Source organism: Silurus aristotelis, assembly GCF_946808225.1.
Source record: "Silurus aristotelis genome assembly, chromosome: 11".
In the NCBI taxonomy this organism is placed as follows: Eukaryota; Metazoa; Chordata; class Actinopteri; order Siluriformes; family Siluridae; genus Silurus; species Silurus aristotelis.
This window is the reverse complement of record NC_139584.1, coordinates 7,907,416-7,968,456: the sequence shown is the minus strand read 5'-3', so window position 1 is coordinate 7,968,456 and position 61,041 is coordinate 7,907,416. Positions and strand designations below refer to the sequence as shown.

Genomic DNA, 61,041 nt, shown 5'->3' with positions numbered 1-61,041 from the left:
TAGAAGTTCTCAGCCTGTTACGAAAACTACACATCCCAGGATTCGCCGCGATATAAACCCGCTCCAGGGTTTTTTTTTTTTTTTTGCATTGTTGCAGGTTAAGTGGTTCCCTGGAGCGCGCGCTGGAGCTATTTGGTTATAATAAACAAAAATAAATGACACCAAATACACAGGTTTCAAAAGACTTTATGCATGCTGAACCTAAAATTGAGTTTTCATCTTGGTCTTCTGTATTGGCCTGAATATAAAAAAAACAACATCTAGGTACATTTAGGAACAAGTATTATTTTGTGTCTGTTTAATTTCAACGTTATTTGTCCTGAATTGAGAGGATTGTTGTGCGACACCGTAAGAGGGCCATGAAATTATAATGTAAAGACAGAGAATAGAAGTTCTCACTATGTTAGGAAAACTACACATCCCAGGATTCGCCGCAATATAAACCAGCTCCATGTTTTTGTTTTTTTCGCATTGTAGCAGGTTAAGTGGTTCCCTGGAGCGCGCGCTGGAGCACCGAGCTGTAGTTCAGAGGGAAACGCGATGCTGACTCGAGGGCTCGTGAGCGGCCGGGTTCTGTCTCGTGCCCGAGTTTCGGGTGGATTTCTTCAAACGACAGCACTGAATGGGAGAAGGGAACAACAGGAGAGACACTGGACCACTGAGGTGAGTTAGTGGGTGTGATGTTCATGCAATCCAAAAAAGTTTTCTGAAACAGTGCAGGGGAGTGAGTGAGGAAGCCGCGGTCATGTACAGGCTGAGAAATTATTCATGCAAGATCCGGGTTTAAAAAAAAAAAAAACAGGTGATACTTTTGAGCCTTGAAGACTGCAAACTAGACATTTCCCATAATTCCCATGGAGAATCCGGGTTTGTGTGCAGCAGCTCTGTTCTTGTGAAGCTCTTCAGTGTGGTTGCTGTGCACTGACCGATCATGCGCGAGGAACGCGGCAGCTGCGTCTTAGTCCGCGCGCGAGCTCATGAACAGACAGACAGACAGAGACACACACACACACACACACACACACACACACACACACACACACACACACACACACACACACAGACAGAGTTAGTAATGCAGATAATTAGTAATGCATCCAAACTTATCTCATCTTACCATTTGGTCTTAAAAAAAAAAAAAAAAAAAAAAACGTACACACACACACACAGTATTGCACTTAACCTCATCCTAAAATCTTATATTGCAAAAGATATAAACACACACACAGCTAGTAATGCACATAATTAGTAATGCACCTAAATATACCCTTATCTTAACATTTGGTCTTTCTCAAAATAAAAAAACGTACACACACACATACACACACAGTATTGCACTTAACCTCATCCTAAAATCTTATATTGCAAAAGATATAAACACACACACACAGCTAGTAATGCACATAATTAGTAATGCACCTAAATATACCCTTATCTTAACATTTGGTCTTTCTCAAAATAAAAAAACGTACACACACACACACACACACACACACACACACACACAGTATTGCACTTAACCTCATCCTAAAATCTTATATTTCAAAATATATAAACACCTACACAGAGTTAGTAATGCACTTACGCGTAACCTCATTTAAACATTTTATATTCCCCAAATATTAAAACACACACACACACACACACACAGACACAGACACACACAGCTAGTGATGCAGATAAATAGTAATGCACCTAAACATTCCTCATCTTAACACTTGCTCTTCCCCACACAAACCTACAGTCTCATTCACAGACTGATTTCTCACTGCACTTAAAAACCTGCTGTGACCTGCAGCCCTGACTTTAAACAAAAGCCTGTTTCAGCATCAGAGATAATAAGTGTACTTCTATATCGTGTAGATGGTTTCTAAAATTTCATAACTGTCGATTTTGTATTGAACACTACAAAAAAATAGACATGGAACATTGATGAACAAGTAAGGTATGTACCAATGAATGTTTTTTTTTTTTCAGTAATTTGTTCCCTTATGTACAATAGAACAGTACAGTGTGAAACGATAACAGATTACTGGTCTCAAAATACATATTTTCTCATAAACTGTATGTTGATATGGCTGGATGTCTGATTCAGATTCTGTAGTTTGGTGTTTGTCAGATTTGTTCCCAAGATGTGAACTTTCCATTTTTTAAACTTAAAGACTTAAAACTTAAATAAAAAACTTTCTATAATTAAAAACATGGACGTTAGCATTACATCTACTGAATTTTCGGACTATAAGCCGATACTTTTTTCCCACGTTTTGAACCCTGCGGCTTAAACAACGAAGCGGCTAATTTATGAATTTTTCCTGGGTTTTTCCTGGTTTCAGAAACGTCAAGCCAAAAAACTGAACCCCATAACATTAGACCAATGAAATTTTTAAACGGAAACGAAAAAACGCACCTCACCTGTGTTCTGAGCTGCACGGCATTGGGAGAAAAAACTTCCACGGAAGGAGGAAGACAGTAACCAATGACTCTCTTGGTAGGCTACTGTTTAGATACAAGCCGTTGTAACGCTTTGAGTCTGGGTGAAGGGAGAGCTCGCTAACTCCAGTTACAACAGAAATCATATGAGCACAGACAGGTTTCGAAACTCGTGCTTTTTTATTTTTCTTGGCAACAGCGTTACGGGTAAGTTAAAGAAACTTAGAAATGAGCATCAGAAAATAATAAGGACATATTCCTCGGTCTTGCACACATGCAGTAATACCGGAAAAAATGCTGTGGCAGGCTATTCCCAAAATACCGCTATGCTCCTAACGGAAGCGCAACATATTTTACCCGTTACACCGTGTAACAGACACTATCTTTCGTTAAAGCTTGTGTAAAGTTCATTCGTTTCAGTGTAGATATGCGGCTTATAGACAGGTGCGGCTTATTTATGTTAAAAATAAAAAAATTTGTCAAATTCAGTGTGTGCGGCTTATATATGGGTGCGCTTAATAGTCCGGAAATTACGGTAACTGATCTCTTTGATATTGCAAAGATAGTTTTCTAAGGACATGGCAGGGCGTGAAGGTGTTCCCAGAAATCAATATTTAGTGATTGAATGAATACCAGTTTTAGATTCTTGTAAATGTAATGTCTCTTAAAGCTATAACTTGTATGTTTGTTTGTTTGTTTGTTTGTTTGTTTGTTTTTTCAAAAATTAAGATTACGGTCATGAAAAAAATGGTGCTCATGTTCCTGAGCTACTGTTAGTTAGGGTCAGGAATTAGTAATTCACATTCAGAGCTGTTGTCATCTGCTTTGGATTGAAATTTGTTGAACATTATGATGCCCAAACAGGAAACCATTCTCGATTTCTCATTCTCGATTTGGCAGACGCCCCTTTTTAGAATGACTTAACATTATCTCATTTATACAGCTGAGCAGTTGAGTGTTAAGGGCCTTGCTTAAGGCCCCAGAAGTGGCAGCTCGATGGTGCTGGGAATAGAACTCATAATCTTTCAATCAGAATAGGGCCGCAGCTGTTGATGATTTTAGTGATCGAGTATTTTACAGATTATTCCATTGATTAATCAAGTGATCGGTTTAAAAAGTACTTTTACATTTTAAAGAGCAATACTAAATATACAAGAGAAAATAATACAGGTTTCTTAAAATAAACAAATAATTAGTTTCCTTTATAGAACAATTAACCTAATTAACTAACAAACATTTTTTATTTTTTCATTTGAAAATGCATACAAGAATATCTGTGAAAACCCATTGAATGCATTTAATTGCCACATTACATCAAAATGCAAATTCAAATATATAAATAAAAATATAAAAAAAATCATTGAAAAACAGTAACTGCACTGTACAGTGTTTTACTTTATACTTATTTTGAAATGATCCCAATCTTTGGAAACTTTGTGATTTGATTTGACAAATCTTTTCCTCACCCCTCGCTGTTTTCTCCCTGTTCTGCAGTGTCATATGTGTTACCTGTCCAGAGTGCTCCAGAGCTTAGCAGGGTTGTTAAATGGACCAAAACAAAGCATCAAGTCAAATAATTCGCCTTTCTGGGTCTAGTTTGGATAAATTGTCATGGCACTTGCATTCTATGAGATGAATTTGCACTCTGGATGGGAGCACAGCACAGTTTGATATATTCTTCTGAGAATAGCTTGCATTACAGTCTTCCTACAAACTTTACTTCCTCTAGCTTTAAGTAGAATTTATATGAGCGAGTGCACACAAGACACAGATAATAAAACATGATTAATTTGCACAAAGGAAGTGCATGTGTCAGTCACTCGTTTTGTATTGTATAAATGGGGTTAGAAAGTCTCTGTGCTCATCTTGTAGATTAATGTTGTATTCAGCATGCTCTGTAGAGTTTCAAAAGTCTACATGGGCTGATAAATCAGTTTCAGTGCTCAAAGGTCAGTTTTTAGTTCTTAGAATGCACATTCTGCATTACTGCCTGTGTGTGTGTGTGTGTGTGTGTGTGTGTGTGTGTGTGTGTGTGTGTGTGTGTGTGTGTGTGTGTGTGTGTGTGTGTTAATACATTAATAAATTACTAATTGTTCCATAAACAGCCAATAAAATGGACAGTCAATAAAGTGGTTGAGGGGAAAATAAAGTTCCCTTTATATTATCATAGTTCAGTTAGTTTCTCATGTATTTAGTAATATATTGAATTTATATAAATCTTGTCTTTGATTCTGTCTGTATAGGCGGCTCTGAAGCGAACCCCTCTCTATGAATTCCATAAAGCTCATGGAGGTAAAATGGTGGAGTTTGCAGGATGGAGCATGCCTGTGCAGTACACAGAGAGTCACATCAACTCACACCTCCACACACGCCAACACTGCTCCGTCTTTGATGTCAGCCACATGTTACAGGTGTGTAGATTGAGTCCCCACTAACACCTAACACAGGGAAATTTATAAAAAAAAATTTTTACATGTTCATTCACAAATTTTCAATAGCAATATAAGAAACTAGCATTTACAAGGGCATGGATTATATTCTCTTTATGTGCGGAACATAGTTAAAATCGGAGTTCCCACGGGAACGTATTAAGTGGCGGAACCCGCTTTTTTTTTTTTTTCTTCTTTCTTTCTTTCTCTGCTACTGACTTCAGTGCAGTTTCACCGTTTTTTATTATTAAATATTGAAACATACACAACAATACCAGGTGTATAAAACAGAAACTAAAATTAACGCATCGTCACTGTGGCTACTTTCTCCGTACCGGAAATACGATTAGTAGTGTGCTGAAATGTGATTTGTAGTCGGTTGAAAAACTCAGATTTTGTTTTGCTTCACTTTTTATTTACATAAAATATAATTTTATATATTATTTAACCAAGCTGGCATTTTATTTAAAATTGTTTTTAAAAAAATCTAAACGGTTGTTCATAAATGTCAATAATAATAAACTGCGTTAATTAAAAAAAAAAAAACGACAAGCAAGTTTTGAATTTCCAACTGTACTGAACCATGACTTAAAAACCGAGGTACGTGCCGAACCGTGAATTTTGTGTACCGTTACACCCGATCTTGGCCTAAGTGTGTGTCAGCCATGCAAGTGTTAATCGATGTGCAAACTGTCACTGCCATTACTTTCATCCCAATTGTCCTTAGTGCATTTTATAAGCTTGCTTTTATCTTATTGCCTCCAGACCAAAGTCCATGGGAAAGATCGAGTAAAGTTCATAGAGTCCTTGATTGTTGGAGACATTGCAGAGATGAAGGACAACCAGGTGATTACCCAAAATGTATTCCTTATTTTTAAGGTAGTGCATGCATATACAGTCTGAACTGAAGGGCTCTCCAAAGCAGACCCTTCACAGTCTCCTGGTGTTTTAGGGGGAAATGTAAAGACCTAGTAATCACTGTAAGAACATAACATGACCTGTCAGTTGAGTTTATATGAATAAACAATGGACTTGCTGGCACCCTAAAAGGTTTTGTGACAAGGCAAACAGTAGTTTCTGTGTTTCTAGGGCACCCTCTCTCTCTTTACCAACGATAAAGGGGGCATCATAGATGATCTGATAGTGACTAAGACAGATCAGGGTTATCTGTATGTGGTGTCCAATGCTGGCTGTGCTGACAAGGACTCTGCTCATATGGAGGTAAGTGGCAGAGAGAGTAAAATCTCCACTAGTCATGATCTAATATTAACTTTTAGATGGATACGGTTTAAATGTTTGTTACCTGAGGGTTACTTGTCTTTTTAAACTTAGTTAAATGGTATAAAGTATATAAAATGTATAAAAATGCATATTTAGTCCCATACTTTAGTCCCAAGCAAACAAAAAAGTGAAAAAAGATGTATTGGTTGTTGAGTAATACATCTATTGCACATTCGCAGCATAAAGTTCTGTTGTTTTTGTGTATCATTGTAGACAGTGACGTGCAAAACGCTAAAAACGTGAAAAGTTGTTTTGTTTTTTAAACAAACTTACTGATATAATTGTCAGTTACTCTGTACACTTCCCAGTTGCAACCTTGTGTATCCGCATTGTAAGTGTAAGTGTGTACAGAGTCTATAGCTCATTTTTCCATGCATATTTTATGCTAACCGTTCTCCAGCCGTTCATCCCTTCAAGGACCTGTTGTGAGTTTATTTCTTACACTTATTTCATTTTTGCTGCCGTGTTTTGCAGGCCAAACTGCAGGAGTTTAAAGCTGCTGGTCATGTTGTTGATTTAGAGTATTTGGAAGAGAGTTTGATCGCTATACAGGGTAAGACTGTGCGGTCAATATGTAGAAATATTTGTGCATATGCATCATACAGAAAACTGTGTACAGATAATCTCATTAACAAACATTTAGGTTCATTTCTGGTCATATTTCTGTGTACCTGTAGGTCCATCGACAGCACGGGTGCTGCAGGAGGGTGTGTGTGACAACCTCAATAAGCTGACCTTTATGAGCAGTGTTTTGACTCCAGTGTTTGGCATTCAAGGCTGTAGGGTCACTCGCTGTGGATACACTGGCGAGGACGGGGTCGAGGTGTGTTAAAAATACCAATTAAAAGCACTGCTCGAAGGTTCCAGTTTCTGAATAGGACATTGTATATGCAGCTATATTATATGTAAAATAACATTTACAGTACAAAATTGGTATATACTGTATTTATCTTCTTAAAAATACACAATTTTAATCTCTTTCAGATATCAGTTCCATGTAGGCGTGTGGTAGAGTTTTTGGAGAAACTGTTGAACAGTAGTGAGGTGAAACTGGCTGGCCTTGGTTCAAGAGACAGCCTTAGACTGGAAGCGGGTCTCTGTCTCTACGGCAACGACATTGATGAGACTACAACACCCGTGGAAGCCAGTCTCGTGTGGACTATAGGTGCGTCTTCATATTGCTTGCTGTATTTCTGAATGATGTGAGTGTGTATGTATCTACAGTATGAATCTGGCTACTTTATGGTTGAAGTGAAATTTTGTGTTCCATTAGTAAATGTATCTATAGGGTTGTCGAGGTTAAGTTGGGTTTGTACAAGTGCTGAGGTGTGTTTTGAATGCAAACATGAAGAAAAGGGTGCATGCAGATACCATTTTCCCCCCCTTGAGGAAAAGGAAAAACAATAAAGAATCCATTGGTTAGCAGAGAGAATTTCTGGTTTAAATTGGTATGTTCCAGAGTATTTATCATTGTGCGTGTGGCTGTAGGTAAGCGCCGTCGGCAAGCGAGGGGTTTCCCTGGAGCTGATGTCATCGTTCCTCAGATCAAAGCGAAAACTCAGAGGAAAAGAGTGGGACTTATGTCTAGTGGCCCACCAATGCGACAGCATACCCCCATTCTCAGCCCTGATGGCAAAGTTATAGGTAATGTGAACACATAGACACCCATTAAATAGGGTAGCAGTTTATTCAGATACATTTGTATAACTACAACATCTATTATTTTGATTTATTAAAGTTGCTATTTAGAGGCTTTTAATTAAAAGTTAAAGACTAAATAATATGTCAGTTTCTGGCTATACATAGCTAGATATAAGCATAATGTATTAAGTTAGACACATTCACTTAGTCAAGCTAAGTTTGGGGAGTTATGATTTTATTTTCCTCAATAACTTTTCCATTCATATTTTCAATAATATAGCTTATCATTTTTTATTTTATTTTTTTTTTAAGGTGAGGTCACCAGTGGATGTCCTTCTCCCTGCCTGAAGCAAAATGTTGCCATGGGCTATGTGGAGACGAGCTTCAGTAAATTAGGAACTCCTGTTCAGGTAGAAGTGAGGAAAAAGATAATACCAGCAGTAATCAGCAAGATGCCATTTGTACCTACAAGATATTATACTGGACAGTAAAGTAAAGTCCGTGAACTCAACAAATTGTTTTTCAAATAAAAAAAAAGGTCTATCAGGAAAATGCTTCAGACCATTTATAGCACTTAGTTTGACTGCAGTTAGATTTCAGAGTGAAATTAATTTACTAATTTAGTTTATTTTTATATATATATATATATATATATATATATATATATATATATATATATATATATATATATATATATATATATAATTATTATTATTATTAAATATATATATATATATATATATATATATATATATATTTTTTTTTTTTTTACTACAATACAGTATTGATGAATTGTATGAATATGGAAGGTTTGGAGTACTTTACATTTACATTCCAAAGCAAACATGGTCACTTTAATACTGTACTTAAGAAAAATGGGTTTTTCAAGATCAAAGATCAACCTCCAGCCTTTTTATAACCTCCAACTAATATTTTTTTGCTGAAAATACTGAACATGTTGGCTACTAAAGTCACTAGCAAGAATAGGAATACAGTGTCTATTGAAATACATTCCTGCAGCAAGTAGTGGTAATTATTGATGATCATTATAAACATCTTGTGTCTTTGCAAGTTTTTACTTCAAACTTAGTTTTTGCTTGTTGTGTGCTTTTTTTTTTTTTTTTTTTTTAAACGTTTAAGCCTTTTATTATTTTCTTTGAATTCTTTGCTATTATAAACTGTGAAACCAAACAAGGAGGCCAAAATTTGAATTAAAAATCTTTGTACTTTTTAAAATACATTTGTACTCTTAAATGTATTAAAAATTCATAGTTTATAAAATGTAAATCTGAAAGATCTAAGAATATAACTTACATTTAAAACAAAAGTATGTTTAAAAAAAAATGTAAATTAATATCATTAATAAATTGACAGTGTTTACATGCTGCATGGTTTTTTTCCCCCTCAATATTTATTTATTTTTTATTTTTTTTGTTAATATACAGATAACTGCTAGAGTCAACACTCTACTGCTAATGCGAAAATGTTAATTTGTCATGTTAAAACCTTAAAGCAAATCGTAGGTTGTCAGACAAGATTTAGACTTTATTGGCTGCTGTGATGCCAGACACATTGTTTTGGATTCAAGCAGGTTATTCTATAAGTGCAAGAAAGAGTTTTTTGGTAGAAACCAAAGATTCAGATGATTTTCAGATTCAGATGAGTGTTTATAATTTCAGGTGGCAGACAATCTGAAATATGGTGGTGTGTGGGGAAAAGTGTGGCAAAATAATTCTATGCTAAATCAATTTGCAATTAAAAAAAAAGAAGGCAAAGACTCTGGTAGCCTGAAGCATGGGGGGTGGAGATGGAGGTGGGTGTTGCACATGGATATTATATTGATATCGTAGCTGTGTTTAGAGCTGCAGCTTGAGAATAAAAGTTGCCTTTCAGCAGTCCTTAACTTGACCTGTAATACTTTGAGCATGAGAAAGCAGACTGTCTGGAAGAGGGGAGGATGGAGTGTAAGAAGACAATGTTAATATGCAGAGTAAGAGGCACTTGTGGCTTTAATTACCTCAAGTAATAAGAACTATGTAGGAGGATTGGATGAATCAATGGAAGGGTACACTTTATTAAGGTTGTAAACAATAAACAGTGGATTGTGGTACATGAAGGTAATACAGAAAACTAGATATTTCAATTTAGATCATAAGAGAAAATGATTTATTCAGTTTGTTACTTGTCAAGACAAGGTACAGTTGGTTGTAGGGTTTTTTTTCTTTTTGGTAATCTTTTTTTGTAGGTTGCAGGGACCTAAAGGCAATGTTTCGAATTGGATAAAGTAAGCTGAGTGTCTCTGGCATAACAAATGGATTGTCAGGTCATGTAGTTTTTATCCATTGCACATAAACTTATGTAGAAAGAACAAAAGGAGTACAGCATGAAGAACTACATAATGAATTAAAATGTCAAAGCTTGACAATAAGAAAAAAAGTGTACCACACTATAATGAAGCCATCAGGCAAGTGCTCACTACAGTGTTGGTCGATTTGTAGAATATGACACAAATAGCACTATACTGTACTGGGGTGCAGTCAGTATTTAAATTCGTCCCAAAGGTGTTTAGTAGGGTTGAGATCAGAGCTTTATAGCAGGCCGCTTTGTGCACAGGGGCATTGCCATGCTTGAACAGGTTTGGGTTTCCAAGTTCAAGTGAGCGCAAAAAACGCATCCAAATAACTCCTATACAATTGAGTGCCTCCAGCTTTGTGGTAAACTTTTTTATAGTGTACATTGACAGAATTTGAGCCTTTACCAAAAAAGATTTACTACAATAATTGCAATGTTTAAATATTAATCCCCTGGTTTGATCCAGGCTAATGTTGCTATATGTGTGGGTTTTCTCAGGGTTCTCTGGTTTTCTTCCACCATCTAAAAACTTGCTAGATATAACATGCTGAATTCCAATGCTCTTGTGTCCTCACTGTGGTGTATTGTGTGAATATTGTGTCCACACCTTATGATCAGTGTTTCCAAGACAGACTCTAGTTCCACCACAACCCAGTTTGTGCACATTATTTTTTTTTTTACTTTTAAACCTGTTCTCCCACCTAATCCTGCTAAGCAGGGAGTGTTTTTACATACATAACATTCTTTATAGCCTGTAGGGGGCGTGCTCTCTGTCTCTGACTGGTAGAAGCATGTTTAATGAAAATATATAACCCGTCTTGTAGGAGAAATCAGGTGCATGAGCAGTGAGTTTTAATGGTGTTTAAATATAAGAAATACTTCAGATTATTGTTAATTTCCATTTAAACTGTCTTATAGTATCATTAGACCTTCTAGCAGTTACAATATAATAAAGTGACTGGAAACCTTTGGACTGGTGTGACATTATATATACATACTTTATATGTAAAGTATTTTATTTATTGATAGTTTTATGTTGAGGAAAATATATGTTGAGCTGGAATACAGTATTTAGGTGGATAAAGCTGTATTTGCATATCCGACACTTGTTATACTCCAAATGGAGTTTTCCTTTCAAAATACTTGGCGACGTCATGACCCAAACAGTTCTAAACAGCTGATAGTCGCACAGCATTCTGGGAGATGTATTGTCTTGCGGGCTTCACGCTCTTACGCTTAGCACGCTCAAGGCGCTGCGTGAAGACTACATTACCCATAACGCACCACGCGGTTTATTGTGAGGAGGCGGCGCGCGCCGGTTCTATAGGCCGTTACCGGGGAGGAAAGATGGTGGAAATTGCAGCGGCAGCGTGCACAGAACTCCGTCCAAAACATTTCGGGAAATATTCACCATCTCAGCCTGGCATAAGATACCGGTTACCGGGAGACAAGCAAAGATAATACACTCTGAAGAAGAGATTAAATAGGGAGTTTTGTGTGCCGGGGAATGTTACACAAACTGACACACACACACTTGGATCAGTGGTGTGAAAACGTGGGTGACGAAGAAGTCACGACGAAGTTGTGAAACGAAATATAACTGGTTGTGAATTTTGTTGTAAAAGTGAGAATATTCGATGATTTGCTACAACTGATTAACAGTCACCTGGAACTGTTTTTTATTATTATTTAATCTCACTCCCGCTTTGTCCGATTCCCGTAAAGCTGAGAGTGTGTTAGTGTGTGTGTTAGTGTGTGTGTGTGTGTTGAGCGGCTAAAGCAGCATTAGCTTGTGTTGGATCAACTGACAGCATGCCACGGAGCAGAAAAGGGAAACGTGGGGCCACGTCAAGTAAGGGTGAGTTCTTCTGATCAACTGTTACATCTACAGACTCTACAGGCGTGAAGCACAGGGGGGGTCTTATTCGTTCATTAAAACTATTAATTATTGATTTAATGTCTTGTCAAAACAACTTGCTAATTACAGAGGTTACAGATGGGTTTAAAGAGTTAGCTGTCATCCATGTGATCTACTATTATTAGTAGTAATAGTTGTTAATTGTAGTAGTAGTGGTTATTTTATTGTCATTTCTTTTATCATTTTTGTGATGATTATAATAATTATCATTATTTATAGTAGTAGTGTTTATATTGTGATTTTTTTTATTAATAAATAAAATAATAGAAGTGTTTTAGATTGTGAATTATTATAATAAACAGTAGTAGTAGTTAAAGTATTATTGTGATTTATAATTTTTTATGATCAGAAATACAAGTGTTTACGTGATTCGTTAATTAAAATATTTTTTTATTATTAGTCAATCAAACGAATATTTTCTTGTTCAAAAGTATAATTGTGGCATCTGTTTAATTTCAGTCATTAAAATGAATATTTTCTTTTGTTTGCCTTTAACAATAATCATGCTAAATATATTATTTTATGATATTTATACTGGTGGTGGTGGTGCTGTTAAGTAATAACTATACTGTTGTATCGTAATAAACAACATTCGAATTAAATATTAATTAATGGTATCTCCAGTCTTAATAATTTGTCTACATCTCTGTAGAATATCTGTGTCTAGATTGAACATATCTGCATTGCAGTTTAAAGGGGAACTGTTACACTAGAAACAGTTATTTGACAGAAGTATCGAAGGAGTTGGATAATGAATGAATACGTTTCAGAAAATGAATGGACATACTTATCTTAAAATGGAATAAGTTTCACATCCACTCAGATATATCACTTTCAGTCTGCTCCGGTTAAATTGTTATTACGGTTCCCTCTGTAAAGCCACACTGAGGATCCATCACCGTACTGGGTTATTCTGGGTGATTACTTACTGGGTGAGTACTGTGGTGGATCCTCAAGACAGCATATAACGCAAAATAAATTCTTCAGTGTTTAGTTCATGGGCGTACACCCATATTCATCAAAGCTTGCAAAGAGGAGTTTCTGGATTAATTTAGACCTTTAATCCTATACCTTTGTCATATGAATGTTTCCTTCCTTTCATTGCCTTGAAATAGGTTCGCTTCGACAGGAAGTACTTCTGTTGCAGCTTTCAGCTAAGACTCCACTGTCACGTCCAGGTAGCGTCCGTTTGTAACCTCCGACGTTTCGCCGTAATCACGAATGTGCCCACGCATTTCATTCATTCCTCTCTGTTAGGTCATCATGAATAGCAAACGTTAATGTGCTTTAACACTTTTTAGTCACCCATTGTACATCTAATTTCCTTTATCCAGGCTCGAATATTAACCTATTAGTCCTATAGCAAGGAATCTGATATATTTTCATGGGGAAAAAAAGGAAGAAATTCTTGTTGAAGAGATTCTTGTTATATCTTATTTTTAGCGTGTTTTTGTTTTTAAATTTGTTGCCAGATGTCATTAGGAAGAAGTCCTAAAAGTTTCAAGAAGAGCTTATATGACTGAATCAAATGCGCTAGATGAGAGAAACTCTGCGCATGGCCTGTGCCATTGTGTCACTTCTGCATATTTGTCCGTGCCATCTCATTTGCATCGCTCTAACCTCACTGGAGCTTTCATATTCACATTGTAAACGTTGATGTGTTTTAGGGTTCACAGCTGCTTTCTGTTTATCTGGCAGTTAGTCACCGAGTGCTATCTAATCCTGTCAGTACTACTGAATACTCAAATATGATTGGTCAGAAGGTGTTGTAACTGGAGGTCTCAGACAGACAAATCACAATTCATGGATAAAATACAATTAGAATTAAAAACAAAGAGACAACTTTACTCCATCGACCACTAGCGTGAGTAGTGCATCTCACAGAGTGAGAGATACGCTCATCCCAGCATCGTACGCTGCTGCCTGCTGCGTGTAATTTTAAATATTTGTACAATTTTGTCGTATCTTCATCGTAAGACCCAAACTTTCCAAACAAAGCAGATTTTTTTTTTATTTTGTTGCCTGTAATTGATAACATTAATCAACAACACAGTATTTGTTTCCTTTTGTTTAATCACAATACGGAGCAGAACGATAAACTGGCAGTTTAGTTTGTGGAGCCTCCTTCAGGAACCTGCACTTTGCCTCGTATTGGTTTCTGCTGAGGGTTGGAGAGAAAGCTGTGTTTGTACTTTCACGTGAACATACTGAATTTAGTGCAAGCACTGGCTAATATTTATGCCAAATCCATAGCCAGTGTTGTTCCTCGGTTTAATGACAGCCTCATGTCTTTTGGTCGTCCACCATATTAGTTGTATGTGGCATGAGAGATTAATTCAATGCAGAACAAATAAACTCTTTAGATCTCAAAACATGATTTCCTTACATCCATTTACAGGTCAGTGTTTGTTTCAATGACACAGCATTTAAAAAAGACTCAAACAGCTGGTCTGTGTATTTGTGAATCTACTTGAGATAGGTGGCTGTAAATTCCTAACATTCTAAACGCCGACATACAAACCTGTGTGTGAGGGACACCTCAGTTCGGACCCGTCCTCCACTGTTGTTGTTTACTTTTAGTTGTCAAAATGAACAAAACTTATATGTAAGGCAGTGTGTCATGACTGTAAATCTCACCTATTCCAAATGTATCAGAAAATTCAGGTTTACTATCAAACCACTTTTCACTTTTTAATCGAATTGACTTTTAATTTTATTTCAGTGCAATTTATTGCAGTATTGATATCGTTCTTATCAAATCACTCGACCTTGCAATCTAGTACAGTGCAGTTGTTCTAAAAGCTGGTGTAGTGTTCCAGTAAGAGAAAGGGTTGTGACGGTGTGTTGATGAGGTAGTGATGAATGAATGGAGTGGATGTATTGTGAGACTGAGATGTTGTGTGAATGCTTCTGCTTGTTCAGGTTTTTCTGTTTACAGGATTAAAAATGAGGGCTCATTGTGTATGTGTGTATGTGTGAGAGAGAGAGAGAGAGAGAGAGAGAGAGAGAGAGAGAGAGAGAGAGAGAGAAAAATGCAGATAGACTGGCTGTTGTGCAAGGGGTCAGCTGGTTCACAACAGGGCTCGACCTAAAATAAATGATTTACAACAATGTAAATATAAACGTAGACCCTTATTTATTAAATTCGCAAGCGTAATATGCACACAGAGTCTTATAAAAGAATCCAACTCAGGAAACTGTAGAAATCAGAGGTGATTAATGAATAAATTAGATGAATTAATGAAGAGCTCAAACACACGCCCTTATTTACATTGCATTTGCAAAAACACAACCCAATTCACTTTAAGCACTCGATTTTATGCAGATGAGGTAATCGTAAGCTAGAAAAGAAATCTTTGCTTCATATAAAAATCATAATCTTATTGCTTATAAGAAGACTGAGGTCAGAGCTTCTCGTTGCCTCTTAAGGTTGAAGGTGCCTATTATATAATGATCTGATAGAGATCTACACGTGAATTTGATTTACACGATTCTTCATTATTTATGATGTTAGTGCTTTCTGCAAATGCAGGTGTGGTTGGAGCATTTTTTCAGCGAACATGTATACTGCTATATAGTTATTTAAGTGTCCGATTATTTAGCTGCAAATCAGGGTTTTTCAGGCACATAAAAAAAAAATGCATTTACAAATTGGAAACGAGTTCAGTCATACAGATACTGCAGAGGTAAAAAATTAAGGAAACTTTTGCTGGATTTTATGTACAGATTTGACTCTATATGTGATGAAAAAGAGCCTTGAGGGTTTTTTTTGTTTGTTTGTTTTTTGTAAATCACTGACGGTTATGGTTGTAGCATTGTATTTTTTAAAAAATACAGTTCAAAAAGCAGTAGGTCGAGCTGATTAACTGCAGTGCATGTGATTGTACACGCTTAGGTATGTGTGTGCAGCGCTGTGCATGTGGTCACAATCCATCCTCTGTTTGCCACACAATGTGATCGTCTGTCATCTCATGTTATCTCTTGTTCATTTTTTTTTTCACATTTATTCCTTTACCCAATTTAACCTCACCTCCTCTTGGAAGTTCTTTTAGTCATTTTTAGGTTTCTTCTTCTCTCATTCAGGAAAGAATGGAGGAAAAGGAGGGTCCGGTGCCAGTGATGACGAGTTGGCATCTGATGTGCTCAGTCATTACAGCAGTGCCAGTGAGAGTGCCTCAGTGCTGGATGAAGGAACAGGTGCGTGCGCACACACATTTCTTGCCTCCAACATTTCTGATTCATCCCAGAGAAGTTGACGATGAGCTGAGATTTTAAAAACAGACACAAGTGTTGAAGCACATAAATATGAATCTTCTTCTTTCGGCTGCTCCCATTAGGGGTCGCCACAGCAGATCATCCGTCTCCATACTACTCTGTGCTCCACATCTGCCTCTTTAAAACCGACTACCTGCATGTCTTCGTTCACCACATCCATAAACCTCCTTCTTGGTCTTCCTCTTTTCCTCCTTCCTGGCAGCTCCATCCTCAGCATTCTCCTACCAATATACCCCATGTCCCTCCTCTGCACATGTCCAAACCATTTAATCCTCACCTTGTTCCCAAAATGTCCTACACGTGCGTTTCCTCTAATAAGATAATTTCTAATCCTGTCCATCTTCGTCACTTCCAACGAAAATCTCAACATCTTCAGCTCTGCTACCTCCAGCTCCACCTCCTGTCTTTTACTCAATGACACTGTCTCTAAACTGTACATCACAGGTCTCACCACAGTCCTATAAACTTTACCTTTCACTCTTGCAGACTTTTCTATCACAAATCACTCCTGCTATCACTCTTCTCCACCCACTCCACCCTGCCTGCACTCTTCTTTTCACTTCTCTAACACACACTCCATTACTTTGCACTGTTGACCCCAGGTACCTGAACATGAATATGCACATAAACACACAAGCACATAAACATGAATAATTACTATCATTCACAAAGGCTGGGCAATATGCTGATATAAACTGGTTGGATTTGTGTACATATGGAGTTGTTAATACGTGTCAAATTCATTCTAATTTAAAAATAAATGGCTTTTTGGCAGACAATTATGTCATATTACCATGATACACACACAATATTACAGTAAAATAGTGAGACCCACAGATCCTGGATTAACCTAGTGTTGTGCTGAACAGGTGAAGTAGTGGATGAACAAACTGCTCAGGAGGAAACCGAAGACAAGCTCAAGCAGTGTATTGACAACCTGATGGACAAGAGGTGATGCATGTTTTTTATAAACATAAAGTCTTACAAAGGGAGTAATTCACAAGCAGAAGCTCATATATGGAAAGCACTTTCAAAACGGAACTGGGTTTTCAAAAAAGGAAACAAGTGTGTGTTCTGAAACTTTATTATCTTTTATTTTGATCCTGCTTTTGTCCATACAAATGTAATGTTGATGCATAAAGTAGATTGATATTAGACTAAATTCAGCATTGCCAAACATGGTTTATTGGGTTGACTTGCCGTTAAAATCAATATTTTTTCCTCAAGGGGGTGAATAACATAAAATTACAAGTGACCTAGATGATGTGTTAAAATATTGTGTATATCTGCCTTACACAGTGGAGTGAAGGTGTGTCATTTAGGACATAGCCTGGCTATCTCTTTGTACTGTATATTGAATTTGGTGATATTGATAGTGTGATGTTTTGTATTTATATTATATTAGATAAATAAATAGATTTTGTGACATATTACTGGATTTCTGTGAAGTCCAAGAAACTACATTACTTTTTACAACATGTATTATTTATAAAAAATAATTTATTAATATTCAGGGTTTTTTGCTTTAAACTTCTTTATAAAACACATGAAAATTTAACAGATATGGTGTTATCATCATCTCTGCATTTATACCCAGATTTTTTTGTAACAGCTTTTAAACACAGAAACCCTCTCTCATACTTGACCCACTTATACTCTGGTGCAAATTCCACTCTCTTTCAGCGTGAAGACCCGACTAGCAGCGCTGGAGAGTTTGCGATTAGCCTTTTCCTCCAGAGTGCTGTATGACTTCCTGCTGGAGAGACGCCTCACCATCGGCGACTGTCTGGAGCGCAGCCTGAAGAAAGGTGGGCACTAGGACCATGTTAGATTTAAAGGAGAGTGGTAATTAAGTTTGTAAAGAATGCATTGTAAAGACACCCCCCCACTTCTCTTTTTCTCTTTCACTCTTTTGTTCTTTCTTTCTCTGTCTTTTCTATGGGTTTCTCTTTCTTTTTTTCTGTGGGTCTGTAGGTGGCGGAGAGGAGCAGGCTGCAGCAGCCACATTGTCTGCTCTCCTCTGTATTCAGCTGGGAGGTGGGTTCGAAGGCGAGGAAGCCTTTAAGATGTTCCGCCCTCTCCTTAGCTCCATCCTGACTGACAGCTGTGCCAGCCTATCAGCTCGTCAGAGTGTGAGTTTAACCTGGCAGAAAACATTTTCCCTTTTTTAAGTAATTTTTAAGTGGACAAATCTGTTATATACTTATGTATTTTTGATGGCAAAAAACTGTGAATGTAATATGTTTCGAAATTATTGCACATTCTATGTTTAATTCTTTTTTTTGCAGAATCCAAGCTGTTGTTCTGTTTGAGTGTATAGTTTAACACATGCTGTTTGGAGCACATTTATCTAGCATTATAACAATCCAAACAGTAACAGTGGGCTCCTTCTAATAATAAATATAGTGTAGTTCACACAGTTTCCAGTTGCACAGGCTGGCACAGCTTTTTCCCAAAATGTCCTGTATCTCTGGAAACTAGATTGGCATTGGGTTTTAAAAGTCTGATCCCTGATTAATTGTACAATGTTATAAACCATGCACTTCAACTATATGTACCATATTACTATCTTTCCAGTTAAAAAATAATTTAACACATTATTGGATTTTAAGTGACTTAAAGGATTTTTTTAAGACATATCCTGATTTATTATTTTCTTTCTCTTTTTTCCTATTAGTGTGCCCGAGCATTGGGCATGAGCTGCTATGTGTCTGCATCAGACAACGCTGAGGTAAATGTCACGATCTTCACACAATTATAGACAGATAATGAATTATATAACCTGCAGAGCAATTGGTTACTTTTTACTTCTTATTCCTCAGGATTTGGTGAAGTGTATGGGGCATTTGGAGAGCGTGTTTGTGGGAGCGTATCCGCTGGGTGATGGTAGCTTACCAACTGTTAAAGCTGGAACTCCAGCTCTTCACAGTGCTGCACTTCAGGCCTGGGCTCTGCTTGGCACTCTGTGTCCTGCTTCCCATATCAACAACATGGTCAGCCAGTAAGTCCTTAACACACACCTACATGTTTATTTTTTATTATTCAAAAATTTATTTTTACACATTTTATTTTATGAACGCTTGCCAGAAAGCGGTAATTGACAACTGTCATATGCAGCTTCATCTTCAAAACTAAATGACAAACAAGTTAAAAGCAGTATGCCTGCATTTCTTTTTTAAAGAGCAGCTACTGCATATGGCTTGTTTTTAGCGTAAACATTCATTGCTAGTGTTTTTGTTAAGACTATCATATAAGTATGAAAGGTAATGTTCCCAGTTTGTCACTCTGGAGCAGTGGTCCCCAATTGGTCAATTGGTACCGGGACGCACAGAAAGAATACATAGCCTAAATTATTTCTGTTTTATTTATCTGGTTCTGAACAATGTTTTTTTTTTTTCTTTTCTGAAAATTACCTGATTCTCTCCGCCACATCTGTCTATGACTCACTCTTGATGCATGTCAGGATGCCTTGGTCACATGTCTTACCTCCATCCGCTAACTTCTTAAAGGGGCTGCTCCGGCCGCTAACACACAATACATTACCGCTAAATTGAAAAACCCCAAGCTAGCAAAATAAAAAAACACCACCACAGTGGATTCACGTTTATTAATATATTTATAAAATACCAGTTTTTATGCTATTAACATAATTTTAAATATGATTGAGAAAATAATAAAGTAAGTAAAGAGGAAAAAGCGTATTAAGTAAATGAGTGATATTAGATGTACAGTGGACATGTAGTGACTGATGAAAATAAGACAATAATCGGGGCTACAGACCACTTGGGATTTTGATACCTTCTAGGCAAAAAAAAAGTAAACTATAAAGCGTAATAAAAAATAGTTTATTTATCTTTTGTTAAATCTCTCCATCGGAGTCTTTATTTTGATTGTTTTTGTTTTTGCAAAAAGAAAATAAAATTAACCACTTCCTTTCTCTGTTTTCTCAGTCACTTGTCTCGGCTACAGGCCTGTTTGGAGAGCAGTGAGGTTAATTTCAGGATCGCTGTAGGAGAAACCATGGCTCTGCTGTATGAACTGGCACGAGAAGTTGACGAGGTGAGAGAGAGTTCTATTTCCCCCTAACGAGCATGTAAACACAAGCAGGTGTTTGTTATTGTGAATGTATGATTCATGAGTTCTTAAAAACGTAAAGTAATCGTGTATTTGCAGGTTTTATAATTTGTTACGATTCCTATGTTTAGGAGTTTGAGTACGAGGATTGTGACGTGCTGTGCGAGAGTCTGAAGCGCTTAGCAACAGACGGAAATAAACATCGGGCCAAAAATGACAGACGCAAGCAGCGCTCCATCTTCCGCGAGGTCCTGCATTACATCGAGGTAAGACGAGACCTTAAAGACCTGCTGACTTGCTTGTGGCTGTTTTTAGAGGGAATGTATGTAAAAAGATTTTGCTATATAACACACGAGTTAGAGATCCAAAGATGTCATCCCAGTCAAAAAACAAATTTAGGATATACTGAGCCATAGACAGAAATGAAGAGCTGATTTCTAATAATTTGCCTGCACTCAACGGATGAATGACATCCCAGCCTTCGTGAATTAATTGACTAAATCTAATCACTGTGAATCAGAAAGCCTGCACAATAATTCAAGATTAAGGCTCGAGTACTAAATTTTCATTGCTTGATTTGATTTTAGATTTTTCCTGTATATGATAAATAGCTTTACTTCACAATTCAAGCCATCAGGCTAGTTACTCACGTCTGGACTTCTGTTGAGATGCTGATTTCTTCACATATTTAATTGATATTATTTAGATATAGTACTGTATAGGTTAGAGCAGTTCTTTGTTGATCTGTGAATTTTCCAAAGCATTTTAGTTTGAAACGAGTTTCTTGCTACATTCCATATTTTCCTTCCAATCAGTCCGAGGATTTCTCTGAGGAGAAGATCCGTTTTGGAGTCGAAGTCCTCTACCTTGACGGTTGGATGCGTCGCCGGATTTATGATGCCTTTAAAGAGGTGCTGGAGTCTGGAGTGAGCCACCACCTGCAGGTCAGAAGGATGCCAATATTTGAAGTCTGACCTGTAAAATAATAAAGCTGACCTGTAATATATACAGTTACAATGATTAATATTTTAACATTTTTAACCCTTGAATGTGTGTGTGTGTGTGTGTGTGTGTGTGTGTGTGTGTGTGTGTGTGTGTGTGTGTGTGTGAAGGTTAACCCACTACTGAGGGATGTTTTTGGACTTGGAGCGCCGCTTATTCTGGACCCTTCAGTCAAGGCCACCCGGATCTCCCGCACAGAAAAGGTAACCTTTTACTTTTTGCCTCGAAACAATGTCCGATTATAACAGTGCCAAAATTAAATTTTATTTTGGATCCTAGATTAAAGATAAAACATTTTCTATATAGGCTTATTTTATGTATATTTACATTGATTTTTTTTTCCCTGTAGCACCTTTTTAATTCAGCTGCGTTTAAAGCCCGGACAAAACTACGGAACAAAGTGAGGGACAAACGTGCTGACGTGATGTGATGGTGCTGAGGGAGAAGACTTGATGCAGAAGGAGGAACACTACACACCTCTTTTGAGCTCACTTGAAATGTTAAAACAGCAACTGCTAAACCAGGGACTTGACAATGCAAATGGTGTGTGTGTGTGTGTGTGTGTGTGTGGGTGTGTGTGTGTGTGTGTGTGTGTGTGTGTGTGAGAGGAGTGAATGTGTGTGAATAGTGTGCCTCAGTTTTATTTAACATTACTGAATATAAATAATAAGATGCCTACAATTAACTGTGCAACACAGCATTTTCATTTAGCATTTAAAACAAACATGTTGAAGTGTAAGAAATGGTTCAGGACAGGACTCAGTACATAGTCTGTGATCACCAGGAAGCAGGAAAATGCCATTTATTGCTCCTTTAAACATCTTAATATTGTACATTTATAATGACCTCTTGTAATGTTAAAATGTATTTTTTCTTCCTAATTTATTAATTTGGAAACAAGTGAGCTGTGTGTACAGGAAATGGCCAAGAAAACACCTTTCTAGCTTTTGTATGTAATTTTTACAGACTTGCTGCACATCACTAAAACATATTTAAATGCATAAATATTTCGATGCAATTGTATAAATGTTTCCTCACACTGCCAACAAATGATATTTGTCCCATCCCAGTTTCACTTAATGGTTTAGTGAAAGTTGGCTGGATATTTTAAAAATTCATTCTAAACAAGTTTTGTTCACTGGGAGAGAATTCAAGATGCAATGCTGAGTAGAGCATTTTGAGATTTTTTTTGTTTTGAGGAAAAATCCTCTTTTATTAGAATTGATTCATTAATAGACTGGACAGGAGACAGCCATTAGCTACAGCTGCTAACATCACTTTCATATATTATTTGAAGTTTTACAGTCAAAAATAGGAGGCCAGAAATGTATTTTCTTAAAGATGAAAGGATTAATTACATTTTTACAATGAACAGTTTTATATTTTCCCTACAGTAGACTAAATCATAGAATTTTGAATGGTTCATTTGTTAGTGATGTAACAGCTTCGGGGAGGTTAAGGCTTCTGCACCCAAAGGGTGAGCCTACTTCAAATAATTACAATAAAAAAAATTTAAAAAAAAGAAACGACTGTGGTATTTCTAAAATTTATGTTTGTTTGTTTTTTTTAGCATAGCTTTATACAGTACAGATTAAAAATAAAAGATAGAAAATTAAATGTATCGCTGAGAGAACAAGTTTCCAACTACTTTTTGGAGAAGAGTAAAATATTTCTCATATCTCATATATATTTAGTTATATAAGTATATGATATCTCTTGGATAGACTGTTATAAGCTCATTACTTTAAAATCATTCATTAAACCTTTGACTATTTCTACACGTGCTAAAATATCTCACCCATGCTATTATTTGGAAAATTACTACCTAAAGATTTTTATTCTTATACCACTGCAATCTACCAAAAGGTATGTTTTTGTTTTTTAAAAGAATGGTAAATTTTTTATTTCACTCTCATAATTACATTTATTGTGCAACATTTTGGAAATTAAGCTTTTATTACAAACATAGTAGTTATAAACAGTCATATCCTTGCCTGCATCTTTCTTATTTATCCGTCATACAAAAATTGTTTACAGAGAAACCAGAATATGAAAACTCCATTAAAAGGAAAATGCGAAATTGCTAGTCTGCCTTTACATGTTAAATAACATATTTCCCAAATCTTCCTCCTTTACTGCATTACTATTACTGTGAATCATGGATTATATAATCATCTTTGTTGAACATCACATTTTGTGAATATGGTTGTAATTATTAGGTTTGGTGCGTGTGAAGGATCAATCACCATCCCATGAGAATGACTGTATTCCAGGAGGAAGTAGGAGCTTATTCATTAGGGCTCTGGGTCACAGATTGGAAGGTCAGGGTTTCAATCCCCAGTATTGCCCTTGAGAAGGGCCCTTAATTATTTATGCTCCAGGGACTGACTCTTCACTCTGATCCCATCTTCCTAAAATCACTGGAATGTCTGAAGAAAGATTTTCTTTCTTCTTTTCTTTAATTCTTTATTATTTCTATTTTTTTATACGCACATGCAAGAATTACAGTCCAGCAAGTCCAGAGAAAACACTGGGCCTGGAAACCCCGCACACGTTATAACACGTGAGAAATGTGGAGGACACGCCGGAAGTTGTAGGTCTTCGTGACCGGTAGTAACCCCAGCTTCCCGTTTTACCCCGCCTATAAACAAAACGTCATACCAGAAAGCCACACACCCCACATATTTGATATTCCGCGGCTTCCGTGTCGTAAATAAAAACATGCCAAAAATACAGAAAAAACTAAAACCGGTGAAAGTGAGGAGAGCTGGAGAAACGAGAAAAGTCGGCGTGGCGGCGTTTACACTGAAAGAACTCATCAAGAAAGCATGCGGTTTACTTCAGGTTAAATAAAACCAACAACACCTGAATGTGTCCTTTGTGTCAGTCAGAGGCTTAATTGTATTCTTGTATTTGTTTTCTAGATGCATGTGTCGAAGGTACAGTGCTGTTTGTATGAGGACGGGACGATATTGACCGAAGATTATTTCCTACATCTTCCCGATAATACTGAGTTAGTTCTACTTCCAAATGGGCAGAGCTGGAACGGAAGTGAGTGAAGTGCGCATGCGCAGGGTCTCTGCTTCATTACAGCATATTAGTGATGGGAAGATCGGATCATTTTAGTTACTTGGTTCCTTGAATCTCGTTCATCAAAATAATTTGGGTTCATTTCGTTCCTTTGATCAGAAATAAAATGAAACGTTACATTTTTAAATAAACAGATCCCCCAATACGTCTACATACATGAACTTTGACTATAGTTACAATAATAAAATGTTTCATTAGTTTTGTGTGTCACAGGACTCCCATAATTATTGTGCCAATAATGTCAAGATTCAGACCAAAAAAAAAAATTCTGATCTACTGCATTGCAAAGCATCTATGGGAGTCACGTGATAAAAGAACAAACGACATGGATCAAAGGACTCATAAGAAGAACTAAAGTTTTTTTTCTCCTGAACATAACTTACAGGGATTTTGCGATGCTTTACTCAAGGGTGTCCAGTAGAAAATGAACGAATCACTTTTAGAGACTACTCGTTCTTCTGAGTCACATTAAAGACTTGTTTAAAATGAATGAATCGTTCATGAACGATCCATCACCACAGCACATCTTCTTAAACCTGGTCCTGAAGAACCATTACTTTGCACATTCTAGTTTCTCCCCAGCCCCTGATTCCACTAATGAGATAACAAGCAGATGTTCCTGGGTGTTAGACAAGGGAATGTTTCCAAGCCATGGTTGGGAACCTGTGCCCTATTTTGGTGAATGAACATGCTGAGGTATGCTGTTATTTGGGTAGAAGTACATTATCTGTACCCTAGGCTGAGGAGAATTTCCATAACATTTATTTATACTACCAAAAGAAAACATGAATCATCATATTTAAATATAGGGAGTCGTAGCTCATGGGTTACAGACCAGGGGTTCAAGCCGCAGCACTGTCAAGCTGTTGGGTCCATTCACAAGGCCATGAATCCTCCCTTTGCCAGGGGGGTTTTGTATCTTGGCTGACCCTGTGCTCTGACTCCAGATTCCTAACAAGCTGACCTATGTAAAGAAAGCATTTCACTGTATTGTAATGCATATGTGACAAAAAACCCCCACCTCTATCTCCTCCACCGTAGTGGCATATGACCTCAACCAAATCCTTGGGCTGGACAGACACTCAGAAGCGCTGATCACTGCAGCGCAACAGCTACTGACCGATGAGCATTCAGCGAAGCGGAGAAAAATCCTCAGTGAACTCCTGTTTACTCTGAATGATAATGCAGAGCTGGAGAACAGGGAAGAAGATGAGGACTGGTTTGAAGGTACTGAGTCTTTGGTTTTCTTATCAGTTACAAGTTACATTTATTATTTTTTCGTAATCCATAATTGTATTTGTGAATCAGGACATATATCATTTGCCTACCCATCGTCATATAATTTTATACCACTGAAGTGGCTTTTTTTGTGTGAAAAAACAAACATTAAGGGAAGCCATAAAATGTATCGATTTGCTTGTTTGTCCATTTCTAGGAATCGACACAAGATTTAAGACCAAGTCATCATACATGAGGCACAACTGTGAACAAAGAATACGGTCATATCTGAAAGAGGTAGAAGTGCTGCACTGTTTAACTTCTCTTCATCTTTTATATATCTGGCAGCTTCTCTTCTTATCACTGCACAATGTAATACCACACCACCGTTTAATTCTCACTGCTGATTGTATAGAAAGTTTAAATTTTCTGTAACAGCACCAAATCACTGCTGCACTTGTTTGTTTCTGTAGAAACAAATAAATCAGGGGAACTTGTATGGTGGACAAACCACAGATAAAAAACCCTCAAAAAGAAACATGTATATTGTAAATAAAAGAAATGGAACAGTGTACCGTTATTATAATCCACATATCCACATCTATATCTGAACTATATGACAAATGATATAAAAGGAATAATACCATTTCTGGGAGCTCGGTGGTGATAACACTTCATCTTAGGTCCTTAAGAGGGTGACTTTTAAATGAATATTATTATTTTGATTGTTGATTGTAAAATGGCTGAGAAGAACTCCACTGTGTTTTATTGTTTCTCAGCCTGGGAATGTGATTGAACAGGTATCAGTTGCCTGATATAAGTGTTTATTTTGCTCCAGGTGAGCGGCCATGCATGCACAATTCAGAATGCTAAGCAGAAAGATGAATACCAGAAGGTGGCAGCCAGCATGGCAGAAAAGCTGAAATCCATGCGCTATCATGGCAGTTACTTTGACAGGACAGAGAAGAAGCTCCATCGTCTGTGCACCCAAGAGGGCTGGTTCTCCTGTCAGGTACCATCCATCATCACTACAATACACAAGAAATGCTGATATAGAAGAAGCTGAAATAGAGTTTGATCAAACCATAGTATTGACACAGAATTCAGTATTAGAGTATTTACTTTTCTTTAAGAATGTATGTATCACTTTACGCTTTGATGTATACTTGTGTTATCAGGGTGCCTTTAATCTGGAAGAGTGTGAATCTCGCCACTCATTAAACCCATATAGTAACCGTGAGAGTAGAATTGTTTTCAGCACATGGAATCTGGACCATAGGTGAGAAAATATCATTTCTATATGTCTCAACTAAAAAATAAATCCTATTGACCACAATACTGAGAGACAGCACAAGTGCACGTGACTCTCCTCTGTATTACTCTTTCTTTCTTTCATTTTTATTTTTCACTAATTCTCTTTTCTAACTTCAGACTATCAGGTTCAACAGCAAAACACTAAGACTGAAGCTATTTCTTGTACTCATACCACAAAATAGCTTTCTAACACTCCTCTATTTCAGGATCGAGAAGAAAAGAACCATCATTCCCACACTTTTCAATGCACTCCAAGCTAAAAAGAGCAGTGATATAAATCTGGACTATTTCTACAAGCTGTTATTCACAGTAGAAAATCTGAGGCTGGTTCACATTGTTTGCCACAAGAAAGGAGCTCATGACCTAACATGTGATTCACACCAAATATATAAACGGGGCAAAAGGAAGTGAGAAGGATAGAAATTACATTATGAACAAAATTGCTTTAGAAAGCTCAGGATTATTAAAAAAAAATGTATCCAATATAAAAAAAAAGAATTCCTAAAGGTTTTTCTTGATTTTTTTTTTTTTTAGGTGCGACACATTTCCCTGGTTAATTTTGTTTGCAAAATTATAAACTTTTATAAGACACTGTACAATATTTCTATTTTTTTTTAAATAGATTGAATCCTTGTGATGATATGCATAATTACTGAAAAACGTTGGTCAGACTTTTTTTTTGTTTACTCAGGTTTTTTGAGGAACATTTGCCAACTGAACATTTCTGGGCTGTCTTCTTCTTCTTCTTCTTCTTCTTTCGGCTGCTCCCATTAGGGGTCGCCACAGCGGATCATCCGTCTGGGCTGTACGTGTGAAAAATCCCCTTTGAGTGTTTTTTCCACAAAAAGAAATGTTGCTGATTTAGTTATAATGAAATTCACATTTTCTGCATTACTTTTTACCAAAACATTTTATAATGACGGATTTGAAGTAAACTAAATAGTTCCAGTTCTGTTTCAAATATTTGTCCCTACAAACAGTAAAAAAAAAAAAAAAAAAAAAGAACCAAATATCCAGAAAGAAAAATATTGCTAAAATTCAGTTAAAATGGGTAGTTTGTATTAAAATATCCATTGAACTATTTTCGTGAAGCACTATAATGTTTGGGAAGAAGTGGATCATTAATAATACAAAAGACACATCTCCTTTCATAAGCCAAAACAATTTCATTTATTTCCATGCTGTTTTCAAATCAATAAACATTTATACTTTCTCTGGACAGAGTATAGTATTTTTTTTAAGGGTGAAGTAAAATAATATAGAATGTTCTTCTTTTCGAATTAACAATGTATAAACAAAACAACTTGTAACAAAATTTGCACATAAAGGTTTGTCCTTTTTAATACAAAAATAGTCATCATTGTAAACCAAGACAGATTTTATCTAATAATTTACACAGACATGAGTTTAAAACTTTACAAGTCACATCTTTGTATATAAAGTTAGTGCAAATGTTTCATCCACAGAACTACATATACATTTCAGGTTTACAATGCAACTTAACTCACTCAACGTTCACTTGATTACACATAAATATATAAACATATATAATCAAGCATGTCAATGCAATATCCTCATACATATGATCGAAGATATTATTACACTTATAGACACAAGAACAAAAAAAAACATCAACCGGGTATTTAAGAACAAACAACAATATTCAGACATTAGAAAATGTAAATACAATGATTTTTTTTCCTGACTGAGGCACTTAAATGACATCACAAGACGTGTAAACAATTCATGTCCACATTACGTTTGTCTCATCATATTGCAGTCTATTAAAAAAAAAAAAAAAACAACCCTAAATAAACAAAAACTACAGCTACTATTTGTTACTTAAGTGCTTCACATTATGATGCAATGCTTTTTAATGTGATGAAACGAATGAGCATACTCACATTTTATATATATATATATATATATATATATATATATATATATATATATATATATATATATATATATATATATATATATATATATATAAATGAGAGAGAGAGAGAGAGAGAGAGAGAGAGAGAGAGAGAGAGAGAGACTAAAATTGTTTTCTAGGCAAGCGCAATGGTAAAAACGTTTACACATGCACATTACAAAAGTATATTATTCATCCAGTTTTATTAAGTGCTCTGGTGAGGGTGGATCTGAAGCCTCTCAGGCATATTGGGAAAAAACAGGAATATACTCTGGACGGGATACCGGTCCATCACCAAGAAACAGGCACACACACACATACACAAGCGTTCACACACACACTAACATCCAGGTGCATTTTAGAGTTGCCAATCCACTCCACACAGACAGTAACCTGAGCTCAGAATGTGTGTGTTTGTGTGTGTGTGTGTGTGTGTGTGTGTGTGTTTGTGTGTGGACATATTCAAAGGGCACAGGGTTTAATTCTAAGTGCTTCATTTTCAAATGTTTTTAATAATTAAATTATACACAGATTCTGTATATACAGTATACACCTTCTGATCTACCTTGTGTACTGATCTTTCTTCCCTGCAGTACTGTTATGCTGTTCAACTTGCAGTACCTTTCATCTTAGACTTCAATCCCAAGTCTTAATTTACAATTAGTGCTACTCAGACTTACTTTACAAACATGCTGCACAAAAACCCTTCTTAAAATCAAACTTTCATTTATTCCTTTTTTTAAATAAAAGCCAAGACTGCAACATTGTTTACTGCTCTGATAATGTATATTTAATGTGCTCTTTCTCAAGGCTTCAAGTCACTGTAGCTGCAACACAAAGTTGAAAAACTTAAAACCTGGTTTAATACTCAAAACCTTTCTTCACTGTGATAACATCTTTATGACCATAATTCCTGAAATAAGACAGACTGATAGTAATCTGTTGTGCACTCAGAATGCTGGTAGAACTATGATCGAATGGAAAAACAGGCAGTCCCTCGTAGTTACATTAAGTTAAATGCTGCTGAGAGTGGCTTAAAAAATGTACAACTTTAAAATTCTGTATTTCACATTGGATAAAACCCTCACAAAGTGTTCTTTGGAAATGTTTGTTCTATATATAAAGATTTTGCTATTATTAAACATTTTTAAATAAAATGTACACACAACGGATACGTCAGAGTTCTACACTCAGCCTGTGCATGTGTTATGTCTGCTCATCATCGCTGTCCTCTTTGGCGTAGTAATTACGCCTCCTGTACTCTCGTCTGCTCATTCCCTCTGTGCCAGTCGGTTTGTATGAAATGTCCTGCAAAAAAAATAAGGAAAATATACAAATCTTTGTCAAAAGGTGAATCACACTGAATTGAATTTTTTTATTATTATTAATAATAATAATAATAATAATAATAATAATACCACAGTCAGTACTAAACTAAGAGATTAAGCACAGGCTTTTCAGGAGTCTACAGTGGCTAGAAGATGCTTTAAGTACACAAAAAAAGAACAAATAAACATAAAAAAAGAACAAAAAGTTAATCAAAACAATTTCCTAACTAAACGTTGTTTGTTCATTTTATTTGGATTTAAGGGTGAAAAGGGTAAAAAGAATGTTAGTAGAAAAAAAACTAGGCAAAACAACTGCTTTTTGTCTTTTCTGTGACATACTAACCATCCTACTGCGTACGTTTGTAAAAAAACTAAAAATTGCAGGTGTTAAATGTGGGGAAGCCCATGTGAGCAAACAAATGATGTAAAACACAGTTTGACTGGTTCATTTAGAAATACTTGTTTCAAAATCTCAAATCTTTAAAGTGATGTGCAAATTTAATTATGGGACAAACATATTTGAAATAACAAAAACTACTAAATGTAGAATTTGAAACCCCAAAACGTCTGCAATATATGCAATAGGATTTGAACTAAAATGTACAAGAACTGCAAAAATTTATTATTTTTCAAATACCGGGTTTCCTTCAAGGTTTTTTTTATATTTCCCTACACCAGTAGATCCTGAAAGATTATATTCCTTTTACAAAACAGCAAACTATTTGAAATAGTATTTTTTTTTTTTTTTTTTTATCAAAGAACAAGATTTTTCTCTCGAAACAGACCTCACAAGGGTCAATCGAAGAAGTCCTGGTGTTGTGCAGAAGCATTGCTTTACCGTTTGCAAAAGCAGAAGGTCTGCTCAGAACATGTGCCGCACACTGCAACAAGTCAGACCGTCGTCCCAGAAGGAAGCCTCTTCTGAAGCTGGCTCACAAGAAAACCCACAAACACTTTGCTGAGGACAACCTGTCCAATAGCATAAATTACTGAAACCATGTCCTGTGGTCTGTTAAGATTAAAAATGTAATGCCCTCCCTTCAGAAACTGGGTTTATGGAAACAGCAGTTTTCCATAAGTTTAACATAATAGCGACCTCAAACACAAGACCAAGATGACAACTGCCTTGCTAAGGAAGCTGAAGGTAATGAAGTTGCCAAGTATGCCTCCAGACCTGAACCCTATTGAGCACCTGTTGGGCTCCTCAAGTGGAAGCTGGGGGAGTTCCAGGTGAGTTCACTGGCTTCCAGTAGCTGCACGTATCAGATTCAAAACACTGATGCTTGCCTACAAGGCCAAAAAGGCCAAAAATGGACCAGCACCATCTTACCTCAGAGACCTCATCACATCTCGCACTGCACCACGCTGTCTGAGATCCTCCAGCACTGCTCGACTGGTACCACCTTCTCTCAGAATGAGAGGTAAGTACACTTCAAGGGTCTTCTTTGTTCTGTTACCGATGTGGTGGAATGAACTTCCCCTAGATGTCCGTACAACGGAGTCCCTGACTATCTTCAAGCGACGACTGAAGACCTACCTCTTCCTGAAACACTTCAATTAGCACTTTCCAAGTTTGCGTTGTAGAATTCAAGAGATATTTATATTAAGTTTGTAATCTGGCGTAATAGTGTAGATTTATTCATTACTAGAGACTCAAAGCACTTTTGTACGTCGCTCTGTATAAGGGCGTCTGCTAAATGCTGCAAACGTAAATGTAAATGTCAAACATCCAGCAGTTTCACAACCTCATTATAAATAAGTGAAAGAGGATCCCAGCAACAACCTGTGCAGCTGTGGTGAATTCCATGCCCAGGAGGATTAATGCAGTGCTACATAACAATAGTGCTCAGACTATATACTGACACTTTGGACACAGTTTTGACATGTTTACTTAGGGTGTACTCACTTTTGTTGCAGTTATTTAGACAATAATGGCTGAACTGCTATTCAAGCTGCACATTGAATACTCTAAACTATATCCAACATTCAATTCTATAGAATTGTCCCTTGAACACCTATACTAAATGGTTGCTGAAATGTGTAGGGTGAATATCATAGATTTAATCATTTAGTTAGTTAGTTAGTTAGTTTTTGATCAGGCTCGCGCGCGGTGCAGGTTGTACATTAAGGCGCCCTATTCATGTTTTTTTTAATCAGAACCATGCAATGGTCCTGAAACACTACACCAAATAAAAGGGTAAATAAAATAGGAGTTTCACACATTTAGAGCTATAATGTATAACGAGACTAAACGCCAAGGTCAAGTGAATACAACGGGAGAGAGAAAAAAAACCGACACGTGGAAAAGAGGTACCTGAACTGCATCCAGGTTTCCGAAGAACTGCTCTACTGGGAAAATGTGGTTGCTGTCCTCGTCGAAGAAAAGGCCGGGGTCTGCCGTGTCGGCGGATCCGCAGCACCCAGTGTCCTCCATCTTCTCCGGGTTTGGCCGCGCCGACGCGCTCGCTTTACCCGCGCTGTTTTCTTTTCCCCTTCGCTCTTTCCGGCCGCCGCGCTCCGCACAGCTCACCGCTCTGAACGCAGTCCTGTCCGGCTCGGCTGCACCGCCGCTCGCCTTATCCGCCTCTCCATGGACGGACGACGGTCTCTTCGGCAGCCGTTTCCTTTCCCCACTGTCGCCGGCCATCTGTTCTTACGGTTTTCAACACGGCTCTGATGATGTTCAGTCTCACCCCTCACTCCTCCGCAACGCTTCTTCTTCTCCTCTAGCAGCTGCTGCTCCTCGATAAATACTTATCAGAAGCTCTGAGGAGCGTCTACATGCCGCTGCTGCTCGGGCGGAAACCGCGGGGAGGTGGAGGACTGCTCCGGCTCTCCGCTCACACACTGACCCAGCCTGAACTTTTCACACCGAGACTGTTTAAAGGGACTGCACACTTATTTTCTTAATGTTTTCAAGAGACTTTTTTCTCATTAGATGTGGTGACTTTATTTAGAGAATGTAGCACATTTTGGTGTAGGAGGGATTTTAAACAGTGACTGAGATCTATTATAATGATAAAGGGTGCACAGTAAACAAAGCATTTTTACTAGGTATATTTTCGAGTGTGTTTTATCTGGGTGTCATGTAGGTCAGATTTTATTTCACAGTATTTTAATGAATGCTATTTTTTTTTTTTTTTTTTTTTTTTTTTTACTCCACTACACGCCAGAAAAGCATTTTTTTTAATCACAAACGAATACATACATACATTAAACTATAATCTGTCGCGAGATCACGAGATCTCGCGAGAGTTACTGAGGCGCAGTGACACTATACTGTATACTCTGACTGTTACAATAGAAATCTCATTTTATATATATATATATATATATGTAAACTTGGAGGGAGACTGGGCAAAAGTTTTGGTCAAATGTGAATGCTTTAATGTAAGATTGCTTTCAAAAATCATACAAAAATTAATCATAAGAAATTCGTCATACAAAAGACAATCTAACTCAAATCAATATTTGGTGTAAATACACTTTGGCTTTCACTTGTTCTAAGTCAGAAATTTTTGTAGGATAAGAGTCAAGTGTATGATTAACCTAATGATTATCATATGTAGGCCATTAACTGAATCAGCTGTGTAGGATCCTTAAAAATGTTTAACCTATATATGTATATAATTCTCATAGATCAGTACTTTTATATCTGAAATTATTAATAAATAATTATTATTAATAATTAGTATTATTAATAAATTGATACAGATTTCCTGCGGTAATAAATAAATAATATATGTAAATACAGGACAGAGACAGTGTATTTTACCACCGCAGATTATCAGATCCTCCATCAACCAACCACTGATCGCCATCGTTTTCCGACAACCAATCACTGATCATTACCATTTCCAGACAAACCAATCACTGATCACCAATGTTTATCCCGCCCTCGTAATGCTTCGTTCTTTGTTGGAAAGTCTCTACTTGGAGCTTACTTTGTATATAATAATGAAAGAGAATTATCTTGATCCCAAAAGGACACACAGATTACTTTTATTCACCCGCTTTCACATTTTCAATCCAATTAACTAGAACTAAGTGTCCTATAAGTAGTCAATACATCTAACATTTCTTCTATACCATGTAGCCCAGCATTGTGGAGGGTCTGAGTTATGGGTTCCTTGTATAGCCCTTTTTCAATTTGAGATGAGATGTTTTCTGTTTCTGGCCGCTTGCTTGTTTGAATCAACCCATTCTAACATGTTCGCTGTTTTTTTGTGGATGGTCTACAGTTCGGACAGTTTTTCTCCATTATGTTTGCGAGGACAGGGGGGGTATGGAGACGGATGGTCCGCTTTGGCGACCCCTACTGGGAGCAGGCGAAAAAAGATGTTTGCATTCAATGGTGCCCCATGATACGTTCAAAGTGGGATAGTTTTGTTTATAGTTAGTTATAGATAGATATCTCTGGTTTTCTTTCTAGACAAATCTCAGACATTTTATTATACCTTCACATATTACAAAAGTTATAAGAGACATAGAACAAAACTATTGAAGCTTTCGTAGATATATATATATATATATATATATATATATATATATATATATATATATATATATATATATATATATATATATATATTATTATTTTTTTTTTTTTTTAACTGCCACAGTGCTCTCATAACAAAATTACATTAATTAAGGAAAAAAAATTCTATTTTCATGAACATTTTAAATCTAATTCTTCGGTCGAACCGATTAATCGGCGAAATTCTTGACCGGCATCGACCAAAAGCTTCATTTCACTCGTGGACGCCCTCTACCGCATATAAATTGTATTACAACAAACAGAAAACTTAAATGCTCCTGAGGTTCCAGTGACCTCTGTTCCTTCCCCTCTTCCATCCTCTGATCTTTCCACTTCGTCCAGACCTGCCTCTGGATAGTGTTTTCTTCGCATGGAGGCCACTCTGTGCATCTTGTAACGGTTTCTCATCAACGCCTTGGGTGGTTCCATGAAATTCCAGAGTAGACCTGGAGCTTTGTCAACAGTCTGCTACACTGACTCAGGACTACAGTTTGCTTTGATCACCATCACTGTACCCCGCAACATTGTTTATCTGTAATTAATAGACAATTGGTGCAACCCAGATGAGGATGAGGTTCCCTCTTGAGTCTGGTTCCTCTCAAGGTTTCTTCCTTATGCCATCTTAGGGAGTTTTTCCATGCCACATTCACCACGAGATTGCTCACTCTATTTAATACTCGTACTGTCTATATTGTCTCACATTGTCAGTATTGTCTTGTATAGTCTGTTTTTGTCTTGTCTTGTCTTTTCTGTTTTTGTTATTTATTTACTTCGAGAGTCACTAACAGCTGGAATCAAACTCCTTGTGTGTGTCAACACACTTGGCCAATAAACCTGATTCTGATTCTGATCAGGTACAAACTTACACTTATACTAACATCTTATTCATTTTATTGCCACATTATATGTGTAAAGCTGCTTTAAAACAATGTGTTTATTGTTAAAAGCAATATACAAATAAAAATAAAATAAATTGAATTGAATGCTTTGGGAAAGTGTTTTCCAAGTGATTCCATATACTGTATTTACTCTATGGGCCTTACATTAAAGTTTTAACACGCCCTTGTCAAATTCCTCTAGCCACTTTTATCACCGATGGTACACAAGTGGCCACTTGCACCACAGGGGGGGAAACTAAGGCCTCTGCTCACAGAGAACTTTATCAGAAGCAGTACATTTGACAGTATTGGGTAGACTGTATTGCCACAAATAATGTTTCTGCAATGTTCTAATCTGATCATTTATTATTGTGATTTTTGTCATCAAAAAAATGAAAACAAATTATAAATTAGACAAAGGGTTTGGGTGAAACATCTCTTTTATCAGCCACAAGACAGACAGCACAAACAATGGACATGGACCTAGTAAGGGTTATTTAGGAAACAAAACATAATTGGAAATACCCTTAATAATAATAATCAGGGTGTAATTTCCCCCCAAAAATTTAAATAATAATAATAAATAATTAGTTAACAAATGTTGGGTAATATATTTATAATTATGTTTAAAGTCATGGACTGTTTGTGACATAAGTTAGACCAACCTAACAATCAAGTCCATCGAGTCTTGTCAAGTTTTGTTTTTTTAAATGTAGCTTGACATGTTACCGTAAATTTGTCCTGTGGACAATCCAGTTTCTGAGAACTTTGACTCATACTCTTCCATAAAAGGCTAAATAGCAGTCTCCTTACTGAAAATGTCATCATATCAACAATTACACATCTAATGATATAGAAACAATTAAGTAATAGAACGAATGCATTGATATAAAACTAATTTGGCTCGTAGCCAAATCTCCTGTCACCAGCTCCTGTTTTGGAAAATCTGAATGGAAACCACCTTTTGACCAAGCAGTTTTATTTCTTCACACGAGGTATATTTTAATGCAAAGTCATCAACTGTTTTATTTATATATAAGACCTGTTTGATTCACTACATTTATTTAAAACCACCAAACTTACACTTGTATCACAAACACATGTAGTTTTATAACATATAAGCAATTAATTAAATTTAACTGGACACAGAGATCTGAATTTGGTTAGTTTACATTTAAATATTGTACTTCATGTAAAGTGCATGTAACAAGTAAAAAAGCACCTTACTTTTTCCTTTTAATGCATAGTCATATAAGGGTTATGATATGTATCTCTGCCCCAATTCTCCACTGTCAGTGACTGAAAACATACCACATTCCATCAAGGCAAAACATTTCGTCTTGCCATAAATAACACGTTTAGCTGTGATAATCATAATTAATATACACGTTTTCAATAATTAATAGATTAATCCTCTCTCTTTTTTCATCATTTCCTAAAAGTAATTTGTGCACAAACGCGCATGTGCCAGTGTGGGGCAGAAGCTGTCAGAATAAAACAGCGCCCTCGTGCTTTAAAAAAAAAAAAGTGAATAATTGGAATTTTTTGTTCACGTCAAAAGTTTATTAGAAAACGTTTGGTTTGAAGTCTAAAAAACCCCAGCTGTATTTAGACTCTAATCAATTGTGTGTGACCTCAGAAAAGGTTGTCACATTTGGGTGTTTGGTGATAATGGTGGGATGGTTTGTGTGTGTGTATGTGTGTGTGTGTGTGCGCGCGCGTGTGTGTGGATGGGGGTGGAAATGAAGGGACGAGTGACTGTACAAGACACCCCTTGTGTTATTGGATTACCAGGACACATCGTGAAGCTGAGAGAGAGAGAGAGAGAGAGAGAGAGAGAGAGAGAGCGCCCGCAAGGCAAATGCAAAACCCATCAAATCAGCGGATAATCTAAACATCTGCGGGCAAAATGCCACCTAACGGGATATCGGCTTTTTTTCTACCAGGACAGAAAAAAACGAAAGTTCGTGGTTGCTCATTGATACAATTTCTTTGAGAATTTTATTGAGTCGTTCAGTCTGAACTCCTGCACCAACCCTGAAGCGCGTCTCTGAAATGGAGCATTTATTCCGGCGCAACAGAGTCTTGAAGTTTCTGCTGAGTTTATGTTTCGTGTTTGCCACTTTGTTGATGATCCAGAAGTTTCGAGTGCTGGACGTCAAGGAGGTGCATTTGGAGCTCAAGAGTACCTGGTGCGCTTCTGGGCTGTGTAAAACTAAATCCACGGCTCTGGTCAGTCACAAACCCACTGCTGCGTGGAACATCACCGATATTAACTGTAGTGCGGACACTGGTCTACTCAATCAGCCATGGTTTCAAACCCTGGACTCCAGGTTCCATCAATTCGTCCTACACAGACACTGCAGGTATTTCCCCATGCTCTCGAATCACCCTGAGAAGTGTACAGGGGATGTGGACCTTCTGATCGTGGTCAAGTCGGTTATAGAGCAGCATGACCGCCGCGATGCTGTGCGTCTCACCTGGGGAAAAGAGCACTCCATCAGCGGGAAAAGAGTCAGAACCCTGTTCCTGTTGGGCACCCCTGCAGCTGGGAAGGACTCCAAAAACCTCCAGAAACTCATCGAATACGAGGACAGACTTTATGGAGATATCCTGCAATGGAATTTCATGGATACCTTTTTTAACCTCACGTTGAAGGAGGTCAATTTTCTGAGATGGTTCAACATGTACTGCACAAATGTGCCCTTTATTTTCAAAGGGGACGATGATGTGTTCGTCAACCCAAACAACCTGGTGGACTTGATAGATTTTCGAACAGAGGAGGGCAAAGCGCATGACCTGTTCGTTGGGGACACCATTTCGAAAGCAGTGCCTATTAGAAATCATCAAAGTAAGTACTATATACCCAAAGAGCTGTATGATGGACCGTATCCACCCTATGTAGGTGGAGGGGGGTTTCTCATGTCCTCTGAGCTGGCACGTCGATTTTTCGCCGTGTCCGAGAGTGTGACGCTTTTCCCCATCGATGACGTCTTCTTGGGCATGTGTCTTCAGAAGTTAGGGCTGGCACCAGAGATGCATCCAGGCTTTAAAACGTTTGGGATCATGAAGCGCAAGGTGAGCCAGTTGAACAAGGAGCCATGTTTTTACCGTCACCTTATTGTGGTGCACAAACTGAGCCCAGAGGAACTGTTGAAGATGTGGGACATGGTGCACAATGAGAAGCTCATTTGTGCCATACAGGGTATTGAACCGACTCCAGTGGTTGCGTGACCTCCGTAAACCAAATATAATATGTAGAAGCTTTAAGTTTTTTGTTAATGGTTTAATAACAATTTTCTGAACTTAACCATAAATACAATACAAAATAATATAAAGCTACGTTTATTTCCTTCATATGAGACACTTTATCCATAGTCTATATAAAGAACATCTAACTACTCTATATCTTATCAATTGCACAAACTGCGGATTAATATAATTCCAGTAATGCAGTGCCTGAAGTTTATTTACAGCAGAAGAACCAAAGAAAATCTTCCGAATGAAGAGTTTATGTGGATGTCAAATGTTAATTATGCTTTGTTGCATGAAAAGCGAGAAAATAATGAAAACTTTTAAGCCACTTTGTTTTTCTGCGCAGAGCCTTTTTTTTTTTTTTTTTTTCGAACGTTTAAAAAAAATAAAGACGAGAAGAATATACAATTCTTTGAATCATTATAAAGATATATTTATAAATTTTTATTTTCAGGATAATTTTTTTCAGTTACAAGGACAAACGCTCAGAAAATAGTGACTGAATAGCTCACACTACAAATCAAATCTTAGCATATAAACTGCAACCAGTCGAAGAGCAAACACATATTCCTGGAAAGCCAAATGTAGAAATGTATGTTATGCATTCACAAGTGCTCTTTGTAAGTGTGCTTTCTCACCAGTCTTATTTAAGTCTATAACAGGATATCCTGCAATAATAAGGGCTAACCTATTTTCATGTGAATTGTCCTTAACTATCCCACATTTAAACAGTGTGGGTGTAAAGTGATTGTTAAAAAAAAATGCTATTATCATGTATGAAGAAGGTGGTTGAAGCAGAACACTATGCTTCAGTCATTTTATTTATCCAAAAACACAACTGTTTAGATGCAAAACCCGAAAGAGATTCCAATAACACCCGTTTCCACTTTCAATGTCACCAACAGGTTCTTATGATTTTACATGGACCAATTTCTTCTTTATGCTCTCAATCAGTTTCACAATCGGTTTCACGTTAGAATAAGAGCATTACAAACCCATGGTGCATTTATAAGATGTTATGTGTTTACAATGTATTCTGCTGTACTACAATATATTTTCCTGGTATTTGCTCAGCTCTGATTAGGCAAAATGACCACCTTGATTGCAAAATACGAACACAGGAAGTTTATTTCAAAGTTTTGTTTTTTTATTCCATTAGGGACAATTCAACCCAGAAAATCTCAACTTTTGCAGTTTTACATCTGGATTTTGGTAACTCTTGTACCTGTGCTTGTATATTTATACATGTACTGTACAGCGTTGTTGTTAAATGTTATGTTTATTTTGTTTGATGCTATGTAACTGACAAATCCATTCTGTTTAACATGATTTATTAAATAATTTTAGGACTCTTTTGGAAAGATAACAAATATAAACACTGGCTTTGGAGTATTTATACATAAATACAAAAACAAATCCACAAAATAGCTATAGGTATCATTAATGTTCTGTGTTTGCATACAAATGTATATTAGTCACCACATTACCAACTATCTGCTTTCCAAGAACATCTCTGGAAGAACATAAGTGGGTGTCTTCAACACTGAAATACTGTTTACATATTATATTGTGTGATTATTGTGATATGCCAGTGACAGTTTGAACCTCACTACAGGGTCCTGTGTGGATAATGTTGAAAAAATCTTTGAAAAGTCCAGTTATAAAAGAGAATGCTGTTATCATATATACATATATGATTTTGTTCTGATATGAGGAAAAGGTCTTGTTTTTGCTGAAACTGCTTCTAACACTGTTTCATTAATCTTTTCATGTCTGGGTTCAATTTAAGTTTATATATATATATATATATATATGGGAAATATGTCAGTACTCTCCTTTAAATTCAATTGTAATTTTTTCATTAAAAAAAAAAAAAGTTTCAAAAAGGTACAATCCTGCTTGTCTACATTCTGTGTGTGGGTAACACTGACACGATAATGATATGAGCGGATCGCATGGTATTTAAGCACAGTTTCACCCACATTTGGGTGTTTCCATCATACTGTTCTGCTTTATGTTTAACAGTGTTTAAACCTCTCAAAAATATAAAAGTGCTATATTTATACATCAACATTTACAAATCTTTACACTTGCACACTAAAATCGGAAGAAGAAAAAACAAACAAAAACAATGACAACAACAAACTGTAGCTGATCCAGTAAAAAAAAAAAAAAAAAAAAAAAAAAATCCATATTAAAGATTTTCTCTAATTCAAGATGCATCTTTTCCTATGCCAGTGCTTGTGAATATGATGACGAGGAAAAGTATGTGCTGTTCTCCTGTGATCATGTCTGAGTAAAGCATTAAGGATTGGATAGTCCTCTGGTTTAGGGTTTTACTTTACTAGTCTTACTGGGTCGTGGGGCAGGTGCAGAGATGCGAGTGCTGCGACTGCCCCCTCCTCTGCCTTTCCCAACAGATTCTACTGCTGCTGGCTTCAATGCAACTGCGCTGATTGTCTTCCCTGATTGAGGCAAAATGATATAAATAAGAAGAAAATGAATTAAAATGCAATCTGGTCTTAAAATGTACTGTGATTTGCTGGTAATGACACAAAGGAGGTTACCTTATAATGGCATCTAGTTTATGTGGTATTTGTGTATGTATGAGCATATAGCTAAGTAGGGGTATTTGCAGGAGCAGTGGATAAAAAGCTTGTGTGTACATCAGTTCAACATGAATTAAATTAAGACACTTTGCTTTCATACATTAGACATGACTTGATCTTGGGTTTTCCCAAACCGTGACTAAGCACAAAGCCTGGGAATCTGGGTCGCTTGTGTTGTGAGGCGGCAACATTACCGGTAATACGATCATGTTTATTTTATGTCAAAAGGGTGCCCTCAGTCTACATAATACAAAATATTGTTTAGAAACTAGTCCAAACATTTTAAACATGGTCTAAGAAAATTATAGGTGTGGAAACATTTTGATTGCCAGGTGTTTTTGAAGAGTATTTTTTAGGTGTGTCGAATTTGATGGAAATTCAAATATAAAAAAAAAAAAGAGGGTTTTATTCCCTTTGGGGTCTTAAATATAAAAATGTAAAAAATATATATATTTTTAAAGAAAATAAGCAATGTTATGTAAATTAATAAACAATGTTATGCCGTGGTTTTTTTGGTTCTTTGAATAATAAATGCAAACATAGATCAGTAACAGTTACATTGTCACTAATCTATAATTATGACTTACAACCTAATATATTTGATTATTATTATTATTATTATTTTTTTTTTACCATTTTCTTTTTCACTGCATCCACAGCAAACTAACCTTAACCTTATACAGTCATTCCTCAGTGCCATCTAGATGTATCTGTTAACTGTATCTGTTAACTTACTACCCTGTATATAATCTAAATTCACAATTCGTGCCTTTCATAACCATATAACTACACCTTGTTTGGTCAGGACTCTGGAGAGGGCGTAGGAAGCTGAGGGAGTAGGATCCATACCTCAGCTCATTTCTGACCTTCCTCTTTGCTCAGCATTACCCAGAGCTATACTGCTTTGTAGATATTACCATGAATTAGTTACACAAATGAAATTAAAAGCTGTTTTTTAGAGTTAGAGTTCTTTTTAGACTGGTCTATTTAAGGGGGTGTGGTGAGATAGAGTCTGGAAGTTGGAGAGCTCATCGCAGGCCAAGTGTGGGATGAATGGCTCACCTTGTGTGTGTATCTTTGCTCGCTGTAGAGCCAATGTCCTGCGAGCGTTCTGTTTACATCCAGCAATGCTGTCCATGAGGTGAAACTTCCACCCCTAAACACACAGTTTAATGTTACTCTGCAGTCTGAAGCATTTCTGGGCTCTGGGTTCAATATATAAACGAATACAGAACACTTAGCTGTATATGCAAATGTGTGTGTTTTCTATATATGAAAGTGTAAACGTTTAATGTGCAGTTAAAAGTTGTGAGTATCCCTTCTGTTGCTACTAAACCCCCAAAACTAGTTTTGGTTGCCAAGAAATTAAATAATTACTTGCATAGTGTTCGCCTGTGTGCAGTTAAATTGTCATGTGATCGCAGTACAAATACATCTGTTTCAACAAGGTCTAAACATTTGTTTTGAACTTAAACAAACATGCTTAAACCATCATCAAAATCAATGTGCTATTAAGTCTGGAATAATATCGATCAGGGTTCGGTTATAAAAAACATGTCAAACTGTGAGAATCACACAAAGCAGCATTAGATTTATTCTTTAAAAAAATTGAAGAAGTCAGAGCAGCAATCTCTAGTCAACTCAACTCTGAAGAAGCTGGAGAAAGCCACAGCTCAGATTTGTGAAACTGTATGGAATCTGGCATACCCAGTTCAAGATTTGGAAACTGGAAACAGGCTTTTTAATATGGAGCTTTCAGGTCTTCGTTCAAAGCTCTGTGCTCGGTAAAGAATGAACATTGTTCAACTTACTAAGAACACGATTCTCACAGTGGAGCATGGTAGTGGTAACTTTGAGAGTTAAAACAACTTTTCTAGAACATTGCCCCAGACCAATTTTGCAATCTTTCAGTAATCTCTATTACACAGGAACAGGTGTATTTATACTATGTAAATTCTATGAACAGGTGTAAATATACTGTATGTACTCCAGGAACAGGTGTATTTTTTTATTCTATCTATATCAGGAACATGTATATATATATATATATATATATATATAGATGCTATACGAGTTATACCGAGATCATGTAACTCTTTTATAATATAATAATTCATAATCCATGATATATTATTAAATGTCATTCTGAATCTATGATGTTATACCTAAATGGAAATAGTTGTACTCGATCTAAATAGCTGTTACAGTAACAGGGTAGATGCTGATGCATTAAACTGGAACATTTGTGTAAAACATTTGCATAATATATTTATTTCCCTCTCAGCCAGATCAACATTGTGGGTGAGTTTATCTATGTCCATGGCATCGATATGCAAATCAACCAATTTTATACCCAGGCTAATGCCTTTTCCAAATAAAACGTATAATGAGTTGAGTTCAGTGTATTATAGAGCATTACCTTTTGAATCTTACAACTCCCTATGTAGCTGCTTTTCACTAGACAATTTAAACGTTACCCAAGACCCTTACAATCACAGACCCCTTCCCCCAACTCTCTTACTGACTGTAACACCAGCACACTTCTACCCCACAGGAAATAGTGCAAGCACAGCATTGCCTATATATAAAGGTTGTTGTACTGAGCATATCTGCCAGGGTTAAAATTTAATGGTGTAGTAAAGCTGAGTCTGAAACGGAGCCTATGTTATACGAAGTAATCACACACCAATAAAAATAAAATCAGCAACATATACTGGTAATCTCAGGGTAAACCTATATATTAAATACCCTCCTTTTTGGCATGTCACATGACAAATGAGATCACCTACTAATTTCTTTTAGAATTTCATAATAATTCACTTATTTAAAAGCCTGTTTATAAGTAAAGACTGTTTTAAAGGAGTAAAGATGATTTTTTTTCATAGATGCTTGTGATAAAAATCACACATCACCTCACAATTCTAGCTGTTTGTTATTTAATATCAAATTTGTTCAAATGGATGTAACAGATCAGATTAATTGAAATTTTGTAAATAGATAAAAAGACTCTAAATGCCAATGCGCTAAGTGTTCTTGCTGATCGATACATAAATCTATAATGCCAGTAAAAAGTTTTGGAACAAGTAGCCTTAGTTATAAAGGTTGTGCATGCTTGCATGTATAATATGTGTATCTAAATTCCACCGCAGTTTCCTTGTTCACTTTTCTTTTTTTATGTCGGTAAAACATTCATTTGGTCACATAAACGAGTGAGTATAGATTTTACTAACATTTGACTATTATAAACAAAAACAGTTAAAATGTAACTTAGGCTCACAAACTTGTGACCTTTGCTAACCTGTTATTTTTATGTATTAATGTCAATCAGAGGTACAGATGTGGCTCTTTATCAGCATATTAGCACTTTAATTTAGCATTAAAGGCATTTATTGTACATACACTAGCCATGAAAGTTTCCCTATATATATATATATATATATATATATATATATATATATATATATATATATATATATATATATATATATATATATATATAAATAAAATGGCCCTTTTCCCCCCTCAAATGTCTTCTTTATTTGGATCTTGAATAACTGGAGAATGCCTAACCCTCTCCTAGTTTTATTTTACATGAACATTGCATGTTTCAAGTACAATTAAACTGGGCCAAAATTCTTCGATTATTTCATATTATTTCCTATACATTGTTTATTATTGAAGAAAGACATTATTTGTCACTGTATTTAAAAAATAAATAAATAAACAAATAAAAACTTAATAAAAAAAAAATAGAAATCTGGGTAATTTAGTTTTAATGAAACATGTCTAACGTTTAACAGAACCACTAATTGACAGTTTTATCCAGTGCTTATTTCCACATGTAAACAAACAGAGACGGAGGGGGAAAAAAAATAAAAATAAAATAAATATTATACACACACACACACACACACACATGTAAAAGTGTAAGGAAACATCGTGGTTTGCAGGAAGAAAAAACATGATTATATGTCGCTTATGCCAGTATGTTATGTCACTATGTACTTTCATCCCTTATTCTTAGTGCCAGTGTTGACTGAATTTTGAATATATTGAAGCAGTGAAGGCAGTCAGCCATGTATTAGAGTTTGGTGTTTTTTTTTTTTGTTTTTTTTTTTTTTATGAGCTAGTTTTTACACATTCTTCGTAAACAAATCTTTCTTTATTTTATTTTATTTTTTACTTATTGTGCACTTCAATAAAAAAAAGTTTCATATTCTGTTTGAAAATGGTATTATGTTAGAAGGTGTATTGTGCAGAAATTCTGTTGACAGTATAATGAAATCAGACAGTGTGTGGAGAATTGGGGCTTCTGTGGCTCCCAGCTGACAGAACTGAGGAGAGATGATGTATGACAAACTCCTAAATATCTTCAGAACATTAGTCCCAGGCTTTCAATATTATTACGTTATACATAAAATCTGGCAGAGATTGCAGACTACACGGCACTGTTTTAGATTTCACCGTATAAAATGTTAATAAGCTTGCTTGAGAATGAAACTGCAAGAAACCAAATTAAAAATTGTGTGGACATGAATATATTCAAGGCAATTAAAAAAATTATAAAACACTTACAAGTTCAGGCTATCCATATCTTTATTTTAGCTGAATAAGAATAAGACTCAGACAGGTTAAGATGTCAAACTGTCATGGGATCTTCACATTCAGGAGTCTGTACAGAAGAATTTTTACTCATCTGATGTTACCCATTATTTTAGCTTCCGTGTTTAACCAATGCACACCTGTTTCATGGCTGACAAAGACACTGTCTCCATTAACCAAAGCCCTCTCAAGGTCTGAAATTAGAGCCATCAGATACAGTGCGACAGAGAAAACAGAACAGATGGTAGACGCTTGTTTAGCTAAAATATTTGCATTACAAAATAAATAAAATGTAAATAATAACTGAGCAATTCCTCAATTATTCCTGGTTGTGTAATATGCCTGCTGTGTTGTCATTTTAGATTGACCTTTGTGAATTGTATTCAATATCATTGTACATGCTACAAGGAAAGGCAGGGAGATTATCTGTGAAAAGCTCTCATTTCCCAAAAGACAGGACTTTTGAACCTGGCCACAACAATTAGAGTAAATGTTTTTTGTGTAAATAAGAACTGATATTGGATGTTTCTCACCTCCTCTCCTGGAGGGAAATTCTCATGGCACAAAGGACAGTGGTTACAGCTTCCATTGGCCACTGTATCTAGAAGGGCTGATCAGAAACACACACACACACACACACACACACACACACACACACACACACACACACACACACACACACACACACACACACACACACACACACACACACATATAAGCACAAGAAGGTTTTTCTCAGTCTGAACAAAATCACCCAGCATCAAACTTGAATGAAATAAGAAGCTGGTTGTGCCCATGTTTACTACTTATAGATAGATATGTCTGCTGTCAGCAGTTATATGTAATATATGATAGCATGGGGAATACTCACGATTACAGGCTTTGCTTTGAGTGTGTTCACTCAGTTTGTTTTTGATGAAGGCCTCAGAACAGTGAGGACACTGGGTAAAATCTGCTTTGTGTTCACACTCAAAGAGCAGGTGCTCTGTTAGGCTCGAAATCTCTACTACCTAACACACACACACACACACACACACACACACACACACACACACACACACACACACACACACACACACACACACACACACCCACACACACACCATCATCATCATCATCATCATAAGTACAAGTGCCACTAATGTAAGCCATGCTAGTCAACTGCAGCTTGATTGATGGCACCTCAAATATAACTCTATTTAAAACACACACATCAGTGCAGAAACGAAACCAAAATCATACAAAGTCATTTTTTCCCATTCTGATTCAAGAAAACAACACAGTGTGCAGAGCAAGTATGTGAGCTGTTTTTATAACAACGAGTTAAAGTTCCACTCCCCTGGAATGCTGTTAAAGCAAACAAAGTGACAGTTGACCTCTCTAAATTCAGCTGTCAAAGTAAAAACCACGGAAACATGAGGGTGGGAAGAAAAAGAGGTATTCCTCCTGGTCTCTATGACCTCAACTACACTCCTCTAAATGTTTATGATGAGGGGCTCATCGTCCTCGCTCGCTCGCTCGCTCACTCACTCACTCACTGAAACACACACAAACAGTCAATACAAGGTTGAGCCCTGGATGCAATGTTTTGCATTAACTCTCTTGTCAGCATATTTTTAATGATTAGCTTCTTAAGGCATATATAGACAGGATTCATTTACATAGGGAGATGAGTTGTTGTAATTATGTGTTATTAATTAAGACCGTTTTTTGTAGTTAGTCCTGTCTTCATCTCAACATTCCTCCATGAAATGCACAGCTATTTGTTACTATAATTAAAAGGAAAGAAAATAATGCCTTTCTTTCCACCCAACAAAAAGGTCCAATTATGATTTTTAAGACTCCGGGGCAATGGATTGTTATTCCAGAGTGAAAACACTTCAGTGAAGCTGCATGTAACCAAGCATGTTTTGTCATTTTGTGTGGACCATTGTAGTTCGTACATAGTTTCTGTTTGGAAGTGGCCGGTAATTTGACCATGTGTCCCATTACAATATTAATGGGGATCGGCAGTGACTGGATTTCGAAGTGCTATCTATAATATGTGGAAGCAATTTCTTGCTACTCTTCTCGGAACATGTAAAAATCTATTATCTCTTAAGGAACCTCAAAGGTTTTTTTAAAGAACCTACAAAGTATTTTCCTACTGGAAATATAATGAAATAATGCTCTTTTTTTTTCTTTTTTGAAAGATAAGGTTTCTAAGTTCGTGATAATACAGTGCACATTTTGAACGTGTGAACAGAACATCATCCATTTACATTCCATTTACATGTTACAACACACTACTGTAAACTGAAAATACCAGTTCTGCTATTTGAAATTCCTTTAATTAGTAAGGAGTTAACACAAAACATTCCACCATATTGTTGTGTGTTACATAATTCAATTTAAATCAGATCATACATACACAACCTGTAACCTATAAGACTCAGTAAATCCCAAACTTCCAACTAATTATGAAAACTGAAGCAATTTCATTGTGTGGGGTCTGACAGTGTTTCACTCACTGATATACCTGTCTGCACTGAAGGCATCTACACAGCATTGGGCAGTGTTTCCAGTAATGCAGGTCCAAACCCTCTTCTGTAAAAGACTTATCTTTTTCTCCACAAAATATACAAAGGCTGCAAAATAAGAGATAGATACAAGTAGCATTGCAAAAAAAAACCTCACTACAAGTTTCTTTCAGCATGATAATAATCATAATGTTTCTAGTGAAATCCAAGACTTCTGGGGAAATGAACAAAGTCTTAACAGGTGCTTACTTGTCTAGGTAGTTTGGTATGGATTGGCCCCCTTTTTTCTCAGTAGAGATGGAATGTGTTCCCTTTTTAACACCTATACATAAAGATAGACATTAAGACCCTCTTAAATCTGTACACACAAATAAAAACAGGGATGATGAACAACTTTCAACAAATAATACACACCTGGGTTATGGGGCTTCTCGGTTTTTCTCTCTGGCAATTTGGTTTTTTCCTTTCCCTTTTCCTTTGTAAAAAAATATGAGCCAATTTCAATACACAAATGATAATAATATGTGGATATGTTTTAAAATTATGTTTTGTTATACAGACTTGATATGATACATGATAAGATTAAACTGTGACACACAACTGCTAAAATCCTTTATTGCTACGTCATTTTTGCAATGACATTTTTTTTGTTATTTATATATTTAGCTACGTTTTCCATTTTTAGGTAACCTGGGCTATTAGGACTTACATAAAATGAATCTTCACTTCAAGCTGAATAGCATTTTGCTATCAATAACAACTACATGGAAAAAGGGTAGGTAGTGTAGTATTTACTAACAAAAGTGTTGCATGTTTCATCCTTTTTAGCCTATTCCCACTAAAGAAATCCATCTCAATCTAACCACATGTCAGCTGCCAAAGATGGGCTGAGTAAGTCAAACCTTCAGGCCATCTTTGTCAGTTGTTCAATTTCCAACTTTGTTATTACTCGGCTTTATTGATCAATACATGATTTTAATGATTTGAGAAACGGATTACTTTCTAGCAGCTCAACCAGTCTTTTCGTGGATGGTTACATCATATTAAGCTACACTGAATGTGATTTCAGTTTATCCCAGGGCACCATACACACATATTCACACCTAAGGGCAATTAAGAATTTAATGCACTTATTGACCGGTTTAGAAGAGATGACGAAACTGGAGAACCCAAAAGAAAACCCTCACAGAAACTCTATAAATTAACCTGTAGTAACCTGAGCTACAGGACAAACTGGTGACCAAGGAGCTATGAGTTAGCATTGCTATCCACTAGATCACTCCAGGGATGTTTTGTTTACTGGAATTAATATGGAAAAAGTTAAATGATGTGAAAACGTAGCATAAAAAAACCCAATAAATGTTTAAATAATTGGTTTCAACAGACTTAATTAAATGTGGAACAGGGGATCATAAACATTCATATGTAATTTTTTTGCATGGAATACATACAAAAACTATTGCAATGACAAGGAGTAAGTCGTGTTTTTTCTGTTAGCCGAAAATCAAAAGATCAAACGGTGGATATGAGACGAGTGTCACCTTTTATTTCCTGTTTTTTATATCTACATGTGTTAAAAAACATAAAACAAAGTATCAGACCAAACAAATTGTAGGTTTGTGCAAGTATAGTAAAAGGTAAGTCTTGAAAGCTTATTATTTGGTCGCATTCCTTGCTTGCAATAAGTGCATCAATCAACTGCCTGTAAATCATGGACATCAGCAAATTATTGGTTTCTTCTTGTGTGATGCTTTACCAGGCTTTTTCCACAGCCTCTTTCATGAGTTTTGGTGAGGTTCTCTTGTCAGTCTCCTCTTCAAAGAGTAAAATGCATGCTCAATTAGGTTTCTGGTGATTGACTTGGCCAGTCTAAAAACCTCCCATTTCCCCACCAGATGCAGTCCTTTGTAGTGCAGGCAGTTTGTTTCGGGTCATTGTAGTGCTGCATAATACAGTTCTTCAAACTGTAAACTGACAACCAGCATATTTTTGTGAACTTCTGAATTAATTTTGCTGCTGCTAAACATCATCAATAAAGATTAGTGAGCACATTTTAAAAGCGTTCATGTACATTTAAGCCATGACAGCACCTGCACTAAGTTTCCAAATTAGCTTGTATGCTTTGGATCATGACCATATCCTTACTTTTTCCACACTTTTGGCCTTTCGATCATATTGAAAGCGTTCAATCTTGGTTCCAACACTCTTGTGGCTTATCTCTCTATTACTTTCAAAATACTACAGCTGATGATCGGTCTGCGGCTTGTCATATAGCCTCTATACTTTTGATTTCAAAGCCTTATTTTAAAAGTGGATTGTAAAACATTCAACCCTTGTCCTGTGGAGGATATTTGTGATGTTACTGACTGTTATTTTTGTGGTTTTCTCAAAAGTTCTCACAAATTCTATGCCATCGGTTATTTAAATTGAATGATTTGGTGTCTGTTGCATAGCAATGTAATTATTTAGTTTTCCAGGCCATCACAAGTTGTATTTTGTATATATCTTTTTATGTTTGTGCAATTTTTTTCTCAGCTTCAGAATGTCTTGCTTTTCTCCTATTGAGAGCTCTCTGATCTTCATGCGAATTATCCTTTCAAACAACATGGCAAGCAGGCTTTACTTTGAAACTGAAGAATAAAAGGAAAAAGTTTATGTTCAACTATTTACTGTTTAAAAACTGACTCTGTGATCACAGAACAAATATGTAAAACAAAAAAGACCTGCCAATCACATACCAATCATTTTTTTCACTCAAGTGTCAAATGATAGCTTTTTGGGGGAACTATAAATACTGAGACCTATAGTACTAAGTAAAAAGTATAAAATACAGAGATTCCCAAAACAATTTAGGTAACAGTGCTGCTTTCATTATAAACCTTTTGTTGAGATGGAATATGATGCACTAATCTCCATGGACATTTACTTCATGCATGGCTAATGAACCTACACTGATCTCCTTCAGGACAGCCAGTTGCTCCTGCAGGCTTTTGATTTCCTGCTCCTCTTTCTCTCCCTCTTTCCGCATTCTTCCTTTTTGCACCTTAAGAGAGAGTGGAAAAGAGAGACATAGATTATATAATTGTTTGGAATAGTTGTATTACACTGACTTGATGCAAACCCTCCAGCCTGGCATGATCGCCATCACACCCAATAAAGCATTCTAGACAAAGAGTGCAACTTGGTGTACATGTCCAAGTCTCTTTGGAATCCTTACACACTGATTTACACCTGAGGAGCAAAACTAACATATTTTCCATTGCTACACATGGTCCATTTGTTATTATATAATAGTGATTTAGCAGTGATTGACAGCAGTTAGGTCCAACCTTCTTTTACCTGCGATTGTGGAAGTTTTCTGTCTATCTTGGTGAAAGAGTCAAAGAGGTGTTTGTAAAGGACGTTTTTGCGAGTGCTAGGATCGTCCGGGGGCAGGTAGGTCATTATAGAATGGCCGTGGAGTTGGTACATCATCTGCACGATACGTACAGCCAGCTCACGCACGGATGCTGCGCAATGCTTCAGGGCTCCTGCAAGAAACTAAACCCACACAAACATATCTGATTTATAATCGTTTTATACATTTGTAAGCATGGCGCAGAAGTCTTTCTTACATAATTATATGTTACAGAGAAAACTTTCAGTCATTTAAGAATATGCTTTAAAAAAAAAAAAAAAAAAGATTGTGATGAATATCTATTTGAAACAAAAGCGAGGATGTAAAAAAATGTGTAGCAATTTTTTTTTACAAATTATATACAAACAACCCACCAGCCAATCTTCTTATGACATCTGCATGCAAGAAAAGATTGTTAAAAGTAAATGGTTGTTTACACCAAATATTGATTTAATTTGTACTCTTCAAGTCAAAAGTACAACAGAGAGGCTAAAATAAACAAAAGAGCAAGCCAAACCAAATACATATTTGGTGTGATGTCTCTTTGCTAGCAAAAGAGTATCAATGCTTCTAGATACACTTGCACACAGTTTTTGGAGAAACTTGGCAGGTAGGTTGTCCCAAACATCTTGGAGAACTAACCACAGATCTTCTGTGGATGTAGATTGCCTTGAATACTTCTGTCTCTTCATGTAATCCCACACTAAAACAGATTAGATGATGTTGCGATCAGGGGGCCAAATCGTCACCTACAGGACTTCTTTCTGCTGAAGATAGGTCTTAATGACATTGACTGTATGTTTGAGGTTTCCTGCTGCAGCAGAAATTTGGGGACCAGTCAGATGTCTCCCTGATGATATTGCATGATGGATAAGTATCTGACTATATTTTTCAGTTTAAAACATCATTAATCCTGACCAAATCTCCAACTCCATTTGCAGAAATGCAGCCCCAGACATGTCAGGAACCTCCACCATGGTTCACTGTTGCCTACAGATACTTTGGCAAACAACTTGACTCCTGCTAGAGCCAAATATTTTACATTTTGACTCATCAGTCCAGAGCACCTGCTTCCATTTTTCTACACCGCAGTCCCTATGTTTTTGTGTATAGTTGAGTTGCTTAGACTTGTTTTCATGTGGAGGTATGGCCATGAAGACCACTTCTGGCCAGACTCCTCTGGACAGTAAATGGGTATATCTGGGTCCCACTGGTTTCTACAGGTTTTTTTTTTGCTGATGGCACTGTTGAACACTGATTTGTTAAAGGGAAGTAAACATGATCTGTCTTTTATCTGCTGCATTAAGTTTTCTTGGCAGATTACTGCTTCTACATCCTCAAATTATAAATAAATATTAAAATATTAAAATAGCTTAAACAGCACATCTTAAAAACCCAGTCTGCTTTGAAATTTTGCCTGGGAGAGACCTTGCTGATATATACGTATTACTACCTTGTGTCTTGTTGCAGTGCTTTGTTTTACTATGGTGTACGTCCTGTGACCTGAAACTGTCAACCTCATTTTTGCACAACATTGTATGTAACTGTAAATAGTTAAACATATAATGTGTCATTCAATAACTTAAAAAAAAAAATTGCAGTGGTTAGCAAATTTCTGTGGCAAAATAGGAATAGAATACTTGAGGATGTAATGATATAGAAAAACAATTAACTTCACACAGGTGCCACATTATACCTTCACACTGTTGATTATTTGGCAGCAAAACCCTTATATTTTTTATAATATAAAAATGCCCATGTTGTATTAAAAGAAGCGAATTCATGGGCATTGCTATATGGGATTATTATAAGATAAAACAATGATGGTGCTTGATAAAACATGTAAACACCGCATAACTGAATAAGTCATCCATATTTAATCGCATTTTTTTTTCCTTCAAAAGTACTCACTCAAAATATCCTATTCTCTCTGTTTCGGTTTCCTGTTCCCAGACTCAACTTTCTATTTCGCAATACACAGATGCTATTCATGAGCACCGTATCGCTCTTCCCTTCATTTTAATTACAGGAAACCTAATAGCGTCTCAGCTCAACGCAACAGCTCATCTCCCAGGAAACGGGTGGAAGGAGGGGAGGTATTTATCAGCACTGACCCTTTTGGTAACCCAAAGCCACCCCTTTACCAGCAAGCTCTAGTTAGCAGGGCCAGAGTAAATAATCAATAAATAAATCAACAAATATTTGAGTTGCAGTCAACTGCATGCCACTCATCATCATCGTCACTATCAGAACCCTTCCTATTTATTATTATTATTTTATAATACAAAATATGTCTGAGATATGCTAGTCATATCTCAGACAGTTATCATGGGAATTCCTTTATTACATGCACTATGAAAGACTTGACTACTGGTGAAATGAAACACAAACTGGCAACATTTTGTTCAGAACAAAGCTAAAACTTACCCCACCTACACATCAGGTCTGGATAACAATCAAGTGTGAACTTTTAACAGCTATACTCTGATACTTTTTTTTTTTTTTTATCACAACCCAAATTTACCAATCAAACAATCCTGCAGCCCTACAGGTGACTGAAAAAAACACACAGAGAACCTCACCTAGAGGACATGCATTAACTGACCGAAAGAGGTGGAAGACTAAAAAAAGGAAAAAGAGTAACAGAAAAATGAAAATAGAAAAGAGAACGAGGGCTAAATAGAGAAAACCGTAGAGAAAAATCCCTGCAGGGTTTAAACAGAAACAAGTTTCTGAAGGACTGCATCTTAATGTGTCAGAGGCCAGCAGTGACTGCCTTATAACTCAGGGTTACAAGCCTAACATGGGACTTCAGCACCACCCACTGCCCCTCTGTTATACAAAAGCACTTCTGTTTCAAGCTCATTCCTCTGCAAAGAGTATTTCAGTGATTGATATGAAAGAGAGGATGCTGAAAACATAAGCACCTTAACGATCACCTTTCCTGCATGCTTTGGACAATATTTTAGGAGATGATACCATATTCTAATCAAAGTTCGATTACACTGAAAAACATACAGTGGTATGAAAAAGTGATTTCATATTATTTTGCATGTTTGTCACACTTTAATGTTTCAGATCATCAAACCAATTGAAAAATTTGTAAAAGATAACACAAGTGAACACAACATGCAGTGTTTAAAAGGAGTTTTTTTTATCATTGAGGGAAAACAAAATCCAAAACTACATGGCCCTGTGCGAAAAATGTTTGCCACCTAAACTTAATAACTGGTTGGGCCGCCCTTAGCAGCAACAACTGCAATCAAGCGTTTGCGATAACTTGCAATGAGTCTGTTACACTGCTGTGGAGAAATTTTGGTCCACTCATCTAAGCAGAATTGCTGTAATTCAGCCACATTGGAGGGTTTTCGAGCATGAACCGCCTTTTTAAGGTCATGCCACAGCATCTCAATAGGATTCAGGTCAGGACTTTGACTAAGCCACTCCAAAATCTTCATTTTGTTTTTCTTCAGCCATTCAGAGGTGGACTTGCTGGTGTGTTTTGGATCATTGTCCTGCTGCAGAACCCAAATTTGCTGCAGCTTGAGGTCAGAAAACAGATGGCCAGACATTCTCCTACAGGATTTTTTTGGTAAACAGCAGAATTTATGGTTCCATTAATCACAGCAAGTCTTCCAGGTCCTAAAGCAGCAAAACAGCCTCAGACCATCACACTACCACCACCATATTTTACTGTTGATATGATGTTCTTTTTCTGAAATGCGGCGTTACTTTTACGACAGACGTAATGGGACACACGCCTTCCAAAAAGTTAACCGTTTGTCTCTCAATCCACAGAGTATTTTCCCAAAAGTCTTGGGGATCATCAAAATGTTTTCTGGCAAAACTGAGACAAGCCTTTATGTCCTTTTTGCTAAGCAGTGGTTTTCGTCTTGGAACTCTGCCATGCAGACCATTTTTGCCCAGTCTCTTTCTTATGGTGGAGTCATGAACACTGACTGACGCAAGTGAGGTCTGCAGTTCTTTAGATGTTGTTGTGGGGTCTTTTGTGACCTCTTGGATGAGTCGTCGCTGTGCTTTTGAGGTATTTTTGGTCGGTCGGCCACTCCTGGTAAGGTTCTCCACTGTTCCATGTTTTTGCCATTTGTAAATAATGGCTCTCACTGTGGTTTGCTGGAGTCCCAAAGCTTTAGAAATGGCTTTATAACCTTTTTCAGACTGATAGATCTCAATTACTTTCTTTCTCATTTGTTTCTGAATTTCTTTGGATCTTGGCATGACGTCTAGCTTTTAAGGATCTTTTGGTCTACTTCACTTTGTCAGGCAGGTCCTATTTAAGAGATTTCTTGATTGCGAACAGGTGTGGCAGTAATCAGGCCAGAGAAATTGAACTCAGTTGTGATAAACCACAGTTTTAACAGAGGGGCAAACACTTTTTCACACAGGGTCATGTACTACATGTTGTGTTCACTTGTGTTATCTTTTACTAATATTTAAATTACTTTGATGATCTGAAACATTAAAGTGTAACAAACATGCAAAAAAATAAGAACTCAGGAAGGGGGCACTTTCACACAACTGTATAAAACAGAGCTCAAAATAGACAATTATACAATTTTGCACAATATATTTATAAATGACAAATTATACTAAAAGATTTACATTTAATGTTTAACAGTAAATCCTGTTATCACCTACATTATAGTCGGTATAAACAGAAATGCACATACTCTCCTGTGGTGGAAAACATAATGCTATAAGTTTACCTGAATCAATAATTTTGTGTTTTATTTGTCAATTTATTTGTCAATAACACATAAGATGTTAATTTTTAGCCTTAGATTATGCAAATGTTCTTGTGAATGAGTTACTATAGAAATAAAAAAGTATTAGAAAAAAACATTAATATAAATCATTAATTTGAATAGCAACTGGAACTACTGCTGTAGCATACAGAACTGCTGGTATATAAAAAAGCATGAAGACCTACTGGCCAATTAGAAGTAAGATTTGAACACTGTTGTATTTAAATGTTGTATTTAAATATATCTAAATAAAATACTATATATGCATATAGTATATAGTATTTTCTTTTAATGAGATGAACTGTTACCTTTTAATGAGGTTTTATAAACTGCCATTTAATATGAGCCTTTTGGAGACACTTAAACCTTGGCAGCTTATTGCCCATAGAATGAGATCATCTTTCCAGTCAACGGCTATGTAAGATTCGTACTCGGTACATGAGTGTGACACAATTCCTTATTCAAGCCAAACTGAGCTGTAATTCTTCTTGATATTCGACTTCCAGCTGCAGTATCTTGGGCAAGGATTCAGTTTGGGCACGAAGCCTCTGGCTGGGCAAATATTAGCAAATGTTGTAAGATTCGATTTTAAAAATGTGTAATTAAATGCATGCATTCCATATCGATGTTTCTTATCGTGTCAATAATATTGCATAAAATAGAAAAACCTAGAAACACAGCAATGCTGAATTTTCTGATTGTACAATATATTTGTAATAACAGCAGCCCTGACTCGAGTTCCTACTGTAAGACATGGGTTTAAAATACTGTGCTTGTTCTAATGCTAATAAACTGTTTGCTAGCAGCACCTTCCATGGAGAGCTGTATGATGGATACTTTATGTGTTATCATTTATATTGATTGCTTCCTATGAGGACACCTTTATTTTTGTATTTTTAAAGTAATAATCTCACTGTAACAGTAAGATATAAAGCTGTTCTTTTAAGTTTTCCTCCACAGGAAGTCTTGAAAATTGAGGAAGCTGTGCTTTGCTGTTTCTTGATAAAAATGATTGCGAGCTGTATATTTATGTCCTATTAACTTCAAGAGAGGCTGGCCAGGAAACGTTTATAGCAGTTAGACTGTAAGCGATAACTGGGGACTAACTTGTGTGGCAGCCAATCCAGAACATTAAATGCAACTATAAACAGATAAAAATCATGTTCTATAAATAAAATATTTAGGTAATTTGCAAAAAAAAAAGAAGAATTAGATGAATAAAAAACGTTGATTTGATTGTGATTTTCTGTTATAGGTACATTCCTATTTCCAAATTCGGGGTGGCCACAGCTTTCTGTTCGTTTCACATCATACTTTACTGGATTATTTGCTCATAGCATGCCTCATTGCATTTTTTTCCTTAGTGAGTAAAATGTTAACAGCAGTTTCGGTTAACATTTTCACGTTTTGTTGAAGGAGCTAACAACTAAGGTGGAAACTTGACAGTAAAATAATTGAAAGTAATGTGTGTGCAATGTGGGTGCTTAGGATACTTGGTAACATTTCAAAAGAGAATTTTAGGTGAAGTGTGCTAAAAAGTGATGTGGGAATGAAGGACAGTGTTGGAGAGTGAAGTAGGACATGGCCAGGGTAAGTGTGAGATCACCTCTTTATTGGTAAAAAAATAAATAAAAAATAAAAAAATAATAATATTAATAATATGAGGTGTTTACCAGCATGACGTTGTCAAGGGTGAAACCAGAGTTGCTGGTGCCAAGCTGTTCTAAAAGCTTTTCCAATAGTTCAAGCCTGCTGAAAGCCAGACGTGCTGGCATGTTGCTCTTTATGGGCTTTACCAGCTCAGTGGGGACGAGCTGCAGAGCACGAACCTCCTTATACAAAGCCATCTCCTGAAAAAGGAAAGTTTTACACAGGTAGACATGAACATTTTAAAATTCTCAACTCAAATGGATGATGAAACAGGAGAATGTCTTTAATAATTTAGTATGTACAAGTCTAATACATCTTATACAAAATGCCCCCCCAAAAAAAGGCAAATCAGTTATTGCATAAACAATGCATTGGATGCTGTTTAATGCTCATTTATTAAACAGCTGTAATTTGATACAGAATTAGAGATCATTACAGAAGATGGCACCAGCACAAATCTGACAAAAGCTCCATTCAATGCTGGATTTGTGTTGGCTCGTTTAATTAGTGAGTTTCTTTGGCAGGCCAGTGAGCAGTATGATCTAAGAGCTGCTCCTACACTGAGACAGTCTGTGAGTCGGACTAGAGACTACTGCCCAACAGACTCTGACCGCCAAGAGCATAAAGGGGAGAGGAAGGGAAGGGAGGAAAAAAGCTTGAGAAAGAAGAATCTTCTTATATACTGTATGATTCTTTGTCTATGCATCCTATAGACTCTCCTTTTTAGCTCACCCTAGATGTTTCAAATGTTTTTTGTCCAAGGACTGGGAAGATCATGTCAAAATCATGATTCTGAACCTTTTCTTATGAAAATTAGGATATATGTTTTGGATCCCTGTTCCTATAAACAATCCAGCCACAATTCGATTGAAGCATGGTTGGCATAGAAAGTCAACAATTCATTATATCATAACATCTCTTACACTTGCTTCCTCTTCCAGGTTTGTTATAGTTCAATTTGCTACCTAATAAATGAAGGTTAATACACATTCCTAAATTTCTAACCAAGTAAAACTTAAAGTCATTAATCTAAAAACTATGAAAAACAAAATATCTCACCCCATATTTTTAACCCAACTTTACTCAGGTTGGGCATTCAGGTTACCTGTGTGCCATTTACCTGGATAAAAGCAACGGCTTGTGTGCGGAGCCTCTCCGTGGACTCGCCGGTCCGAGAGAGAAGACTAGGCCAGGTGTGCTCTACACAGTAACTTATCTCAGATCTTCCCAGCTGGTGAGGGGACACTAACTCCTTTAGAATCATCCTCAGCAGTTTTATTGCGGCCTGAAATACCTGCAAATGACAAAAAACAAATCTGCTGTAACCACATATTCCAAAAATAAATAGATAAATAAATAAATATAACCTGGTGAATTGTCAAAACTAAATGTAGAACCTTCCTCCAATTTTCACATGTATAAAGAACTGGTGATAAATGATGTAGCATTAACGCTGATGCACAATGTCTACTACCATTATTAAAAGCCAATTTCATGTCTGTGTGTTTTGTATGCTAAAGAATTTCAAATCAAATATACATACAAGTCACTCTTAGTCATTGGTAGCGAGCTAAAAGACTAAACTCTTGTGATGAACAAAATCACAGTTTTGTTGCTTAACTTTTAGATATAGTAGAAAATATACTACAAATCAAGACTCTCATACTACAGTTTCAATTGTTTCAGCTTGTGATAAATGTGAACAAACATCATTGACTATTTGTCTATAACAAAACAAACAATATATTATTCTACACATTATTTTTGTAATACACAGAGTTCAGTAGCTACCACAGCACAGAGATGTCATTAACAGCAACTACAGCAGTTGTGCTGTTATTTTACTAAATGGCCTGAGGGAGAGGGCTTTTGGGAATGTCTCCAACACTGGGCCTGCATTGTTCTGCTGCTCAGAGTTGACATTTTTAAGAGTTTATGAATGAACCCCTGAAAAGAGCTGGAGCTGTAGGGGATCACATACCGAAATACCGCCATAGGAGATTAATCAGGCACGTGACAGCTGGATAAAAGGGGCAACAAACACGTAAAACTTGGCTGAAATCTGAGAGAAGGTTTGGGGGGTAGGATTAGAGCCCCACATCAATTCTTGCTCACTGTTAACCCTTTTCACACAAGTGGTATTGATTTTGTGCGTTTTCTTGGGCAATATAGGTGAATCTCCACTAAATATTAACATGACTGTTTATTTCTTAAAATAAAATACATTTCTTAAAATATTCAGAATCAGAAGTTTTGACCTTATACAGAACTTTTAGTAACACAACACCATCACTATTTACAAAGATTCACAAAAAAAAATCTTTAGATGTTCTAATATTAAGATCATAATATATTGTTTAGACACTACAGCTAAAGGCAAGTCAAAATCCCAGCCTATAAAGAGATCTCAATACGTATCTTCACATTCAGCTATATGGATATGGCTCGTCAATATGCATCTCAATATGCATCTTCACATTCAGCTTAATGAATGTGTCTTATCTTACAAGCCACACCAAACCAACCTCCGTGCACCTGTGGCTGTTTATCCAAAATGA

General features: G+C 36.4%; 6 protein-coding genes across 14 annotated transcripts in view; 4 read left to right on the top strand and 2 right to left on the bottom strand.

Moving 5' to 3' along the window:
- The first annotated feature begins 453 nt into the window (after positions 1-453).
- Positions 454-8,404, top strand: amt (aminomethyltransferase). Of its 2 annotated transcripts, none has more exons than XM_083554788.1 (9): positions 454-663; positions 4,674-4,823; positions 5,625-5,705; positions 5,949-6,080; positions 6,615-6,693; positions 6,818-6,963; positions 7,125-7,305; positions 7,629-7,784; positions 8,094-8,404. In XM_083554788.1, the coding sequence occupies exons 1-9, from the start codon at positions 541-543 to the stop codon at positions 8,270-8,272; spliced, it is 1,227 nt and encodes a 408-aa protein (XP_083410914.1). In that variant the 5' UTR covers positions 454-540; the 3' UTR covers positions 8,273-8,404. The 2 variants fall into 2 exon arrangements, with proteins under 2 accessions (XP_083410914.1, XP_083410913.1); XM_083554787.1 differs by having other exon boundaries at positions 455-663; positions 4,674-4,841.
- Positions 8,405-11,432: 3,028 nt separating this feature from the next.
- Positions 11,433-22,948, top strand: ifrd2 (interferon-related developmental regulator 2). Of its 2 annotated transcripts, XM_083555405.1 has the most exons (13): positions 11,443-11,991; positions 13,167-13,229; positions 16,135-16,248; positions 17,196-17,277; positions 18,010-18,134; positions 18,301-18,458; positions 19,004-19,057; positions 19,149-19,327; positions 20,277-20,385; positions 20,532-20,666; positions 21,216-21,344; positions 21,513-21,605; positions 21,752-22,948. In XM_083555405.1, the coding sequence occupies exons 1-13, from the start codon at positions 11,946-11,948 to the stop codon at positions 21,830-21,832; spliced, it is 1,368 nt and encodes a 455-aa protein (XP_083411531.1). In that variant the 5' UTR covers positions 11,443-11,945; the 3' UTR covers positions 21,833-22,948. The 2 variants fall into 2 exon arrangements, with proteins under 2 accessions (XP_083411532.1, XP_083411531.1); XM_083555406.1 differs by lacking the exon at positions 13,167-13,229 and having other exon boundaries at positions 11,433-11,991.
- Positions 22,949-24,046: 1,098 nt separating this feature from the next.
- Positions 24,047-27,573, top strand: dffb (DNA fragmentation factor, beta polypeptide (caspase-activated DNase)). Its single transcript, XM_083553548.1, has 7 exons — positions 24,047-24,246; positions 24,327-24,453; positions 25,534-25,719; positions 25,928-26,007; positions 26,549-26,722; positions 26,889-26,989; positions 27,231-27,573. Exons 1-7 carry the CDS (start codon positions 24,124-24,126, stop codon positions 27,433-27,435), a joined length of 996 nt encoding a protein of 331 aa, XP_083409674.1. The 5' UTR covers positions 24,047-24,123; the 3' UTR covers positions 27,436-27,573.
- A 2,413-nt stretch (positions 27,574-29,986) lies between these two features.
- cUnh1orf174 (chromosome Un C1orf174 homolog) lies at positions 29,987-33,124 on the bottom strand. Its single transcript, XM_083553522.1, has 2 exons — positions 32,585-33,124; positions 29,987-30,250 (listed from the first exon to the last, which is right to left on the bottom strand). The coding sequence occupies exons 1-2, from the start codon at positions 32,915-32,917 to the stop codon at positions 30,149-30,151; spliced, it is 435 nt and encodes a 144-aa protein (XP_083409648.1). The 5' UTR covers positions 32,918-33,124; the 3' UTR covers positions 29,987-30,148.
- Positions 33,125-37,339: 4,215 nt separating this feature from the next.
- On the top strand, positions 37,340-40,496 carry b3gnt7l (UDP-GlcNAc:betaGal beta-1,3-N-acetylglucosaminyltransferase 7, like). Its single transcript, XM_083553362.1, has one exon. The coding sequence runs from the start codon at positions 37,741-37,743 to the stop codon at positions 38,917-38,919; it is 1,179 nt and encodes a 392-aa protein (XP_083409488.1). The 5' UTR covers positions 37,340-37,740; the 3' UTR covers positions 38,920-40,496.
- A 427-nt stretch (positions 40,497-40,923) lies between these two features.
- The window catches only part of cep104 (centrosomal protein 104), a 32,675-nt gene continuing 12,557 nt past the window's right edge, over positions 40,924-61,041 (bottom strand). Inside the window, exons 12-23 of one of the 7 annotated variants that reach the window (XR_014535901.1) lie at positions 59,604-59,777; positions 58,507-58,683; positions 52,010-52,210; positions 51,621-51,713; positions 49,085-49,145; positions 48,920-48,992; positions 48,670-48,778; positions 47,023-47,161; positions 46,685-46,761; positions 46,125-46,221; positions 42,612-42,705; positions 41,367-41,405 (exon numbers count right to left, since the gene is read on the bottom strand). Coding sequence is in view for 4 of the 7 variants with exons in the window: in XM_083555332.1 (XP_083411458.1) it covers positions 41,269-41,405; positions 42,612-42,705; positions 46,685-46,761; positions 47,023-47,161; positions 48,670-48,778; positions 48,920-48,992; positions 49,085-49,145; positions 51,621-51,713; positions 52,010-52,210; positions 58,507-58,683; positions 59,604-59,777 (1,335 nt within the window). In the remaining 3 variants the exon portion in view is untranslated. Of the gene's footprint in view, positions 41,406-42,611; positions 42,706-45,636; positions 46,762-47,022; positions 47,162-48,669; positions 48,779-48,919; positions 48,993-49,084; positions 49,146-51,620; positions 51,714-52,009; positions 52,211-58,506; positions 58,684-59,603; positions 59,778-61,041 lie in introns of those variants that run through there. The other 6 variants (XR_014535902.1, XM_083555332.1, XM_083555333.1 and 3 more) reach the window with 6 other exon arrangements.

What these genes read in the sequence shown, in the direction of transcription:
- amt (XM_083554787.1), top strand. Translation starts at nt 541, where the DNA reads ATGCTGACTCGAGGGCTCGTGAGCGGCCGGGTTCTGTCTCGTGCCCGA. An exon ending in ATGTCAGCCACATGTTACAG is followed by an intron (nt 4,842 to 5,624) that starts GTGTGTAGATTG and finishes TATTGCCTCCAG; the next exon opens with ACCAAAGTCCATGGGAAAGA. An exon ending in GAGTTTGATCGCTATACAGG is followed by an intron (nt 6,694 to 6,817) that starts GTAAGACTGTGC and finishes GTGTACCTGTAG; the next exon opens with GTCCATCGACAGCACGGGTG.
- ifrd2 (XM_083555405.1), top strand. Translation starts at nt 11,946, where the DNA reads ATGCCACGGAGCAGAAAAGGGAAACGTGGGGCCACGTCAAGTAAGG. An exon ending in GACTCCACTGTCACGTCCAG is followed by an intron (nt 13,230 to 16,134) that starts GTAGCGTCCGTT and finishes TCTCTCATTCAG; the next exon opens with GAAAGAATGGAGGAAAAGGA. An exon ending in AGTGCTGGATGAAGGAACAG is followed by an intron (nt 16,249 to 17,195) that starts GTGCGTGCGCAC and finishes TGTGCTGAACAG; the next exon opens with GTGAAGTAGTGGATGAACAA.
- dffb (XM_083553548.1), top strand. Translation starts at nt 24,124, where the DNA reads ATGCCAAAAATACAGAAAAAACTAAAACCGGTGAAAGTGAGGAGAGCT. An exon ending in AGATGAGGACTGGTTTGAAG is followed by an intron (nt 25,720 to 25,927) that starts GTACTGAGTCTT and finishes GTCCATTTCTAG; the next exon opens with GAATCGACACAAGATTTAAG. An exon ending in AGGGCTGGTTCTCCTGTCAG is followed by an intron (nt 26,723 to 26,888) that starts GTACCATCCATC and finishes TTGTGTTATCAG; the next exon opens with GGTGCCTTTAATCTGGAAGA.
- cUnh1orf174 (XM_083553522.1), bottom strand. Translation starts at nt 32,917, where the DNA reads ATGGCCGGCGACAGTGGGGAAAGGAAACGGCTGCCGAAGAGACCGTCG. An exon ending in GAAACCTGGATGCAGTTCAG is followed by an intron (nt 30,251 to 32,584) that starts GTACCTCTTTTC and finishes TTTTTTTTGCAG; the next exon opens with GACATTTCATACAAACCGAC.
- b3gnt7l (XM_083553362.1), top strand. Translation starts at nt 37,741, where the DNA reads ATGGAGCATTTATTCCGGCGCAACAGAGTCTTGAAGTTTCTGCTGAGT.